General features: G+C 45.3%; 1 protein-coding gene across 2 annotated transcripts; it reads right to left on the minus strand.

Annotated features, from left to right (window-relative positions):
- Positions 1-30,025: 30,025 nt before the first annotated feature.
- Positions 30,026-60,725, minus strand: SLC38A3 (solute carrier family 38 member 3). 2 transcript variants are annotated; one of them, XM_051986187.1, is made up of 16 exons: positions 60,581-60,725; positions 42,520-42,711; positions 42,329-42,410; positions 41,863-41,978; positions 38,777-38,850; positions 38,548-38,640; positions 38,054-38,135; positions 36,387-36,469; positions 36,174-36,232; positions 35,687-35,860; positions 35,493-35,572; positions 34,517-34,617; positions 34,079-34,203; positions 33,161-33,305; positions 32,485-32,588; positions 30,026-32,262 (listed from the first exon to the last, which is right to left on the minus strand). In XM_051986187.1, exons 2-16 carry the CDS (start codon positions 42,627-42,629, stop codon positions 32,158-32,160), a joined length of 1,533 nt encoding a protein of 510 aa, XP_051842147.1. In that variant the 5' UTR covers positions 42,630-42,711; positions 60,581-60,725; the 3' UTR covers positions 30,026-32,157. The 2 variants fall into 2 exon arrangements, with proteins under 2 accessions (XP_051842147.1, XP_051842154.1); XM_051986194.1 differs by lacking the exon at positions 60,581-60,725 and adding an exon at positions 57,725-57,840.
- Positions 60,726-67,130: the final 6,405 nt, after the last annotated feature.

A 67,130-nucleotide genomic window follows, 5' to 3' on the forward strand; every position in this document is an offset into this window, starting at 1 on the left:
CAATAGGAGACAAAAGTGAAATATGGTGGCCACAAAAGTTACTGCTATTTTGGGCTGTATTAAATGGCGCCATATCTAAAACAAGGAATAAAATAGCCTCAAGATATCCTGCTCTTGTCAGATGCCATCTGGAACACTGTTTTTGGTTCTGGACATTGTTGACAAACGGGAACATGTTCAGAAGAAGATGAGTCAAAAGACTGAAAAATACTGAAATCATGCCATCCGAAGAGTTATTGGAACAGATAGAGCTGTTCATCCTGGTAAAAAGAAGTATAAAGTGTGATGACCGTGTTAGTACACTGGATACTTTATAATCAGCCAGAGTTAGGATAAGCGAAAGTCTCGATCTTTATTCTTTATGGAGGTGACCAGGAATGGCGATACAAAGTGAGAGCAATTGCGACACAAATCCGGCCAGGACTCTGGTGCTCTCACTCCACCCCCTAAATCCTCCACCCAGTCTCCTATACAACAGATCAAACTTGCACAGAGAGTGGATAGGGCCATTCTTTCTCCAAGCATATATTAATAGAGTATTGGCCAATTGGTAATTAGCCTTAAGTGCTCAGGCCTCTGCTCAGTTTCAGCCCGTTACATCTCCTGCTTTCTTTTGTTTTAGAACACAGGTGGTCAGGCCATCCCTGACCTCTCAGGAAGGTGAGAGCCCCCAAGGGGAGGTGATCACATCCTCCTTGACGTCTCAGGAAAGGAAGTGAAAACACCAAAAAGGAGGTGATCACATGCCCCCTGACTACTCAGGAAGGGAGGTGAAAGCACTAAAAGGGAGATGATCATTCCCTTCCTGACATCTCAGGAAGGGAGATGAAAAGCACCAAAGGGAAGTGGGGGTTGCTAGTGGGTTTCTGAGCTGAAGGGTCTTATTAGAAACAGATATGCACAAACTCATCAGCATGGGAGGTATTACACAAGCACACAGCAATAACGCAGAGGCTATTAGTGATGACTCTCCCTACAATCAGTGCAGGCTCGATGTGGTGTAACAAACATGAATTGTACATGCAAGTGGTGATATAACAAAGAATATGAATCAACATGGTGTTGTAAAAGATTTCCAGAAGTCCTAGAAGGAAAGTACGTAAACAGCAGTCATACATACGCCTTCTTCAGCAGCCAAGAGAGTCCAAAACCAATCTATTGTCCATTGCTTCACGTGTCAGGGAATCCAATGGTCTCCGCAAGTTTTTGAAGTCTTGCAACAGTCTTTTTATATGTTAAAGAATCCAATGATTCCAGCAGATTTTGAAGTCCTACAACAACCTTATCATGTCTCAGAAAATCCAATGATTCCTGAGGGCTTTCAAGTCCTAGAACAGTCTTATCATTTCTCAGAAAATCCAATGATTCCTGAGGGTTTTCAAGTCCTACAACAATCTTATCATGTCTTAGAGAAGCCAATGATTCCTGAGGGTTTTCAAGTTCTACAACATTCTTATCATGTCTCAGAGAATCCATCGATTCCTGAGGGTTTTGACGTCCAACAATTTTTGATGTCCATGATTCAAACACCATAACTGCCACGCTTTTTCAGTGGTGGGCATAATCAGCAATAGAACCACCTGATGTTTCTTGGGTCTTCTCCTTCATTTCAAGAGTCTGCTTCATCTCTCTCCAAATGGACAAGATGAATATGACTCATTGGCACCCATTTGATTCCTTCTCCACCTGTAAAGACACAAGCAAACCCTCTCCCCCAAGCAGTTAGCCTATCTAGTCTCTTCCATTCACCATTTTCTGGGTCTCTCCACATCACCTGATGATTATCTAAAGATAGTGGAGCTGCTCGCACTGAATACTGTCCTTCTGATGGGTTATAAAACCTGTCTGCCGGAGCCAGTGCATCTGTGTCAAAAATCAAGAAGTTAATAGTATAAAGGGCTAGATTTAGAAGTTCTCTAGGGTTACCTGTGGCTCCCCCTTTCTTTTGTTTTTGGAGGAACATCTTAATGTCTCTATTTCTCCTCTCTACTATGCCTGTCCTTGAGGATTAAAAGGTATGCCAATGGTGTGTAAAATCTTATACTGTGCACAAAAGTGTGCAAAATGTTTGGAGGTGTATGCAGGACCATTACCTGTTTTTATTGCTTGTGGCACACCCATAACTGCAAATGCTTGTATAAGGAATTCAGTGACCACTCGGGTTGTCTCTTTTGCTGCTGGTATGGCAAAAGTGAATCCTGAAAAAGTGTCTACCACAACATGGATAAAAGACAGGCAACCAAAAGATTTATAATGGGTCACATCCATTTGCCAAATTTCATTGGGTCTCAAACCATGGGGGTTCTTCCCTGGAGGCAGTGTAGGAGCATGGAAAGGAAGGCAAGCTGTACAGGCTTTTACTATGCTCCTAGCTTCCTCTCTTGTTATTCCAAATTGTAAACATAAAGCTTGAGCAGCCTGGTGATATTTAGAATGAGATGCCTGGGCTTCTTGAAATAAAGGAGTATTGACCAATATAGTTAGAAGGCTATCTGCTTTTGAATTACCATCAAAAATAGGGCCTGGGAGTCCACTATGAGTGTAGACAAGCAAAATATAAATCCTACCTGGATGCTTTCTCACTTGCTCTTGAAGTTTCTTAAAGAGCTGATATATATTAGAGGCTACAAATTTTAATTGGGCTGTGGCAATTCTTTATACCACACCTGCTGAATAGGCCAAATCATATATTATATTTATATCTCCTGGATACTAAGTAAGTGCTAGAATGATTGCATACAATTCATTCTGCTGAGTGGACTGAAAAGGAGTTCTGACTACTCTCTTTATAGTTAAGTCATGAGAGTATACAGTGCAAATGTTATGTTTGGATGTATCTGTAAAGATAGTTGGTCTTTTAAGAGGAACTTTAGAAACCTTTTCTTCAAGAATCCATCGCCAATTATGTAATAGTCTGGGTATCTTTAATGGAGATTCATGTGTAAAATTTGGAGCTGTGGCCAATAAAATTTGCCACTCTGGGATGGTTTCACAGCATACATTAATTTGTGCATTAGTATAAAAGATGTATATTTTGTCAGGTCTTATCCCAGATAATTGTACTGCTTGCTTAATGGCCTTCAATAAAACTCTACCACAAGCACTGGGTAAGGAGTAAGGCTTTGTTCTAGTTGTGCTGGGAGGTTCACCCACTCTATCACACTGTCTCCTTGATGAAGAACTGCTGTGGGTGCCTCTCATGAAGCAAAAACTGATATTTCCAAGGGTTTTTGAGTGATTCTTTCAACCAGATTGGATAAAGCCAGTTCAATTTCTCTCAAAGCCTTTTAAGCTTCTTTTGTAACCTGGTGTGGTGAATTTAAAGCACTGTCTCCCCTTAAAAAGTCATATAATGGTTGCAATTGATAGGTAGTCAAGCCTAACACTGGACACATCCACTGGATATCTCCTATCAATTTCTGAAAGTCATTTAAGGTGTTTAGCTTCTCTGTTCTTAAGGACAGTTTTTGTAGTGTAAGCACCTTAGGGTATACTTCATATCCTAAATATTGAAAAGGAGCATGTCTTTGAATTTTTTCTGGAGCTATGTGCAATTTGCAATATCTTAGTGTTTCCATGGTCTTTTATAGACATGCTTCTAACATTTGTTCCTCAGGTGCACATCATAATATATTATCCATGTAATGTAATAACATTACTTTTGGAAATTCTTTTCTTACTGGAGTAAGAGCAGCAGCAACATACATTTGACACATAGTAGGGCTGTTTTTCATTCCCTGTGGCAAAACTGTCCCTTCATATCTTTTATAAGGCTCAGCTAAGTTAACGCTGGGCACTGAAAAGTGAAATCTTTTCGTATCCTCCTTATCTAGAGGGATAGAATAGAAACAATCCTTAATGTCTATAACCCAAAGAGGCCATTCTCTAGGCAACTGAGTAGGAGATGGAAGTACAGGCTGAAGAGTTCTCATAGTTTACATCTGTTCATTTACCTTTCTTAAATCAGTCAACATCCTCCATTTCCCAGATTTCTTTTTTTACAACAAATACTGGGGAATTCCAAGGACTTAGAGAAGGTTGTAAATGTCCTTGGTCAAGTTGCTCCTGTACTATATTTAATAAGGCCTGAATTTAATCACTACTTAAGGGCTGCTGTTCTATCCACACTGGTGTATCGGTGTTCCATTGGAATGGAATGGGTGAAAGTGTTGGCAGGTCTTTAACAGCAGCCCTGCCTAAAAAACCAAAGTACTCATTTTTAACCCTAATTGTTGTAAAATGTCTCTTCCCCACAGATTGATGGGGATTTTTTTAATTGTAAAAGGAGTAAAAACTCCTGTTTCGCCTTCAAAAGTCCATCTCAAAGGGGTAGCACTAACTTCAGCTGTTATTGATCCTCCTACACCAGACATGTAGGTGTCTGCCTTAATCTTTGGCCAGCTGGACCCTCTAATGACTGTACGATCTGCATCCGTGTCTACCAATCCTTCCAATGGTAGGCCATTTATATAGATTGTGAGCATAGGTTGGTCAGCTGTCACAGCTGCTGTCCAGTATATTCCTGGATTTTGTTGCTTGGAGTCAGAATCTGGGCGACTATCACCAGATTGCTTACTAGGAGTCAGTATCAGTAAACCTGATGCTACTACTTCTCCTGTTTGATAAGTCACAATTGTCTACCTATATTAGTGACTGGGATATTATCTACACATTCCCCAGTTTCCCACATCAGTGTATGGATGGACACTGTTTTGTAAGTGCTCTCAGGAGGTGAAATGGTTAAACCTACTGTGCCTGGAGGCAAGGGATCCATAGGCTGGAGAGGAACAGATTTCACTTCTCCAGGGGGTATCTCAGTTGTCCCAGGTGCATATAACTCTATTCTCTCCTATTGTAATCCCTTTCTCCCATCAGATTGCTTCCTGGCTGATTGGTCATGTCTGAGCACTGGACTACTAGGCACTCTCTGGGTGCATCATTGGCTGCCATCATGCCCCAAGTGTTTTTTGCCTCGGCCCCTGGGGCTGGACCCCTCATCCCATTTCTCTGAATCAATCTACATTCTGATGCTCAATGGAAGCCACTGTTGCATTTTGGACATGGGGTATTGGGTCTTGTTCTCCCTCCCTGTTTTCTCACTCTGTCTCTATGCCAATATTGAGCTTTCAGGTACCCAACTTTACCACATTGAAAGCATTGACAAGTCTCTCTGGAAGTCCCTTGCCAAAAGGGACCCTGTCTCCCCATGTTGGGATCTTGGGACATCTGCCATAACCTGGCTATAAAAGGCATTTGTCCCCACTGTGACACAGCATCTTATGATCTCCTCTAAAGGAGCATCCTTGCACAGTACTAGTATAATTCTTCTACAAACCTCATTAGCATTTTCTTTAGCAAGTTGCTTTTCAAAATGTCTGTTACTGTATTTTTGCCATTAGTTCGTATGATAGCTGTCTGCAAACGTCCCACAAAATCAGCAAAGGGTTCATTTGGCCCTTGTGTTATTTTTATGAAGGCTTCACCCTTGTCGTTTTTATTGTGGAAGGTAGCCCACGCTTTGATAGCAGCAACAGCAATTTGCTCATATGCTGCTATGGAGTAATTAATCTGTACTGAAATGTCTGCATAAGAACCTACACCTATTCGTTGGTCACAAGTGATGGAAGTATGAACTCCACTTTGACTATTTCGTTGGGCTTGTATCATACAGAGCTCACTATATTCAGAAAGGCACAACAAGCTTTGTCCAGGTTTTAAGCATGTCCTAGCTATAGATTTCCAGTCCTAGGGGTTAAGACTTCATAAGCCAAATTCTATAATAACATCTTAACATAAGCTGATGTAGCCCCATGAAGAGTGCAAGCCTTTGTCAGGTCTTTGAGGATTTCTATATCAAAAGAAGCGTATCTTCTACTTTCTTGACCTGAAGAGTTAAACTGTTGAATCACAGGATAAATTTATAGTCTTAACTCAGCTATATCTTTCCCTTCCTCAGTGGCTTTGAGTACTGCCTTTTGCAATCTACTTATAGGAGGGGGTGGTTTCTGGGGGGGAGGTACTGGTGGCATCATTGCCCCTCCCATTACTCCTCCTCTCTCCATCCTGGAAGGTGGAGTTGATGGAGGAGGATCAATTATCTGCTCCATAGGCTGGGTTGAAGCTGCCTGGTGAGATGTAAAGTCACTCCACCCTTGAACCTCACTTACATCCCCATGCCCTGTGGGAATATGATCATTAATCTGTTCATTGTCTTCCTCTTTTTTCCTCAAACTTCCTCATCTGGCTGTTCTTAGAACTTTTCTTTCTTCTATAACTTGCAGGATTCTTTAAGGGCAACTGTATTACGTTGTATACATAGAATGCTTCGATGGAAATAGAATGAGGACCTTTTTCATTGTAATATTCACAGAGTTGTTGTCCCACCAATTTCCCATTGTCTGGCAAGATTTGTTCTCCCTCTAAGAACCAAGGGGACGTGCATTCTAATGTACCCAAGAGTCAAGCAATCTGTTCCCAAGTTATAATTAAGCCTTGTCCCTTGATCAAATTAAGCATGCTTTCTATAGCGCCCCTTCAGGACAGGGGTGGGGGTGGGGTGGAGGTGGGGCTGGGGGAGAATCTTTTCCCAATATCTGACCCATTTCAGCTAGAAAAGGTTACTAGTTTAACCCTTAACAAAGTAAGTTCCCTGTTTGTCTATTAAAATACCCACCTAATTTCCTGGTCACCAGAGATTTCTTCAGTGAAAGTAGGGTTCTTGGTTCCACAATGGGATGTGGATATAATGACTGCATTAGCACACTGGATACTTTAGAATCAGCCAGAGTCAGAATAAGCAAAAGTCCTTGATCTTTATTCTTTGTGGAGGTGAACGGGAAAGGCGATAGGAAGTGAGCAATTGCAACATGAATCCGGCCAGGAGTGACTCTGGCTCTCTCACTCCACCCCCTAAATCCTCCACCCTATCTCCTATACAACAGATCAAACTTGCACAGAGAGTGGGCAGGGCCATTCTTTCTCCAAGCATATATTAATAGAGTATTGTCCAATTGGTAATTAGCCTTAAGTGCTCAGGCCTCTGCTCAGTTTCAGCCCATTACTATAAAGGGAAAAGAGAAGAGAGCCTAGGATAGAGTCCTAAGGACACCAGTCGTAGATAAAGATTCACAAAAGAGGTGGAGACGATTCATTCAGATGGATAGAAGGAGAGTGATGTCGTGAAGACATAGATAGTATCATGGAGAAGAGGGTGTAAAAGGGTAGAGAGATCAAGAAGAATGAGGAATGAGAAAAGGCCATTGAATCTGGCATGTAAGAAAACATTTATAATTTAAGAGAGAGCAATTAGAGATCAGAAGCCAAACTGCAGAGAATTAAGAAGAGATTGAAATGAAGGCACTAATTGTAGATGGCCTCCTCCATGAATTTAACTATGAAAAGAAGAGATTGGAGACAGTAACATTGTTTATGGACAAATCAAGTATGGACTTTTTGTAGATAGAGGAGATTTGGGTAGTGGACAAAATGAGAATGGAGATCATAGAAGGAACAGTCTTCTGGAGAAGATGGAATGGAATAGGTTCACTTGAGCATAAAGAAGGATTTGAAGGGCCACTTCTTTGTGTATAGATCAAGGAGAAGCTAATAGCAGAAGGCATCTGAGTCATATGAGATGAGGAATAGGGGTAAGAGGCAGTTTGTGGTAAATGCCCTCAATTTTTACAGTGGAATATAAATCAAGGTTCTCAACTGAAAGGGTGAGTAGATGGGAGCCAGAGTAGACTTGAAGAGGGAGGGAAAGGGTTTGGAAAAGCTGATGTGGTGAAGGGGATAGTGAATTGATTAGTGATGTGTTAAGAGATTGCCTTGTGGCAATGAAGGCCTCGTCAAGATTAGGTATCATAAATTTGTAATATATTCAAATAAAACAGCTTTATGACTTTCTGTAGCTTCTTTCAGCATCCCATGAATAGACAGGAAGACAGTGAATGGCTAGAGTAATCCAAGGCTGAGGCTTGAAATTCATAATGGAAGAATGGGGCAAGAGACTTAAGAAAAGAGGGTATTATAGAGTTGAGTTGTAGTGTAGTATTATTCACCAAGGAATCAAGATGGGGAAGGGAGGAAAGCGTAGCCAATATAGGGATGACTTCCTAGGAAAGAATGGAAGGAATTAGAGGTCAAGTTCTTGAGGACAAAAAAAAAGGTTGAGTTGTAAGGCAAAGGAAAAGGAAAAGGGTAGAATTACAACAAATTATAATAAAATAAATGAATATTAGAAGTAAAATACTTTTAAGTGATAGAAAAGTTAAGGCTATTAACATCTCTGCAGCTGAGGTGGAGTGGAAGCACAGACTATGGAAATGAATAAGATGAACTAGAAGGTTATGGTATTTGAAGGAATATCCGTATATCTGTTGCAGTTCCCTAGTGTAAGGGCAGGAGTTGTGAAAAAAAGGGGGTGATTAAGGCACTGAACTCAAAGAGAAATGAATGAGAATACCCTAGAGTTCAGAAGATAACAGTCACCACAATCTTGATTAACTAATAAATATGGATTAAGTGAATCTTATAAGAGAAGAGATTCCCAAATGATCCTAGTAGAGGAAGAGTTGAACTGGCAATGTGGGACAAGCATTCCAACTCTCCCATCAGTTATTTGGAGAGTATTAGTGAAAGTGTGATTACTGCTGTAAAGGGAATCCAGGAAAACTCTGTACATTAGGGGGAAGCAAAATATCAGCGATGAAAAAAGATGTAAGGAGTGAGAAAGGAAGAGGTTTAAGAGGAAAGCAAATATTTCTTAAAAGGGAGTCATTGAGAAATCACAGTAGATATCTACTCTTATCTCCTTGAGAGGCACCACTAGACAGAATCATGTGGATATCTATAACTTATAAGAGCAACATTACACACTCTTTCACCACTGTTGAATGGGATGCTTTGGACTCTGGAAGTTACTGGAGGGCTTCAGACAGGGGAACATGCAGTTGTTTTTTAAAGTTGCAGATATGTTTTTCACTCAGGGGCAGCCTGAACCAAATGGACTCCCAGGGGCCTTTCCAGTTCTTACAATGCTGGGGTTCTGCAGTGCAGTTCCCCTCTAGCTAGAATTACTACTTTGTAGCAGTTCCTCTTTCTTCCCAGAAGATGGCATCAGTTCTTCAACAACTGAATCAGGGTAGAATCTAGAGCCACTGTAGTGGCAGTTCTCCAGCCCAGGTGGGTTCCTGGAGACTGACTCTTATTCTTTTATGGAAGGTTTCACAGCCTCACCTTACAAAAATCCTCTGCAGGTATTTTTACATTTCAAGGCCTGGATTAATAGAGTGTAAGAGAGTTAAGGACTCTTCTGTATTCCTTATGTCAATCAAGGAGTGACAAAAAATGTTCTCCACTCCTCAACCCAATTGGCTGGTTCTGTTATTGCCTAAGCAAAGCAAAGAAGCGCTATCCCTTGTACTGAAGAAGCTTCTGGTGTTGCTAGTGGTGGTGATGATGTTATAAATGATGATAAAAATAAAAAGAATAAGAATAACTAAGTCATTTTGACTTTTATAAATACAGAAATAAAAAATAAAGAACATATGAAGAAAGATGCTATCTGCATGCAGAGAAAGAACTGATGAAAAGAAGTATGCATAATTATATACACACATACATTTGTGTCTAATGCTATCCATCTCTAGGATGGAGTGGGGAAAAAGGAAGAAAAAAGGGAAAAAATAAACTTACATAATAACTTTATCATATATTTAAAAGGAATAGCAAATTATACACAATGGCTTTGCAGTTTCATGTACAACCATCTTTTTATTATGTTATAAAAATGCATCTTTTATTTCATAAATTAAAATTTTTAAATAAGATAAAATTTTAAAACCCTATAACCAACTAGCATTTACAAAGCACTTTAAGGATTTCAAAGCACTTTACAAATATTTTCATTTCTTTCTTACAACAATAGCTCTGGGAAGTTGTAATTATTCTCATGTATAGATGAGCAAAGTGAGATTACAGGTCTTGCCCAGGATTGTACAGCTAGTGAGCATCTGAGGTAATATTTGCACTTAGGTTTTCTTAATTCTAAGTCCAGCATTCTATCCACTGTACCCCTAAATCCTTCCCAAGTTCCCTTTCTCCAATCCCTGGAGAGTTGGGCCAAAAGAGAGTAATCATTAAGGTGGGGGGGGGACATAATCTTCAGTGGCAAATATATGAAATAGAATAAGCCTGAGGTTAGAGCCAGGAGATCTGACTTCACATCCCAAACTTTGCTCTTTACTACTGGATCCTTCTCTGGATCCTAATTTTCTCAAACATGAAAGGTATTGGTCTAGATTACTTCTAAGACTCCTTCTAGTGGTAATTCTATCATAATCTCTAAGCTCTCTCCTAACTCTAGAATTCTGTGATTCAATTATCCACAGAGAAAATTTCGAAGTTGTTTGCTTTATTTTCATTGTTGCCCATTGAAAGGAAGGGTGTTGGGAAAGAAGGAAATTTAAAATGTTAAAAACCCTATAACCAACTAGCATTTTTAAGAGAAGTCTTCTGGACGAGACCAATGTGTGGGTGTGTTTTGTTTGATTATGTTTACTTGTTACAAGGGATGGTTGGTTATTTTTGGTGGGGTGGAAGTCTGAAAGAGTGATGGTAATGCCCTCCAAAAAAGAGGAAAAGAAAGAAAGCATCAATGAAACATTTTTAAGTGCTCAGAATAGAAGAGAAAGAAGTAAAGTGGGAGACAAATAGGACAGCTTTGGAACTAGCAGGTTAAAGAATATATATTTATGTATTTATTATACATTTTATATTAAATATATTATATATTAAAACCAAGCTATACATAATACTAATAATTAGTCTTTATATAGCACTTTAAAGTTTTCAGGCTTCTTTATAAACATTATCTCAAGTTATCCTCATGACAATCCTGGAAGTAAGTGCTATTATTATCCCCATTTTACAAATGGGAAACTGAGGCAGAGAAGTTAAGTGACTCGCCCAGGCTCACAGCTGAAAAGTGTCCAAAACTGGATTTGAACTCTTCCTGACTCCAAGCCCAGCACCCTTCATCATCAAACGATCAAATAGAATTGTACCTTCATATACAGTTCTCTTTTTCTTCTCAGCTAGGTGATAGAATGCTAGACGTGGAATCACAAAGAACTGAGTTGAAAATTCATCTCAGACACTGGGTAGCTTTGTGAACCTGGGCAAATCACTTAACCTCAGTTAGATGACCACAGCTGGTCCCTTCCTCAGATGCTGTCTTTTGTATCATCTGGCCCTAGGCTTTGGGATGTGGAGTCTTACTCCTGGTGTTTGTGGTTACTCGGTCATTTTAATCATGTCCAATTCTTTGTGATTCCATTTGGACTTTTTTTGACATTTCCTTCTGTGGCTCATTTTACAGATGGGGAAACTGGGGCAAACAGGGTTAAGCGACTTACTCAGGATCACACAGCTAGTAAGTGTCTTGAGGCCAGATTTGAATTCAGGTTTTTCTGACTCCAGACCCAGAATTCTTTTCCCTCTTCCATGTCTCCACTAGCCTCCAGAACTTCAATCAGTTGGTTAGGAACCTAACTCTCGCCCTACCTGGCTCTTTTTTCTTTCTGCCCCACACATAGGGTGATTCTTACCAAACCTGTGCCTGAGCCATAAGTAGCCAGGAACAAATGGCCCTTGAGTCCAGGTTGGGGGAAGATGGGGGATGATGGTACGCCCTCTGTTCTCTGGCTTCATCTCACCACATCTGAGGTACTCTCAGGGATGGGTTCCCTCTCCTGCGCAACTGCCCAGAAGTGGGGACTGATCGCCCTCTATACAGCTCGCCCTTCCTTTCATTGAATTTGTGCAAGGTGAAATTTCAGCAAGTTATGGCCCTGCTGCAGGCTGCCTCCAACCAGCCTTGACTTTTCCGGCCAGACTGTGACCAGCCTCCGCTGACTCTCCCTATTTTACCCATATCTACCCCTTGACTGAGGGCTCAGGATAGCCTTTGTCCTCAGAAGGGAATTCATGGCCACTCCAGCCTCTTTATTCTGCTTCCAAATCATCCCTGCAAGCTCCCGAGACTGCTATCACAGCCACTGTGTCACCCAATTGCCCCATTGAAAACCTTTTAGCCCCAGAGAAGTGAATCAATGATAATATCTTTTGTCCTGTTTGCACCTTTAGGATTCTTAAGACCTGAAACTATAGGTCCAAGTCATCCCCATCATATCTCTTGTTGCTACCTACAAACAGTCCTTTTTTGAGGTTCAGTTGTGATACCGCTTCTTTCAGGAAACCTTCCGTGATTATTTCTTCTTGTAGATAAGAATGTTCCTGCTTTGGATCTTGTGATTCATTGATTGTTAGGTTTTTGTTTTGGTTATCTGAGCTTTCTTGGGACAGGGTCTATGTCTTATCTAAATTTTGTAACTTTGCATCCTCCCCAATTCCTTTCCTTTTCCCTCTGGGTATCTGCCCACAGAACAGATCTCTGGGTTATGTAATGAAATCAACTGAATTAAACATGACTATATCCCCCTTTTCTGAGTTCTTCTGGCATGCACTGGTCACACCGTGACCCTGTGCTTATTATTCTTAACCTTGTGTGTTATTTAACTTTCTTATTCCTGTGAATCTCAGCTGTTATTGGCCCTACTGTGTGTCTCCCCCCACCAAAGATTATGGCCCCCTGAGGGCAGGCCTCTGGTCTGTTCTGATTGTAAACTCCTCGAAGTGAAGACTTGAGTGAGAAACATTCTTCAGCCCAAATAGCCTGGCATAGCCAAAAGAACCCAGGATTAAGCATCAGAAGACCTGAATTTTGACCCCAGCTTTGCCACTTTGATAGAGTCGGGAGTCGGGTTAGAGTCGGGAGGCGTGCATTTAGGGTTAGGGTTAGAGTCGGGACTTCAGTTTCCTTCTGTAAGATGAAGGCCTTCGACTAGATGAGCATAAGCTCATAGATTTAAGGTTACAAGTCTAACTCCCTCATTTTATGGATGTGGGCATCTAGGTCATGCAGGTGAGGCGGGCAGGAGCAGAGGCTAGAATCCTATGAACTCCAGGAAATCAGGGCCTGAGCATGTCTTCTTAGGACAGTTATTTTTCTGAATTAAAAAAAGGCTGGAAAAAAAGGGGGCATCAGATTGAACACCAGAGGGCACCACATACCCATTCCAAGCCCCAAGCTGGGTCTGCTCACTTAAGTAGAAACAGGCTGCGGCTGACTCAATTAGTCAGGGAATGGAAGGAAAAGGTATTTCCATGTGCCCCAGGAATGAGGGAGATCTCAGACTGTCTTAGAAAGCCTGAATCTCTCTAGCTTTGAGGATCCACAAGGAAGCCGGACTTTTGAATGGGCTTGTGGTAGAACCCACTCTGAATGACTCTCTGAATGGGAAAAAATCACCCTGAGGTTTCTTTCTAGCAGGGCTCTTTAAGACCATCTGAATGAGAAGTTTTGAGGCTGGGATTTATGAATTTGTTTTTATTTTTATTTTTTAACTTGTTTGAAAAATATTTTGATAACTATTTTGGTATAGTTGGTTTTCTTTGTAATCTTATTTTGCTTTATATATTTAAAACATTCTGAGAAGGGATCCACAGGCTGTCAGACTGCCATGACATATAAAAAAGGTTAAGAATTTCTGATCAAGTACAACATGCTTATTTTATGAGCGGGGAAACAGGTGAAGAAAAGAGAAGGGCTTGCTCTGGTGAGTAATTAGTTCGTTATTGGTGGCAGATGCCACAAAGAACAATTTAGAAGAGTTAGAAAGACCATTGACAACTGGTAGAGAGAACAGGAGGAGACAGAAGGCCTAGTTTTGAGTTGTGGTTCTGTTATGAACTTGATGTATTTTGGGCAAGCAATTTCCATTTTTTTTAGGCCACAGTGCCCTTATTTGTAAAATGAACTTCTTAGACTGCATGATCTACAACCCCTTCCAGCACTGGTACTGCATTTTCCAAGGTTTCTTCTAGCTCTGCCATTCTATTTTTTTTCCCTGACATTCTATTTTTAAAGATCCTCTCTAGATTGGACATTTTTGTTTTAAGGGTACTTCTCCCTATGATGTTCTGCAATTTGGATGTAGTCAAATATAGTGGCTTTGTGAATCAGAGGACTTCCTAGAATCTCTACGCTGATATTTCATATCTGCATGACCTAGGAGGAAATTATTAAGTGTTGGACCTCTTGTAAAACGGAGTTGAACAGGAATAAATCCTGTTTATCTCTTTTAATCAAGTTTCTTTTTGCTATTGCTTTGTCTGAGATTGTGACTATTACCCCTGATTTTTTTTTAACTTAGCTGAAACATAATAGATTTTGTTTCAAAATCTTATTGGAACTGTATTGTAAATCTTTACGTGTCAAGTGTGTTTCTTATAAACAATATATTATTGGATTCTGTTTTCTATTCCATTCTAATGTCTCTTTTTGTTTTATATTCACATTCCTATTGTATATTTTGCTCTATTCTATTTTCTTGTACTTCTCCCTTTTTGTTTTCTGCTTTGCTTCATAAAAAAGAGGGTGGTGAGAGAGAAATATTCTCACCATCAGTGTCCTACTTTTGATGCATTCTGCTTCTATTCCCAAGCCCTCTTCTCTTTCCCTCTCCCAGAGCCCAATCACAGGTTCTTATTCTTCTTTCTTTCCTTTTAATCTTCTCTTTGCAATCCACTCTCTGTGGTTAAAATTGTTTTTTGCTTATAACTAATATGTCTCTGAATCTCCCCCTCTCTTTTATTCTCCACTCTCTCCTCTTCCATTTTTCTCCAGGTTCCCTCTTGAGTGAAATGTATTTCTGAACTCAGCTGTGTATATAATCTTTCCTCCTTTGACCTATTCAAATGAAAGTGAGGTTCAAATGTCAATCTTATCCCCACCTCTCCCTCCTTGTTTATATAGTCTTCTACTTGCATATATGATTATGTGAGATAATTCCTCTCCACCCTTCCTCTCCCTTTTTTTCCAGTTAATGAATTCCTTTCCCCTTTTCTTTAAAAAAAATCATTGAAGCATAACAAAACCACTCCCAGCCTCTCTGTGTTATTTAATTCACTCTATGAACCCTAATGATAGCCTCTGAGGAGACACTTGTGTCATCTCTTTCTATTAGAATGTAAACACTCCAGCCTAGGTTAGTCCTTTTGATTGCTCATTCATATTTATTTTTCTCTGTATCATCTTTATAATACTCCTGTATTTGTACATCAAAGTTTTTACTCACTTGTGTTTTTTTTCCCAGTAAGAATTCTTAGAAGTTTTATATTTTATGAAATGTCCATTCTCCCTTACCCTATTATATTCGGTATAACTGAGGATCATATTCAGTTTTTCTGGTAAATTATTCTCTGTTGTAAGTCTATGTTTTTTGTCTTTTGGACTATCATATTCCAAACTCTGCTTCTTTATATTGATGACTGCCATATCTTGTGTGATCCTGACTGTGATTTTTTTTAATACTTTAATTATTTTCTGGCTTCTTGAAGTATTTTTTTCTTTTTTTTAAAATAGTATTTCATTGCAAATTAAGACAGCTCTGAGATACCACTACACACCTGTCAGATTGGCTAGAGTGACAGGGAAAGATAATGTGGAATGTTGGAGGGGATGTGGGAAAACAAGGACACTGATACATTGTTGGTGGAATTGCGAACACATCCAGCCATTCTGGAGAGCAATTTGGAACTATGCTCAAAAAGTTATCAAACTGTGCATACCCTTTGATTCAGCAGTGTTTCTCCTGGGCTTATACCCCAAAGAGATACTAAAGAAGGGAAAGGGACCTATATGTGCCAAAATGTTTGTAGCAGCCCTGTTTGTAGTGACTAGAAGCTGGAAAATGAATGGATGCCCATCAATTGGAGAATGGTTGAGTAAATTGTGGTATATGAACGTTATGGAATATTATTGTTCTGTAAGGAATGATCAGCAGGATGAATACAGAGAGGACTGGCGAGAGTTACATGAACTGATGCTAAGTGAAATGAGCAGAACCAGGAGTTCATTATATACCTCAACAACAATACTGTTTGAGGATGTATTCTGATGGAAGTGGATCTCTTCGATAAAGAGAGCTAATTCAGTTTCAATTGATCAAAGATGGGCAGAAGCAGCTACACCCAAAGAAAGAACACTGGGAGATGAATATAAACTGCTTGCATTTTTGTTTTTCTTCCCGGATTATTTATACCTTCTGAATTCAATTCTCCCTGTGCAACAAGAAAACTGTTCGGTTCTGCACACGTATATTGTATCCAGGATATACTGTAACCTATTCAACATGTAAAGGATTGCTTGCCATCTGGGGGAGGGGGGGAGGGAGGGAGGGGAAAAATCGGAACAGAAGTGAATGCAAAGGATAATGTTGTAAAAAATTACCCTGGCATGAGTTCTATCAATAAAAAGTTATTTTAAAAAATAGTATTTCATTTTTTCTCAATTACACATCAAGACAATTTTTAGCATTCATTTTTACAAGATTTTGAGTTCCGAATTTTTCTCATTCACTCCCTTTTCTTCTTCTGAAAATGATACTCAATTTGATAAAGGTTATCATGTAAAATATATTTCTGTATTAGTCATAGTTGTGAAAGAAGAAACAGATTGAAAGGAAAAAAAACACACAAAAGAATAAAATAAATTTAAAAACAACATGCTTTGATCAGAGTCCATCAGTTCTTTCTCTGAAGGTGGATAGCATTTTCTATCATGAATCTTTTGGAATTGTCTTGGATCATTGTATTGCTGAGAAGAGCTGAGTCAGTGATAGTTGATCATTGTACAATGTTGCTGATACTGTGTACAATGTTTCCCTGGTTCCCATCATTTCATTTTGCATCAGTTCATACAAGTCTTTCCAGGTTTTTTTGAAATCTGACCATTCATCATTTCTTATTGTACAATAGTATTCCATTACATGTATATATCCTAGCTTATTTGGCCATTCCTCAATCCCTTCAATTTCCAATATTTTACTACTACAAAAAGGGCTGCTATTAATATTTTTGCACATATGGGTGCTTTCTCCTTTATTATGATCTCTTTGGGATACAGCCTTAATAGTAGTATTGCTGAATCAAAGGGTACGCACAGTTTGATTGCCCTTCGGGCATAGTTACAATTGGCCCTCAGATTGATTGGATAAGTTCATAACTCAAAAACAGAGCAGTAGTGTCCCAATTTTCTCTCACCCTCTTCAACATTTGTTATTTTCCTTTTATTTGTTATATCAGTCGATCTAATAGCTATGAGGTGGTACCTGAGTGTTGTTGTTTTTTTAATTATTAAAGCCTTTTGTTTTCAAAACATATTCATGGAAAATTTTTCAACATTGACCCTTGCAAAACCTTGTGTTCCAAATTTTCCCCTCCTTCTTCCCCTCCCCTCCCCTATATAGCAAGTAATCCAATATATGTTAAACATGTTAAAAACATATGTTAAAAACATTTTCACTCTTTTTGTTGTTTGCTTGTATTTTATTTTGCTTCTCTCTCTCTTTTTTTTTTTACTGGTTTGATTTGATTTTTCTTGTGTGACATGATAATTGTATAAATATGTATGCATATATTGAATTTAACATATATTTCTACCATGTTTAACATATTGGACTACTTGTCATCTAGGGGAGGGGAAATTGGAGCACAAGGTTTTCCAAGGGTTAATGTTGAAGAATTGTCCATATATTTTGAAAAATAAAAAGCTTTAATAAAAAAATAAAATAAAATATATGTTAAATCCAATATATGTATACATATTTATACAATTATCTTGCTGGATAAGAAAAATAAAATCAAAAGGAAAAAAATTAGAAAAAAAATGCAAGCAAACAACAGCAAAAAAGTGAAAATGCCTTATTATGGTCTATATTCCACAGTCCTCTCTCTGGGTGTAGATGGTGGTCTTCATCACAAGATCATTGGAACCAGCCTCAATCATTTCATTGTCGGAAAGAGTCATGTCTATCAAAATTGACTCAGAAGTTATTTAGAGCATTTCTTCATATGCCTATAGATAGCTTTGATTGTTTTCATCAATCAAAGGAAATCAAAGGAAAGGCCTGTTCATTTCCTTTGACCATTTATCAATTGGAGAATGGCTTGTATTCTTATAAATTTGAATCAGTTTCCTCTATATGTGAGAAATGTGGCCTTTATCAGGGACACTTGCTGTAAATATTGTTTTCTAATTTTCTGCTTTCTTTACAACTTCAATTGTATTGGTTTTGTTTATACAAAAGCTTTTTATTTTAATATAATCAAATTGTTTATTTTACATTTCATAATGCCTGTACCTTACTAACCTCCCTTGTAAGAATTTGGATGCTATACCAGTGGGTGAATATGTATTCAGTATTGATATTGCCTCATTGACTATATGGTACCTTTTAGAAAGGTATAATCTTTTTATCTCTTTTAATTAGTTTCAGTTTTGCTTTGATTTTCTCTGAGATCAGCATTATTACTCCTGGCTTTTTTTTTTCTCTAGCTAAAGTTTAATAGATTTTGCTCTAGCTCCTAATCTCTACTCTGTGTGTGTCTCTCTGTTTCAAGTGAGTTTCTTGTAAACAACATATTGTCAGATTCTGGTTCTTGATCTACCGTGCTATCCATTTCCATTGTATAGAAGAGTTCATCCCATTCATATTCAAGTTATGATTACTACTTGTATATTTCCCTTCATTCTATTTGTCTTCCTGTTTTTAACTCTTTCCTTCCTCACTGTTTTGTTTCTATCCTGATCTGCCCTTTCTTCTGTCAGAACCCACACTTACCTTTATTTAGCTGCTTCTCCCCCCGCAAACTCTCCCCCAGCTTCCCTGTCAGGTAAGATAGATTTATATATTTAACAATTATATATATTATTTTTTCTTTGAGTTAATACTGATGAGAGTGAGGTTCAAGCAACCCATTTTCTCTTCACTGTAAAAGGTCTTTTGTGACTCTTCATGTGAGCTAATTTACCTCATTCTACCTCTTTCTTTCTTCCATACTAAGTATATTCCTTTCTCATCCCTTAATTGTTTTTTATGTCTTTCCCTCAAATTCACTCTATACTTATACTGTGTGTGTATATTTCTTCTAGCTGTACTCTTAGTGAGACAATTTTTAAGAATTATAAGTATCATATCTTCCCATGTAGAGAAGTAAACCGTTTAGCTCTATTGAATTCCTTATGTTTTCTTTTCCCTTATTACCTGGTTATGCTTTTCTTGGGTCTTGATATTAAAAATAAATTTTTGGTTTAATTCTGATCTTCTTCTTTTTAAAGTTTGGAATCCTTCTGCTTTATTGAATGAGCATTTTTTCTCTTGATGTATTATGCTTGATTTAACTGGGTAAGTAAAATAGTTCCTCTGCTTTCCAGAATATCATGTTCCATGACTTCCAACCTTTTAGTGTTGCAGCTGCTAAGTCCTAGATAATCTTGATTGTGGCTTCTTGAGATTTGAATTAATTTTTTTCTGGTCATATGCAGAATTTTTCCCTTGATAGTACAATGCTCCTTGAAGTTTTTATTTTGGGATTTTTTTTTTTTTTTTTGCTGAGGTGATTGTTGAATTCTTTCAAACCTATTTTGCTCTCTGGTTTCAGGATATCAGAATAGTTTTCTTGATAATTTCCTGAAAGATGCTAAGTCCTCCTTTTGATTATGACTTCAGGTAGTCCAAAGATTCTGATATTGTCTCTTCTTAATCTATTTCCAGGTCAATTGTTTTTCACATAAAGTATTTTACGTTTTCTACTATTATTTTCATTCGTTTGAATTTGATTGATTCTTGATGTCTCATAGAATCACTAGCTTCCATTTCCCCAATTCTAACTTTTAAGGTGTTTTCCTCAATTAACTTTTATACTTTCTTTTCCATTTGTCCAATTCTACTTTTTAAGTAATTGTTTTCTCTTTCTAAACTATTGACTCTTTTTATCATAATCTTTTTCATTACTCTCATTTTTCATAATTCTCTTTCATCACTTTCATTTCTTTTTAAAATTTTTCTTTTACCTCTCTTATATGATTTTAAAATTCATTTTCTAGTTCTTTTATGAGTTATTTCTGGGTTTGAGACTACTTCCTACTTTTCTTTGGGGTTTTGCCCATAAATATTTTGATATTGTTGCCCTTTTCTAAGTTTATGTTTTGATTTTCTCTGTCACCATTGTAACTTTTGGTAGTCAGATTTTATTTTTTTTCTTGTCTTTTTTGGCCTTTTTCCTTTTCTTTTTTCTGCTCCCAGGGTAGAAGGAATACTGTCTCAGGCTTCTTGTGCCAGGGTTACAGGTTTTGTTTATCTGTACTAATGTTGCTTTGGAACCCATGAGGGACCCTTGTATCTGGTGCTTTGATGGGAGGTGTCGGGTGACTAGCACTGCTGGAGGTTATATGCATCTGGCAGCTTACCTGGTGCTGATCTGGATTTCCAGTGACCTGGGGTGTACTGAGGCCATTGAGGTGTTTATTTTCCAGAGATATACTGAAGCAAGTGGTAGTCTGGCCACTGGAGGGTGACTATTTGCCAGGGACTATGCTGAAGCACCTGGTGGTTGTCAGAGCTGGAGTCTGCTAATTCCTTTGGCCATGTTGAGGCATGTGGGAGGTCCTAGTGTTGGCATTTGTCTGCTCCCCTGCACTGGAAGTCAGAATCTCTCACTGGTTTGCTCTGATGGGGCTTCTGTTGGCTAGCTGAGATGCTTGCTGTCTTGGACTACTCTTCCCTTTTACCAGAGTGAGACAGAGCTTTCTTGTCAAATTTTCATATTTCTTGAGCTCAAAGATTATTTCACTCTGTCCTTTGATGGTTTTGCTATTCCAGGATTTGTTTGGAGGTGCTATTTCATGGTTGTTTGGAGGTGAGTACGGTAGAGTTGCTGCTTATTCTGCCATCTTGGTTCCCAAAAGTTGTATTTTTTCCTTTGACTGGAAGCTCTGAATTTTGGCTATAATATTCCTAAGAATTTTCATTTTGGGGATTTCTTCCAGAAGGTCAACAATAGATTGCTTCTATTTTCACATTGTCCTCTAGTTCATAGAGATTTCAGCACTTTTCTGTTTTGATTTCTTCAAATAGTGTATTTATTTTTTGAAATAGGGTATCCTTTTTTTTTGGCCATGGCTTTCAAACAGCTCACTGAGTTAAATTTTCTCTTCTTGTTTTTTTTCCATATCAGTTGTCTTTGATGTAAGATACCTTACATTTTCTTCTTTCCCCTCCAGTCTTTTTACTTTGTTTTAATAATTTTTATGCAGCAAATGTAGTGTTCAGAGAGGACTCATACTGGTGTGAGGACTTGCTGAGCCTTTTTCAAGGCTGCTCATCTACTTTTGTTGTTAACCTTTCACCCAACTCTTAGCTACAGCTAAGAAGCTGTAGCATGCATAGATAGGATCTGTACTTTAGTAAAACTGTCTACACAAGTGGACTAAACCAGGTTGAGGGTAAATGACCCTTTTAGTGAATTAGAGGGATGTTTACCTCAAGCAGGTGAAATTTTCCTCTGGTGGAATGGGCAAATGAGAACAATTTGTTCTAATAGCTATGTAAGTGGCTGAAGCAGGTGCTATGGAGCACTTAGAACTCAGTCAGACACTGAAGACACCAAGTTCATCCCCAGTTGTCCTGATTTTTATCTTGCTCTTGGACTTCAATAACTTAGGAAGATAAAGGAAGACTGATGACCTTGTGCATCTCTGTGTCACTTAAATTCAATTCATGACAAATCAAGACATCATTCATGATATCATTGGTCCTCTTTGAAAATGAACCATATGTAGTGTTGTTTGCTTGCTTGCTTGCTTTTTTCCTCTCATTTTTTCCCTTTTTTGGTTTTTCTTGTGCAACATGATAAATGTGGGCATATATTTAGAAATATTGCACATGTTTAATCAGTATTGGATTACTTGCTGTCTAGGGTAGAGGAAAGATGGGAAGCGGGAGAAAAACATGAAACAAGGTTTTGCAAGGGTGAATGTTAAAAATTATCTTTGCATGTATTTTGAAAAATAAAAAGCTACTGTAAAAAATTAACAACATCAACAGCAATAATTATTATTATCTCATGGAATCATTATTTGGTCCATTTTAATTTTCAAGAAGTCTTTTTTTTAGAGACTCTAATTTTCAATGTTGAGTAAGGTTTTGTATATGTTCTAAGAAGAAGCTTACTAAGCTTCTAATTCATTTTTCAAGTCTTCCTTCTACATCTCTCATTTCCCTTTGTTTTTTTTTTTCTTCTAGTACACTCCTTTCACTTACAAAATCATCTTATTTCTCTTTCAACAAAGTTTTTGCTTCACTTCTTCCAGAAATTCTTGTTGAATTTGTGCACATTGTATTGTTTTCTTTAAGGCTTTGCTTGAAGATATTTGGGGTCATGCTTTTTTTTTTTCTGGAAATCTTTGTCTTAAACATCTCTCTTATCATAAGTTCTTTATGGTGGGATTTTTTTGTTTGTTTCTTTGATCTTTTTATCTTACTTCCCAACTTCAGACTTTTGTTAGGACCAAGCTCTGCACACTTCTATGCTTGGTGTTGTTCTCTTGAGTCCTGCTGCAGGGTTCTATGGATATTTAGAAATTTTTTTTTTCAAGGATCAGGGACAATTCATTCGAGGGTCCTGCAAACTTTCATTGCACCCAAAGCAGTCTTATCCTGGGAAAAGTCTGATTGCTGCTTCCCTGAGCTGAGTTTTGTAAGTTCCTGATCTGGGTTTAAGTTTGAGCAATATAACTATGGGCTTATTCTTGGTTGGAGACTCCAGTAAACTGTTGCTGGAACCAATAATTATCATCTAACTGGAAAATTCAGAGAGAATAATGCAGGTTCCCACTTTGGTCTGAATTTTCTGCTTGGTTATTCTTCTATGGGCTTCAGACTGCATTAGGGGTTGGATCTGAGACCCTGCTTTGTTTCTGGGATCAGAGGCGTCCAGTTGTTCCTCACTTGCCTAGAACACAGTCTCAGACCATGATTGATTTTTACCCAAGTCCTCGAATCCTAGCACAAATCCCTTCTTAGTCTGTGCCAGGTCTGGAAGCAATATAGTTGTCAGTCATCACCTATTCCTACTCTCTTCTGAAGTGTTATGCCCCTTTGAGTCATCTGAGAATCCGTTTGCTCTAGGGAATAGCTTTAGGCCCTTGTTCAGTTCCATAAAGCACCCTTCCAGCTAGACACTACCCCCCTTTCTGTCTCCTTTTTTGATCTATTTTAGAAAAATTGCCTCGCCTTAATTTTTTTTTCTTGGATTTCCTGATTAGGACTCAATCTGATGTGTTTTCTAAGTCTCTGTGGAGTGGTTGCAAGGGGGAGCTTGAACGGGCTGCTTCTTCCTACTCTACCATCACAGATGGCTTATTTGGCTAGTTGGAATTTAGGCCAGCCCAGAAGCTTATGACTTGTGTGATCGTGGAAAAATCATTTCACCTCTTGGGCTTCAGTTTCCTTGTCTACAAAATGGAAAGACTGCAATGCGTGACCTCTGAAGTCCCTCTAGTTCCAGATCTATGCCCCTATATTGCAAGCATTTATTAAGCCCCTATAGTGTTCAAGTTACAGTGTTAGTGAAGATAGGGTAGGGACCAGAAGTCAGTCAAATGCCTCAGGCAAAACACCTAAAACTGCTCGATTTAGATTAAAATGTAATTGGTAAATGCTTAACAAAATAAATCAAAGATAATACAAAATAGGTAATGATAATTTGTGATTTTCTAAGTCAATATGAGGCCATCAGGGATCCTTTCAATTTGAATTTGACACTGTTGGTATGACAAACTCTCAGATGAAGAAACTCCTTTTCTTAAAATAGATCAGTCCCCTCTCTACAATTTCTAGAACATCACACAGCCAGTATTTGTTAGATGTGGGGCTTGAATTCAGGTTTTTCTGACTTCTAGGCCAATTCTCTATCCACTACTCAGGAGAAGATAATGAGTTCTGTTCTCCACTTGTTGAGCTGGGAATGTCTTTGAGATGTCCAAATGAAGATGTCCAACAGGCAGTTGGCACTGTGTAGCTGGAGCTACGAAATTACCTTGCATCCCTTTGTGCTCGTTATTATTTACTTATGTAAACTCCCTGAGGGCTTCACAAATAGCAGGCACTTAATTACTTATTGGATTTAATTGAATGGATAAATCTGGAAGTCATCTGCATGGAGATCAGGGAAGCTGAGGAATTCACCAAGAGAGGGCATAGATAGAGAAAGGAAGGGAGGGAGAACATTCATAATTAGGGGATGAGTGGAGTGAGAGAGCAAAAGATACCAAGGAGTGGTCAGAGAGATAGGGGGGAAATGAGGGGCGAGAGGAGGATTTCCGGGAAGACAGTGTTAAACAGTATCAGATTTGGCAGGTCAAAGTGGCAGGTCTTCTTTCTTCTCCAACATCTCTCTCCTCTTTTTCAGATTGTCCCATATATACTTGATCGTATACAAGTTGGATTTCCTTTAAAGAATATCAGCTCTCAGAATGTGGAAGAATTGTAAGTAAAACCTTAATTGGTGAAAAGGAGAAAGGTCTCATTTAGCCCCCATCTTACCCAAGAGTTCACTGCTGGATGTTTGTTAGGGGTGACCTGAGGAAAATTTATATGTAACACATATAGGTTACAGATACATATATACATACATATCTGTAACATATAAATATACTTACATGATAATATATGATATGCATAGTTATACATTTGTCACATAGAACTCTATTTGTATAATAATATAGACTATTGTTATATATCATATATAAATCTATATTTATATAACAATATATGTAGTTATATATTTATGTGATATATTTCTATAATAATATCAAATATAGCTATATAATTATAATTGACATATAAATATATGTATATATACATATTATATATATGTATAACCATATATTTGTATGTGACATAAATATACATTTCTATAATAATATATAATATGTATAGCTACACCTTTGTCACATATAAATATATATCTACATAATAATATATAATGTATACAGTTAGATATTTATATGTAACATATAAATATATATTTATATAATAATATGATATGTATAGCTATGTATTTATATGTGCATATAATATATATTTCTCTTTCTCAGATGATCTTACATATGCTTGTCAGTATATATGTATGTATATATGTATATGTATGTTTGTATACTTGTCTGTATTTATAGAATATATGTATAATCATATGTTTATATGTGACATATAATCTATTTATATGATAAGTATAATATGTTTGATAGTGTAACTATATCTTTATATGTGGCAGGTAATTATATTTGCATTATGATCTATAGGTATGTAATTATATATGACATAAGTATATTTATATAATATGTATAGCTCTATATTTATATAACATATAAAAATGTATTTATATAATAATATATGATATCTAAAGCACCTGCTTCCCAAAAGGCCTTGCTTTTGTCATGGCTATCAAATACTTGAATCATAGAATGTCTGAGCTGAAAGGACCTTTTGAACAAAGAACACTGAATATTAGAAAAGACTTCAGAAACCATGTAATACAACCTATCTACTTAGGAATAGGAATACTGTCTGTAACATTGCCAAGGGATTGTCTGGCCTCTGCTTGAAGACCTCCAATGGGAGAAAATCCACTGCTTCTGAGGTAGTCCTTTCCTTATTTAAAAAACAAAAACAAAGCCTCCATCATTTCCTAACACATCAGCCCCAAATTGAAGTTTTCCTGATACTAAAGACAAGTAATTGAGATCAATCAACACACCAGCAGCTATGACTGCCCATGAGTTCCCAGCATTCTCCTTCTGTACTCTCTCCACCAAAAGAAAATACTTCATCATTTGTTGTCAGGGACTAAGACCATTTATTACAATTAAGCTGAGTTCAGCTACTTTTCTGTATTGTTTCCATTTATATTGTCATAGTCTTTGTGTATACTCACCCCTCAGTTCTCTTCATTTCACTCTACATCAGTTCATGTAAGCATGTTTATATGTGACATATAAATCTATTTATTTGATATGTTTGATAGTGTCTCCCCAAACTTCTTTGAATCCCTTCTAGTCACCATTTCTTATGAATTAAGACTATTCCCTAAGATTGTCATTGTTGTTGAGTTGTTTCAGTCACGTCCAACTTATTGTGATCTCTTTTGGAGTTTTCTTGACAGAGATTCTAGAATGATTTTTCATTTCCTCTCCAACTCATTTTACAGATGAGGAAACTGAGGCAGGTACCCAAGGTCACACAGATAGTAAGTGTCTGAGGTCAGATTTGAGCTTCCTGACTCCAGAGCCAGAGCTCCAACTCCCAGTCCACCTAGCTGCCCATATTCTATAACATTAATATAACACAATTTATCCAGTCATTCCCCAATCAATAAGCATCCATTTTGTTTCTGGTTTTTTGCTAGCACATCCTTCCATGAATGGTTTGACATAGATCTAGCATATATAAATATATATCTACCCATCAATATACACATGTATGTATGTATACATATGTAAATAAAGAACTATAGAGAGAGAAAGTACAGAACTATACATACATATAGATGTAAATATAGAAAGACTATATATGGATAATCTTTTTGTCTCTGAACTCCCTGAGCTGTATGCCAGTGCAATCATTATTCAAAAGGTAAGAATTATTTAGTACCTTTCCCAAAATAGCTCTGAGTTGTTTTCCAGAATGGCTAGACCAATTCACAGCTCTATGAAATGTATATTGATGTGCTTCTCTTTCGACAGCACTATTTCAGTCTTTTGTTAACTTGATGGGTGTGAGCTGGAATCTCAATCTTGTTTAATTTCTCCCTCTCTCTTTAGCAATTTAGAACATTGCCTCATATGGCCATTAGTCGTTGTAATGTTTCCTTTGAAAGTTGTCCATAGGACCATGGATTTAAAGCTAGAGGTTGTTGGAAGCAACGCAGTCCCACCTCCTCATTTTACAACGGAGGACACTAAGTCCTAGTGTCTTTTGCCCAGGGTCACAGGTTGAGTAAATGTTAGCAGATCGGGGCCCACGTCATCCTGATATCACTCTATCCATTATGTCATTCTGGCTGATTTGTTCCTATCTTTTCTATCACTTATCTTTCAGCAAATGGCTCATGGTTTTACATATTGGTGTCACTTCCCTCTATGCCCTGGCTAGCGGTTGCTCTGTGGACAATTCTTATTATTAAGAAACTTCCATTTATTTATATCAAGTCTAAAACCCTAAATCTACCACTTTACAACTCTGATCCTTTGCTCTAGTTCTTTCTGGGGCCACATAGAACCAATGTTATCCTGCTTCTGTGGGACAGCTTCTGAGATGCTTGAATCCAGAGATTAGGTCTTCCCCTCCCTTTTTAGTGAGATAAATTTATTGCTTTCATATAACTGACTCCATTTTGTATTAGGCCACCATTTTGTGAAGGGTTTTGCTGTTGGTTTTTCATAACTTTTTTTTCACTATTGAGATGATAAAGATTGCCAAACAAGACACGAAAGTTCAGGAGCAACTAGTAAACAGACCTCCAGATAAGACAGACCAGCAACAGGAAAAGTTGATAAACAACCCATCAAGGGTTTATGTCATCAGGTGTCAATCAAATTAATTGGTGAACAAATTAGGTCACCGACTACCAATCAGAGCTGGCGTGTAGCCCTCTGACACCCATAGCTGGGATATAAGAGCCAGCTCACCTCCCCTTACCCTCCAGACCTCAGAGCCTTCAGGCTGGGCACGGATGCCAGCAGAGATTGGCTCTTGGGCTATTCCCACCCTTGAGATGCAAGCATCCTCACTGTCTGCTTTAGGGCAGAGCTGATGGACCAACTGAGGTTTGTCAGACAGCTCCCTCTGAGGAAGGCACACAACCTGTCCCTGCGCAGAGAGGGAAAGTGGTCACTGAGTCCCAGGATGAGCCCCACTTCCTGGGAGTCCTAGGAATCAGAGGAGAGAATTGTTCGGAGGGGAGGAGGGGGGTAATGTTTGTATTGTTTAATAGGTAATATAGGCTGATATTTACACGCATTTGATTAATAAAGTTTAATTGTTAGCATTGAGAAGTATAAGTGTAATTAGTGTTTCTGCTTCTCAAATTAGCATGAATAAACAGTAAATAGTTTTGTGCCTGTATTACACCCTTCCTTCCCTCTCTCCCTTCCTCCCTCCCAAGTCTCTTCTCCAAACTGAAGAGCCCCAGGTCTTTTCATCTGACACTTGCATGGCTCTGTCTCCAGCTCTCTTACCACCTGGGTTGTTCTCCCTCATGATCACTCCAGATCAGCTCTCCTCTCGTTTCACTTTACATTTTACAGAGAGAGGGGGAGAGGGAGATGGAGATACACAGAGACAGAGAGAGAGACAGAGACAGAGAGACAGAGAGCTAGAAACAGAGACAGACAGAGAGACAGAAAGAGAGAGACAGAGACAGAGACAGACAGAGAGAGAGACAGAGACAGAGACAGACAGAAACAGAGAGACACAAAGACAGAGAGACAGAGACAGACAGAGAGAGAGACAGAGACAGAGACAGACAGAAACAGAGAGACACAAAGACAGAGAGACAGACAGAGACAGACAGAGAGACAGATAGAGAGAGACCGAGACAGAGACAGAAAGACAGAGACAGAGAGACAGACAGAGACAGATAGAGAGACAGAGAGACAGAGACAGACAGAAACAGAGAGACACAGAGACAGAGAGACAGACAGAGATAGAATGACAGAGAGAGAGACAGAGACAGAGTGACAGAGAGACAGAGACAGAGATGGAGACAGAGACAGAGAGACAGACAGAGAGAGAGAGACAGAAACAGAGAGACAGAGAGAGACAGAAACAGAGAGACAGAGAGAGAGAGACGAAACAGAGAGACAGAGAGAGAGACAGAGAGACAGAAAAAGAGACAGAGAGAGACAGAAACAGAGAGACAGAGAAAGAGACAGAAACAGAGAGACAGAGACAGACAGAGACAGAGACAGAAACAGAGAGACAGAGAGAGAGAGAAATACAGAAAGAGAGAGGTGGAGATAGAGGTAGAGACAGAGACAAGAAACAAAGACAGGGACAGGTAGAGAGACAGAAACAGAGGCAGAGATAGAGAGAGCCAGAGATGTAGAGACAGGCAGAGAGAAAGAAGAGAATGAGACAGAGACACATAGAGAATGCTATACTATTTGTTTTTTCCCTTTTAAATTTATATTGAGTTTAAAAGTTCTCAAAGGGAATCTTATTTCATCTGAAACCTGAAGAAACTGAGGTCTAGAGTCACACATGCTCATGGTCACACAGTGTCAGGGGGACACCTACCCCCAGGTTCTTTTGGATTCTCTGCCCCTCCGTTTGCACTAGCATCCTTTCCAAATCCTGTCCCGAGGCCCGAGGGGGCTGGGGCTTTACCTGAGGGTCACAGCTGAGATGATTCCTGCCAGCCCCAGCCCTCCCACCACGACGGTCCTGTGTCCTTCCTGCCAGAACCTCCTTGGGGAGAAGCCATCATCGGGGCCCTGAGAAGGCCTTTCTTTTGGGATTTTCCCAGCTGGCAGTCGCCCAACAAGGCTCAAACTGGATTTTTCCTGTTGCCTTTTCCTCTGCTCCCTTAGACTAACTGACAGGTGCCCCGAGGTCCCTTTGTGGCGCCCGGGACCCGGCTCTAATGAGAGCCTGGTGCCAGCTCTTGGGGCTGTCTCTGCCCCCGGAGAGAGTGGCTCAGAGCCAGGCCAGGCAGGGGAGCTGAAAACTGGGAGCTGGGAAGTCGGGGACCCAGAAATTAAATTATTCACAGAAGCCTGCTTCTTGGTATATTGTGCTTGAGACCTGGACAGGAGGATCCCATAACCTCAGACTGATGGGTACACGGAGCTTGGTTCTGAGGGCCTTGAGCACCCACCTGCCATCCCACCCCCTCAGCAGGGGTGCCTTTTTGGAGAACAAGGCCTTGATACCCCCCACCCCTGGGGTTGGAAATGACATCCCCCTCCTCAGACCACCTGCCAGTTTTCTGCTAAACCTGGTTTCGTCCCCCATCCTTGTTGCGGATGTCAGTCCGAGGACCACAAGAACAGTCTCATTGATTCTCAGTTTTCGCCGACTTTTATTGTTCTTAAGAAGGTCTCTGGTGTGTCAGTGGGGGGCTGGATTTCAGTCTTTCCAAGTTTGGAGCTCACTTGGATAGGGGATTGAAAATGCAACCTGTGAGAGAGGACACTGGTCCCTCTCATGGCCCGCTCAGCAGGGAGCCAACCCCTCGGGCTTTCCGGGGCCTGGGGGAGCAGTGGGAGGGAGCTCCCTCCCCCCAAAGTTTCCCACCTCCCTGTTGGGGAAGCTTCCCCATGGCCCGAGTTTCTCAGAAGCCAGAACTTGGCTCACAAGGCTAGTCCTGAACTCTAGGGAAATGCACCTCACGTTGGCTCAGCCCACTCCCAGATTGGGGAGGTGAGAGGGAAGGGGGCTTCCGGCTGCAGGCTGCCAGCTCCCACCCTGAAGGCCTTTCCTCTCTCTGTGCTGCTTCCGATGCCTTTGGAAGGGGTTGGCACCGAACGCTCTCATCTTACCACCTCCCGGCTTAAGACCAGGCGGGTACTCTCCCCCCAGGATGGAACAGACCCAGAATGGGAAGCTTGTGTGTCCCGGGGAGCGGGATGGCTCTGAGAATTCAAAGCTCTCCTCGCTTCCCAGACTCCTCCATCCCTGCTGGGGCCTCCTGCACCTGGGCCGAGGAGCCACTCCACGGCCAGAGCCTGACCAGGTCTGAGGAGCCACCAAGTCTTACCCTCGGGGACGTGTGGACAGCCCGGACGCGCCCAGAATAGACAGAAGGCTGTTCTCGGGCGCAGGTCCCTCAGCTACCCCCTCCCCCAGGATCATTAACCTCAGCCACGGACAGACCTTCGGCTCCCCTCACTCCCAGTCGGAGAATCGGGATGTTGGCAGGGCGGCCCAGTGGGGTGGCTGTGGGGGGGGTGGCTGTCGCCCAGAGCCCCAAGGGCCAAGCGAGATGGGGGATTTGGGCCTCCGAAGCCAGGCGGGCACCTCGCTCACCTAGCCTGTGTGGAGGTACAGCAGAGACCACAATTTTCCTGAAATGGGGGAGAAGATTCTACGACTCAGACCCCATGCTACCAGTGGAGAGCAGCATTGACTGGGGAGGGAGAAAGAGTATCCACGATAGTGGGAAGCTCTTGCTGGGGTCTCCAGGCCCCCCTCCAAGGCTTGGGGGTTAGCAGTGGTGCACCCCCAGGAAGAGCACAGACAAGCCTTCTTGGGGAAGGGAAAGGTCAGGGTCGGTGTAGAAGGCAGGACCTGCCCTTGCCTGCTCTAAGGGAGCATGTCTCCCACCAATTCCCCTGTCTCTCGGTTCTCCCTTTCCTGTCTGAGAGCAGTAAGTTTCTCCCCTCCCATGGAATTCCCATTGAGGGGGTACCAGGACGGCTCAAGTGAACTCTGAGTCTCCCCTTTCCAGAAAGGATGGAACTGTCTGCGTGGGGTGTTGGCTGGAGGCGACGGACCTTTTCCTAGCCCTGTCTGCCGAGGGCTGGACCTCAGAATCTCACAAATAGGATTCTCCTCAGGCCCCATGATAAGAACCCACAGGGCCAGGAAAACGTCTTTGGACATTAATAATCTCCCCCCCATCCCCACAAATCGGTTTCTAGACCCTACATGGAAGGGGGAGGGACTTAGTGACAGGGTAGAAGTTGCCTCTGTCCGGCAGACAAGAGGCGGCCTGGGAATGCAGGGGTCAGGAGCTGAGGAGGGTTTGGCCCATTCTTGCTGACGGTCACTAGATTCTCTCCAAACACGGGAGCTGCCCCCTGCTGAGCCCCCCCTCTCCCGGACGGCAGTCAGCGTTGGAGACGATCAGGGGATGTCCCGAGAGGCAGCAGCCCTCCCCAGGGAAGGGAAGATGCAGGATGCCAGAGGCCCGGCCTCTGAGGCCTCCCTGTCCCTTGGGGAGGGAACCCAATGTTCTAGTCTTTGCATTTCTACCCCCTGCAAGGTCTGGTCCCCACTCCCACCCCCTTTTTATTTAAAAAAAAAATCCTCAACAGGGATAATAATAATTAAAGACAAAAAACACACATCAAGTGAAAAATGTCCTCCCTTCCTCCTCCCCCCACCTGCCTAGGGCCCGGGCAGCTTAGCAGTCCTGGCAGGCAATGGCACAGGTGGGGGGGTGACGGGTCACCCCGGGCCATGCTGGCTTCTAGTGATTGCCACCGCTCTTGCTGTTTCCAGAGATCCAGTCAATGATGATAAAACTCAGGCTCATGGTCATCAAGAGAACACCTAATCCTGCGAAACATATGGCCTGTAGGGAGAAAAAGGAAAGGGTCACTGGGGGGAAGGCCCGGAGGAGGCCATGTCCCCCCGACCACGTCTCCACGGGCTGGGGTCTCTGTCTGAGCCCCCGTGGGCAGAAGCAGGGCCCGGGTACTGCCACGGGGCAAGCCCTTTCCTCCCACTCTTGACTCAAGATCACACTATCCCTGGAGGTTCCATCCATGAGACCTAGGGGTCCACGGTTAAGTACCAATATTTTGGGAGTGGACTTCAGTGGCTCTTTGTCCTTGGGTACAATCCGGATATAGAAGATGGCTGGAAAAATGAAGATCAGGCAGGGTGCAGAGGTGGCACCTGAGGGAAGAGATAAAGGGGGAGGGATTGGCAAAGGCAGTGGGCACTGTCCCTGGCTGATGTCAGGAACAGGCCTGGATGGCAAACCCTCATTTTTAAAGATGGGGAAACTAGCTACCAAGAGAAGAGGGACGTGGCTGAAGTCCCATAGAGCAGGAGGCAGAAGCAGACAGCGGTCTGACTCCGTTCTCTGGCTATAATTTGGGCCTTTTACTCACACACAGCTCTACTTTTGATTGTGCTGATGCTTTGGTTATCAGCTGAATATTTTAGCTTTTTTTCTTTTAAATTAATCTGCCCTATTTGCAGAACCTCAAAGAGGATTAAAGAAAAAAAAGGCAATGGTTAGCCTTGGGAACAAAAAGAGTAAACACCAAAATAATGAGTTCCTTTTCCAGAGACAGTGCTGATAGGTGCTAATGGGCCCAAATATGGGCAGCCCCCTAGGCAGGCAGCCCCCCAGATAGAAGAAATGTGGCTACCAGGGGGGGGCCCAGGGGTGTGCCAGAGGTTGGCGAGCATCTAGCCGTGGGCCCCCTCTTCTGCCCTCTGGCCCGGGCCAGGATTCTCACCAATGATTCCAAAGATGCCCAAGATGTTAGGGGCAAAGATGACCAGGAGGTTGATACAGGTCAGCAGGATGACGGCGATGAGAGTGTGCCGAAGCCAGCTGAACTCTTTGTCCTGGAACAGCATCTGCTGGATGGCCCTCCGGACCTGGGGGTGGGAGAGGGCAGGCCCTGGTGACATAGGCTGGCTGGGACTCCGCTCCCCCGGAGTTCACAGTGCTTTAGCAAGGTAAGGTTGATCAAACACTTCCCTCATAGAGGTCACAATCCCCCGAGAAAGGTCTTGGAAATCTTGTTCTCATTTGACATATTTTCAAGGGCTCAGTGGGATGAAATAAAAAAGGAGACACCTTTTCTCTGACTTTCACATGTTTACAACGCACTTTCCTCCTAGTCATTTTGTGAGATGAGAGGGTTCCAGGGTTTTTATTTCCATTTTATGGATGAGGAAACTGAGGCACAGGCATTTGTTCAAAGTCACATGGTAGGAGACCAGGATTTGAATCCAGGTTTTGGCTCTGTGTTCTTCTGACTTTATCACACTGGATTTGGGGCAGAACTCATAGAGAGAACTCTGCTTCCCAGGACTGTTTTTGTAGTCTGCAGGCTGATTCCTCGAACCTGGGGGACTTTTTCACTATCCCTGTCTCTTTCCTCAACCCTATTGAAGGGCATGAAATCATGGTGGAATATAAGAGGTGCTTGAGCTGGGGGCAGAGCTCCTGCGTCCAGAGGAACTCTGCTCCTTACTCTCTGTGCGTCCTTGGACAAGTGACGACCTCTCTGAGCCTCAGTTTCCTCAGCTGTAAAACGAACTGGGTGACATCTGAAATCCTTCCCAACCCTCAGGCTAAGATCTATGGACTCTGCTCTTATGAGCTACGAATCCCAAGCTCTGCCGGAGGGACAGGGGCAACTCACCGGGAAAAGGACGATGGGGACGGTGAGGGTGACGGCCGTGAGCACGGCCACTCGGACGCACAGGATCAGCACATCGAAGGGGTCCACTTTGTTGTAAGTGTGCAAGAGCTCCGACTCCACCCGATCTGTGGGACACAGCTCCTGACGCTCCATCTCACGGGCACAGCCCCGTCCAGAGCTGGGAACAACCCTGACCCCGGCTCCCCTCCTCCCGCTTCCAGAGCCCCAGCCCCGAGCCTCCCGGATGCCCCAGGTCCGAGCCCTGCCCCCAGACTGGATCGCAGCTCTGTGCCAGGCTCGGGCTAGGCGCTTGTGCTTACTGACTGGCTGCTCTCCCCCTCCCAGCTTCACCCAGGTTCGGGGCCCCCGGCTTCCTCCCCCCCAGCCCATACCCTAACATGGCTTCTGTGCCAGCCGTGCCGCCTACTTTTCTCGTACCATAGAAGGTGAGGTAGCCAAAAAGGGCAGCCATGAAATACATCACATACATGACGGCGATGGACAAGTTGGAGATGTGCTGCATCTTCTGCTTGGTGGGGCTGCGGGAGAGCAAGGGCTGGGTTAAGCTGGAGGGGGCCCCCTCCCACCAGAGATTGCTCTCCCTTTTCCCCAAACGGACGAAGCTGGGGGAAGGAAGTCTATTCCTGGAAGCTGGAATGGGGGGTGGGATGGTGAGGAAGGAACAAGATTGAGCAAGAGACAAATGTCATGTAGTTCTTGGATATCACAACTGGCCAGCTGCTTAGAATAATAACAATTCCTGACCTAGACACAGCCTGCTTTTAGGTTTATGGTTTATATTGTGTCTCATTTAATTCTGCGAAGAAATAATATCATCCCTTCTTTTGGGAAAAAATTGTACGAGGAAATTGATTCAGAGAAGTTAAGGGATTGGTCATGATCACCATGATCTGAAGGAAGGTTTGGGACTTTGGTCTTTTAAGTCTAGTTCTTGGTCCATGTCTCTTCATACAATTTCCCCTCCATTTGCAGTCGGGGAAACTGAGGCCCAAAGATGAACGATGGGCTTGCTCTACCCCCAGCTGGTAAGTAAGAGACTAGACTCAAATGTATCTCTTAGTTCTCAGATGGAGCTGTTGCCATCATTTCCTGTTGTCTCTCAAGCGGCAACTTAGTATCACAGACTTTACAAAGGAGGAAGCTCAGGAGTCCCAGACCTGAGTGAGACCACGGAGGCAGACTGAGCTTTCTCAGTTCTTAGGCCGGGGTTATTCCTTCCCCCTGGCCCTCAGGAAGCCTCGCAGGGCTCGAGGTCGGGATAATCCGGAAGCCATTTTGTTGCACCCCCGTTTTAGAGAAGCGGAAACTGGAACTTTGCCGGGCTCCCCTAGGAAGCCACAAGGCCAGCATTTGCCCCGGGGTCTTTGACCAGTTTCCCCGCAGTGATACTCACTCCCTGAGCTCGGTGTAGATGGGCAGCACCTCGGGGTGGCAGACGAAGGCGAAGGCCATGATTGGGATGGTGTAGGCTGTCTGTGGACAGGAGGAGGGGCCGTTGGCAGCCTGGACTTAGCCCGGGTGCTGAGGGGCCCCCCATCAGGGCCTGGCCCCAGGCCCTCCCACCCAGCCCGGTCGGCCCCAGCACACCTGCGTATTGAGAGTAAAGAAACTGGGGGTGCAGCCGTCGGTGTTGGAGGCCTGGATGAGGGGGTCCCCACCCGCGGAATCCTTCATGAGGATCTGCATGTGGCTAGTGTTGCCCGTGACGTTGGCGGAGAACGTAGACAGAGGGCAGGGGATCTGGAACTTCTTGTAGATGACCTGGGGGAGGAGGATGCTACTGAGTACCGGGCAAGCCGCCATCAGACCCCCGTGCCTGGGGCCGGCCTGGGGAGCGTGGAGGCCGCATTGTCCCCAGCCGGCAGCGCCCCGCGCTCTGCTCTCTGGGGCTCAGAATTCACCCATCAGGACCTCGCTTCCTGCTCTTCCCTAGAAATAAGCTGGCGGTCATTTCTCCCGGTCCTGGAGGCTCCCCCGGCTTACAGCTATGTCCCCCCCTCGGCAGGGATCCCTGAGGAAGGGCCGTGTTGCCCCCTCGGGGTGGGTGCAGGGCTGGGGCAGGGGTCTCACTCACTGCAATCAGGAAGAACACCATGCAGCTGAGGGAGAAGCCGCTGGAGTAGCCCAGGTAGCCTAAGGGCAGAGGGGGAGGGTGAGAACCGGAGGCCTGTCCCCTTGTCCTCACCCCGTCCCATCCCGCCCCCCCAGGGCACCGGGGCCGCCGTCCCCCCACCCTCCCCTGCGTCCAGCGCCTCCCCCGGGGCCCAGCTCTGGCCCCTGCTCTTACCCAGCTGCCTCATCAAAGCCAAGGGCAGGATGATGGTGATTGAGACCAGAATCACCAGGTAGTTCCCATTCATGTACCAATCCCTGGAGGGAAGGGGGAGGAGAGGGCAGAGAACAGGGGTCAGAAGTGCCCCTGAAGCACGCGCGGCCTCCGACCTCAGGGGTGCCTGGGGTGCCCTGTCCTCTGCCAGCCTTGCTGCCCATCCCAGGGAAGCCCCCGATCTTCTCCCTACATCAGCCCCCCATAATGGGGTCCCAGAAGGAGCCCCTGACAGTCACGGGGAGGAGGGAGTCACAATGAGATGGTGAAGGAGCTGGGCAGGGGGAAGGGCCTGCGGAGGGCTCAGGTGGCCTCCGGGGAAAGAGGAACAACGGGGACGGGGGAGCGCCCATCAGGACTCTCCTGGGACCCGATCCCACGGCCATTTAGTGACCTGTTCCCAATCCCAAAGGCACGTGCCCGGCCTGGGCCCTCTTGTGGCCAGGCCTGGAAGGGGAGAGCTCCAGGATCAGGCCCCTGGAGTGGGCAGGACCAGGGCCACCTGCAGATGCAGAGCTGCATCACTGGGCGGAATCTGGGCTACGGGGGGTTTAGCCCCAGAGGCCTCGAGTTAAAAATAGCAGGGGCTTAAGCTAAACCCTCCCCTGACCTCATCCTTTCCTGGGCCAGTGGGGGGGGGGAGCTGCTGCTCGGCCCAGTTCCCTCGTCCCCTCACTCCCCTGTAGAACAGGAGCACGGGGAACAGGGTAGAGACCCCGGGCCTGGGCCCGATTTTCTGGAGGCCCCGGAGTTCTTGGATCATAGAATGTTGCACTAGAAGGAGCCTTGGGTATAAGCACTTAGGGGGAAACTGAGGCCCAGAGAGATGAAAGGGCCCTTACAAGAACTCAGAATCAGCAAGCGGAGAAACGAGGGCCAAAAAATGCTAAATCAAGCCCCCTGCCAGCCCCACCTGACCCCTCCCCACCCCTGAAAGTGGGCTAGGAAGGAGAAGAGGAGCTGAGGGTCTAGATAAGCCGTGAGAATGTGAGGATTCCTTCCTGAAAGTTGGAGAGGAGAAAGAGGAGAACTACAGGGGAGAGAGGGTCAGGGGAGGGAAAAGGGCACAGAGAGGCCGTCAGGAGTATTAATATCCAGACCAAGACCAAATTGTGCTTCCTTAAAGTGACAGGTCCCCTGTGTGGCACCTGGCTCGGAGAGCAGCCCAGGCCCAGGGAGGGGGAGGAGTGGGGAATTCCTGGCTCGTGGCCCCAGGCCCAGGGGTGTGAACCCTGGGAGCAAATGAGCGGAGCAAACGGAGGGGAGGTCCTGGCCTGGAAATAGTCTGGCCTGGGCTGTGCATGTCCCCACCTCTTCCTCCTTCCTTTAGAGGGAACCAAGAGGCTACGGCCTCCCCCAACACCACCGCCCTCCCCTTCTGGGTTTAGGCCCCACAGGGCCAGACCCCCACTCCTGGTCTGGGGACAGACCCTTATCCCTCTCAGGACAGTCTGTTCTCCCTCCTCCGGGGCAGGATCATTCCCAGCTCCTCTTTCTCCCCCTGGTCCTCAGGGCGGGCTCATCTTCTGCCCCGACAGCACCCACCTATCCGCCCCACCCGGGGGCCATCCCTGCTGTCCCTCCCCCCGTTCCCTGTTCTCAGACTCGAAATATAAAATGATTCTCACGAGGTTTTCTCTGGTAGATTGAGGAAGGTCTGGATGACCAGGGGCACTTCAGATTTCACGATGTACAGGTAGCTGGACATGGCTGGGGAGGGAAGGAAGTAGATGAGCATCCCCACTCCTTTCCCAGTGGTTCATGGGGATCCAAGTGGGGAAGGGGCTATCAGGTGGTCACAGAACCTTTGCCTTCCTCCCCCCAGGTGTGGCCCTAGCTTGAAAGGGATGTAACCCTGGTGAGCACCCATCCCCATCCTCCTGCAAGCACATGAGAGCCAAGCAGAGGAATCAAAGGGACAGACAAGCCTGCAGAGGTTATCTAAACCAATCCCCCATTTTACAGATGGTAAAACTCTCAAAGGCACTTGCCCAAATTCCCAAGAGGACTTGGTGACTATTTACTCTGTCTCTTGGTGCCCTTAGGAAAGCATAACTCAGGGAGGTTAAAAATACGTGGAAAGGGTGTGAGCAAAGACAAAGGGCTATTCCGGTCCCCTTACCTCCAATGTTCTGCAGGGTGATCGCTATGGCCGCCATCAGCTTCCCCGGTGTCCCAAAGGCCCGAAAGCCCAGCTGCTCGTAGGCCCGGATCCCTGGGGGAGGGGGAGACAGCGCCAGGCCTGAGCCCTCCACCCAGGGCCCGGGCCGGGGAGTCTGAACCTGGGGCCCTCCCCCTCTTAGGGCAGAGATGCCCCGAGCGGTGGTAAAGCCAGCAAGGCCTTTTCTTACCTACAATCCCTGAAGACTTGAGCAGCAAGTGGATGGAGTAGCTGGAGAGCAGGGCCACACAGGTGAGGAGGAATCTGGGGGTGAGAGGGGATAGAATTGGGGGAGAAGTGAGGCAGACTTGGGTCGGGAAAAAAGACTCATCATCTTGGCTAGCCTGGACGCACCACACAGAGCCACCAATCCTGGGAGGTAAGTGCATTATTATCCCCATTTTACAGATGAGGAAACTGAGAAAGACAGAAGTTAAGTCCCTCATTTGAACTTCTTGACTGTAGGCCCAGTGTTCTAACGACTGTGCCATTTAGCAAGAAGAATCCCGGACTGGAAGCTGGGAGAACGAAATGGGAGCTTTAGTGCTGCCTCTAATTTCCTGTGTGATCTCAGATGATGGAGGAGGAGAATAAGACAGAGAGGAAGCCTGGGGCAGCGGACAGAGGGCTAGCCACTGGGGCCATTTCCCTCTTTGAGCCTCAGTTTCCTCATCAGTAAACGACTGAGAGCAGGCTGGATGACTTGTGAGCTCCCTCCCAGCCCGACGCTTCCAGCCGAGACCCCGTGCTCTGAGCCCCCTCAGCTCTGGCCCCCGCCTGGACCTGATGCAGAGGCAGTGCTCAGTAAGGAGGAGTCTCCCTGTCCTGGGTCCCGTCGGGCTGCGGAGCACTGAAATCCAACCACCACATTTTATGAGAGACCAACTGGCCACTGGCGATGCCCTGGACCGGGCCCCGGCCCCGGAGTCTGAAACCCCGAGCCCAAATTTGCCTCAGACAGGTTCTAGTTGTGTGACCCCAAGCAAGTCATTCAACCCCAAGGACAGAAAAGCAAGAGACAAACCAGAGCAGGTCTCCCAAACCGGGTGAGCGGGTGTTGGAAAAATAGGAAGGAAACTAGGATTTATTAAGTTATTTATGTGTGTGTTTGAAAAAAATGGAACAGAAGCAAGGCTTTATTAAATTATTTATATGTGTATATGTTGAAAAATGGGAAGGGCACAAAGATTTATTAAAGTATCTAGGTGTGTGTATTTATCAGGCCTTGTGCTAAACATTCTACAAATATTATCACGTGTGATCTTCACAAGAACTCGGGGAAGTAGGAGTATTATCCCCATTTTACGTTTAAGGAAACTGAGACAGAGGTTACATGACTTAGCCCCTCATGCAGTTTCTGAAACTATATTTGGACTTACATCTTCCTGCCTCTAAGCCCAGCAGGGCACATAAGTATCAGGAACTAGGGATGTTCAGCCAAAGAGCTCATCCCAGCCATGGAAGGATTAGATTTGTTCTTGAGGGCAGAGGGCAGAGCCTGGGGCTCTGGGGAAAGCTGAAGAGGGAGCAGATTCGGGTTTGATGGGAAAGAAAGATTGGCTAATGGGGTGTTCGCAGAGGGAAATGGGCTGTGGGAGGAGGGGGCTTCCCCATTATTGGAAGCCCAAATGCAAAAGCTATATAAGTGGCCGCTCGTTGGAGACACCCTGGAAGCAGCCCTGCTCAGGAATGGCTGGCCTTGGACAGCCTCTGGGGTTCCAGCAGAAGTTCCATATTCTCAGAGCCCTTCCAGTCCTAGCATGCCGGATTCTGTGAAGCTATCAGCAATAATATACTAGTTTCATCGGGGTAGGGTAGGGAGAAAATGGATCTTGGCTATCAGGCTCCTCCTCTGCTTCTCACACTTGACAGACAGACTAAACGCCATCCATTTGTCTTTCTCCTCTATTTTCCTACCTGAGAGGTACTCCCTGGGGAGCTGCGGGATTCACACTCCTCCTGGATGCCCAGGAAAGCTCTAGCTATCCCCTTCTTTCGTTTGTTTTAGGAGACGAGAGAGATGGAGGAATATGCTCCCAAAGGGTCTGCTTAACAATTATATATTTTTTTTCATTATACTATGTGATGGAAATGCTTATTTTATTCCATAATTTAAAAATAAAATAAATAATATTTTTAGAGTAGGGGGGAAGAAACTGAGACGGGTGGTCTAGACCAAACAGAAACAGGATCATTTGGTGGCGTGCTAGCAAGGCAACCTAGGAATCGGGGAAGGAAGCAATGGACCCCCTCGTGGGGACATGGGGGCTGATTATATCTCTTTCACTCTCTGGCCCTAAGGAAGAAATTGCACGGAGCCCTCACCTGTACCACCTAGTTACCTCATATACCCCAAAGGGCGAATCCTGAGGGACGGAGAAACCCATCCCTGCTAGGAAGCTGGGAAGAAAACGTTCTGTGTCATGCACACACACCCTGATACCTGCAAGCTCTCGCACACAAACTGGACCCCAAGCTTAAAGCTGAAAGCTCTGTAGAGGTGGAAAACCAATTCCATGGAACGTTATCAAAACACATCCGCAGCCCCAGATTAGGAGCTCCTGGTGCCCTCTAGCTCCTTCACCTTACAGACTTACGAGACAGGGTTTGACCCAAGTTTTTATGGCAGAGCCAGGTCTGTGGGGCTCCCACGTGCTGTGCTCCCACACACAGACACAAACACACAGAGACACAGAGATCTTCCTAGAGAAAGAGACCCGGAGATGGATGCAGGCGAATGTTCCTGGCCCAGGGAGGCAGCTCAGGTCACTCTGGGGGCCTCGGGAGGCAGCCTGCTTTTCCATCACCCCATGTTTTTCTCTGCTTTGGTCTTATTTTAGTCTGTTTTTATTTGAGGGTGAAGAAAAAAATCCCAAACCTTTTCTGGGAATAAACAGCCCAGCATGGACACAGAGACAGTGTACTGTCTTCCCCCGCCCCGCTGCCTCCCGGCCTAGGATCAGGGCCCAGCTCTGTGTGTGTGGTTGGGGGCAGCGGCTGGAGCTGGCATCAGGGGTGGGGCTGAGGCCAGGGCTGGAGCTGGAGTTTCTATTAACAGTGGATGGTTCTCGCCTCGGTCAGAAACCTCAGGGCCCCCCTTAGCCCCTACCTTTGCCCTCCCTCTCTTGCCCTTAGTTCGGGCAGCTTGCCCAGTCCTTGCTCCAGTCAGGGGTCCTAGAAACTAAGGTCAGGCCGGGCCGGGCCGGGCTCCAGCATCAGAGACGCCTGTGGGATCTGGGAGGGGGCTGAGGGCAGGACCAGCTGGGGGGCACTTACAGGAAGAGCAGGATGCCGGTGTTGGCCATGGCATATGCCAGTCCCAGGATGCCGCTGCCCATGATGGCGTTGCTCAGGTTAAACACAGACATCCCGAATGAAGTCTTCCCTTCAAACTGCAGATACAAGGGGGATAGAAGAGGGGGGATTGGGGTTCTTTTCCCAGCCCATCACCTTTCATTTCCTGCCTCACCCACCCCACTCTCTCAAGCCTTTGCTTTCCCTGAAACCATCATCCCCCCAGACCTCTCACCCAGGACCCCATTTCTGGACTCAATCTCAGCCCCCATCCCTCTATCTGAACAAACTCCCTGCCCCTGCCCTTGCCCTGTCAGGGCTCACCCACTCTCCGCCTCTGAGCTTCCTATCCCTGGGGCGAAGGCCCAGCTCTGGCTGTTTCCCATCCCTCCATTCTTGGAGCTTCCCCAGAAGCTCTCATCTCCCATCTACCCCATCTCGGGCTCACATCTGTGAAGTGGGTCTCTTTGCTGGCATTTTGGGGCAGAAATCCCTCTGCTTCGCCATGGCTGGGTCTTCCGCCCTCACACCTGCGGGATAAGGAGGAACATTCATGCCCCCTGAGTCAGGCAGAGAAAGGCAGGTGCGGCTGAGCGGGGCGTCTCCTCCTCATTCCCTGCCCCTTCACGACAGACCCACCTTTCAGTCCCGCCGGTGGACAAGGCCACGGGGCACAGCCCCTCCACATGTTTGCCGTTGGGCACCAGTTCGACCATCTCTGTTTGTGCGGGCGCCTCCGGGGGGTTCATGGCTGGTCAGGGCACAGGTGTGGGCAGCAGGGGGGTGAGAGCCTTTGGTCTTGGTCACGGGCCTTCAAGACGGGTAAAGTCTCTGAAGCAAAAGGGAGCGGGGGTCATTACGGGAAACCAAGGACCATCTAATCAACTCAGCTCCATAAACACTGATTCGGGACCCACAACGTTCAAGGCACCGCACGGGGAATACAAGCACAGGAACAACACGATCCCTAATCGCCAGCTGCTAACGGACCTTAAGCTCATCTGGCCCCCCTCTAACTTTGCAGAGGGGATCAACGTCCCAGGACTTGGCCAAAGGGACAAAGTGACCGCGTTCCAGCCAAGACCCTGCCGCCCACTCCAGTGCTCTCGATGCTAAGCCGCTCCTGGGCTTGTTAGACGTTCTCTTGTAACCACAGCTCAAGCTAACCCCCTTGCCCCTCTGAGGCTGGCCGGGAGCAAAACGCCCATCGTCTGTCTTGGGGAGGTCATGGGGGAGGCTGAGCTGCAGTGGACAGCGTTCCTTCCTATTCTCCCCTTGCTAGTCCCCCTAAATACCCCTCAGCCCCCAAAGAGCATCTGATCCGACACTGGAAGGACACGGTCGGGGTCCAGAAGAGAGCTTCATTCCCAGAGGCCCTGCACCCAGCACCCCCCGCCCCAGCCAAATCCTTGAGTATGATTATACTTTCTTCCCTCACCAATCAATCATTTGCCAAGTATTCAGCAAGCACCTACTATGTGCAGGGTACCCCGCCTGTCCATCCCGCCCCGGGGCTAGAATTAGACTTGTTTCTCTTGGAATCATTGAGCTGGGAATGACGGTTCTAGAGCGAAGATCTCTACCAGATAACAGGACAAGCGTCCTATGCGGAATGGGCTGCTCCCAGGAGCCCTCAGAGCCCCTCCAGTTCTGCGCTGCTGTGACCTGGTGGGGAGAATCCTTGTATCCCACTAGGATCTGGATGTTCAAACACCGGGAGACCTGGAGTAAAATTGTAGGGCTCCCTGGAGGGTGTGGGACACAAGTACAGAGACCTGGGGGGAAAGAGCTTCCTGGATTAACTACTCCCTCAGTAGAGGCTTTTCCTAGATTAGCAAAAGGCTCCAGGGAAACTCCTGGTACATAGTAGGGACCTAATAAACGCTTGTTTGATCAATTGATCGACTCATCAGGCTGGGGGGATCCACCTGGGCGGATGCTCCTGCTTAGGGGTTGGCAGGGGGCAGCTTTGGGGCCCGTCGCAGTCTGGACATGACATGGGGTCTGGGGGGAGTGGGAGGTGAGGGTGACCAGGAGAGAATGAGGTCCCGCCAAGAAAGGCCCGGCAGGCAGTTGGGGAGGGCACCCGGAGCCGGGCAGTACTGGCAGCAAGAACAATGGGCCCTCTGTGCAGCAGGAGCTGGGCTCTGGGAAATTGTCCCTGGGCTGGCAGAAGCGAGGGCTGGCAGCTTAGCCTCCAGCCCCATCCCCCCCGGGCTCCTCGGCTGCCTTGGGGAAGGGGGGGTCTCTACCTTGGGGAGAGGGGGCAGAGAGCATGGATGTCTGCCTCCCTTCCTGATCTCATGGGGAGAATGGCAGCCCCAAACAGGGCGTCCTGTCAGAGCTGTGTCCTGAGGGAGCTCATTCTTTAATCTGGGAGAGCTCCCCACCGCACCCCATCCATTCCTTCATCAGCTTTCTCATGCTCGGGAGCTGTGGAACCGAGCAAATCTTAATCTGTCTGGACCTCGGTTTCCTTATCTACCGAGTGAAGACATTGGACTTGGTGATAAACCCTATAATCCCAATATTTTCATGTTCTTTCTGAGAGGGGAAGCCGAAGGATACATTTATCCTCAACCTAGCCAGCACTGCAGTGAAACATCTCTACCTATCCCGGCTGGGCCCGTGTCTAAGGCTGTCTCTGCTGTTCCTTCCAGCCTGCAGACCCCCGGACAAAAGCCCGGAGTGGCTCGCCTCCAGATCCCACAGACCCTGCTTCCTAACAGGGTCCTAACTCTCTCCTCTCCCAAGGGTCCCAGGCTGATGTGCCCACCTTCCCCGGCCATCAGTGCCAGCCTTCGCCTGGCAGCCCAGAGCGGAGGAAGGACAGCTGCCTCCCCCTTGGCCCCCATTGCCTGGACAACTCTGTGTCCCTCTTCCCTTGCCAGCCTGGGGCCCCTCAGGGGGCTCCACCCAGACCATACCAGAAGGTGCCTGGGCAAAGTGCCCACCCCCTCCCCACTCCTCCAGGCAATGTCAAGCCAGGAGGGCCACTCTAGCAGGACATCCTGGACTGGCTCAGCCCCTAGAGGAAAGGAGCCCTGTCCAAAGGGAGGCCGGGGCCACGGGCTGTCACCCAGAGGGCAGGCAGTGCCAGGTGCTGGGGGCTCTGCCAATGTCCCCAGGCGAGGATGCAGCCTCGATGGCCCTCTGAGCTTCCCCTGGCATCAGAAGGCGAGGATTCTGGGTTCTAGTGACCCTTATTCCTCACCAGCACTCCCATTGCCTTCCTTTGAGAATCTCCTAGAATATAACGCTCTTGAATATTGGGGTTTAGAACATATGGGCTTTGGTCCCAAGTCATAATTATAATAGTTTCCTCTTTTATGGTGCCGTAAGGTTTATAACACTCTCCTGATGCTGTAGATGGGGAAACTGAGACCCAGAGAGGTCAAAGTCACCCGCCTTATAGATATCAGAGCTGAGAATTGACCACCAAATCTTCCCAATTTCAGATCTGCACTCCTGGCTGCCTCTAAGGACAGGCAATATGGCGTAGGGGAAAGAGGGCTGGGCGTTCCCTTCAGGCAGACAAGACGTGACGTTTGATTCAGAGTCCCTTTGCTTCGCCCAGGTCTGAGCTGATTGTTAAACAACAGATGGGTGCTGTCCACCCCCCAGAGTCCGTCCTCTCCCCTAGATCCCTAACTTCTCCCTACCCAAGTTCACGGGGTGGGATAGCAGCAAGGACTGCAGGGTTCCCTCTCCAAACCACAAAGGGTGATGAGCCCACTGAGGAATGGCCGGGGACGATGAGGGGAGAGAACGGACTCTCCTTCCCCTCTCCCTTCCTGGGCTCCCTCCCAGCCCTCAGACCGATGAGTCTCACCGATGGGTACCATTAATTCTGCCACGGAAGGCTCAGCTCAGGAGCTCCTGGAGGCTCTTGGGGCCCCAAAGGGAGGACCCGTCTTCCCGCGGGAAAGTGACAAATGACAGGCAGCCGAAGAGGAAACCTTATTTGTTTGCTTTCCTCTAGTTATTCCTTGGAAGGGGCTCCTAGAATCCTTAGGTCTCTTCAAAATCTGACCGCGAATCCACCTCCTTCCCAAGAAGCCTCCGTTCCCTAAACCTACCTAACACTTATCAGCTTAGAGCTTTGTTGGTTCTGGGTTTAGCCGGATTCCCTCCTAAGGTGCCATGTAACTGGGTTCCCAGAATCACCTGCTAGGTGAGTTCTGTCCGATCTGGCCCTTCCCCAAACCAGGCATGGGAGGGCAGGAAGCTTGACTTCTCTGTGGGCTACAAGTCTGATGGGAGAACTGTCCTCCCTCCCCGTGCTGAGACTGGGGGGCTGCCTGAAGGCAGGGGCCATGCTTCTCCCTCAGACCGGAGACCCCTGAGGACTGGGCTGTCTCCCCTCAGAATGGGGGCTCTTAAAAGGCAGGAGCCACGTCTCACCGTCAAAGTCCCCCTTGTCCCATGTCCTGCACCCAGCTCAAGCCAGGCCAGGTCCGGGCTCTGTTCATAGCCTGATTCTCCGAAGAGCTCCCTTGGCTAAGGAGCTCTTGGGCCCCTGGTTTTCCCTGGGTTTCTGAGAGAGAGGAATCCAGATCCCCCCTCCCCCCCAGACTCCTGAGCCCTTGGACCCCAGGCCTGGGCAGGCTGGGACAGGTCCCCAGGCAGTGCAGATCTGGACTCCAAACAAAGCCGCTACTTCTCTGCTCTAATACCTCGTCTTAGAACATTCATTGTGGGCTTCTGACTGTGCTGTGGGATCAGCAGGTCATTGGCTTCAGGGAGGCCACAGCCCAGACAAGGGAAAGACTCTGACTCTGACTGGAAACTATGTGGCTCTAGCTTGCCATATCGAGCCCAAGACCCCTCCCACTCATTTCCATCAAACCCCATAAGAGTCCCTGCCATTAACCTTGACCTTCACCTTCCCTTTCCAATTGCAGTGCTCTTCCCCCCCCCCTTTCTCTCAGCCCATTGAGCCCAAGTATACCCCCTTATAAAAACCAGGAGGTCCAGCATCCTTTGCACACTTGACAAAGCCCCTTATATTTCGCTCTTTCCAATCTTCTAAGAAGTCTGCATTCAAGCAGGGTCCTGATTTTTTTTTGTCAGAAGGTCCATGTTCAAATTTTGGTTCCGTGTGCTTTTCAACAAACCTCCTTTACCCATGTGCAAAAAGGAAGCAATTTCTCTCAAAGATCTTTATGATCTCAAAGCACCTAACTTGTCCTTATTTCATCATCCCTGCCCCTAGGTCCAGATTGATTTTTCTCTTCATTACTGAAGGAGAAACAAGACTCACGCTATTCTATCTCCAACCCTTAGAATGTCTTCTATCCTCCATTAAGAGTCATATTAGCAGGAATTTATATAAGATTCAGAGAAAAGTTTGTCAGTCGGGTGGGAAGGGGAAAGGAGTCTCTTTTCTGATGATGACTTCAATGGAGTCACATCTGAAGGCAGATAGAATATGACTGAAGGAGCTCCCAGGTAGTGCACACATTTCCGAGGGGCCCTTGACAAACTAGAGCATGTCCTGAGATTATAAATTTAAAGTGGAAAGAGACCTTAGGGGCCATGTAGCCTAACGCCCTTTGTTTTACAGATGAGAAAATCGAGTCTCAGAAAAATCGGCTGAGTTTCTTAGAGTCACACGGCTAGTGTCAGGATTTGAATCAAGGTCTTCCTGGCAATGCGTACCACTACTACAACTGCCTCAAACTGTGATGTAAATAAAGCATTATGCAGGCACTGAAAAAATAGAAACTCATTTCCAAGTGGGAGAGGGTGGGGAAGAAGGCAGAGCTCAGGGAAGGAAGTGATCACAACTGACAGTAGGAAGGGTCCTGTCTAGTCCAACCCACTTCAGCATCAGGAGGAAGCTCAAAACATTGTTCTAAATCAGAAATCCTTCCCTTTTTTTGTATCTTGGATTTCTTGGGTAGACTGGGGAAGCCTGTGGACCCCTTCTTGGAAGCATGTTTTTTAGTGCATAAAATAAAATAAGTAGATTATAAAGGAAACCAGTTCTATTAAAATTCAGCTGTCAAAATATTTTTAAAAACAAGTTCGCAGACCCCAGGTTAAGAACCCCTGTTCTAGAGAGCCCAGAGGAATGGGGATGTTTAGTTTGGAAGAGAAGACTTGGGACGTGATTTCTGTCTTCAGGTAACTGAATGGTTGGCATGAGGTTGGGGGATCAGACCAGTTCCGTTTGGCCCCCGAGGGTAAAACCTCCCAAAATGAGAGCTGTCCAGAAGAGCTATCCCAGGACGTCACTTCGGTATGTCCGACTCCGGGACCCCATTTGGAGTTTTCTTGGCTGAGATACTGAAGTGATTTGCCCTTTCCTTCTTCAACTCATTTTACAAATGGGAAAACAGTGCCTTGCCCAGGCTCACACAGCTAGGAAGTATCTGAGGCTGGATTTTAAATCAGAGATGAGTGCTCCTGACTCCAGGCCTGGCACTCTATCCAGGCAATAGAGCATTCTTTTCCTAAGGCAAAGCTGAATGACTGCTTGTCTGGGACGAGGGTTCTGTTTAGGTAGAGCTGGACCGGATGTCCTCTGAGGGCCCTCCCAAGGTGGTATGTGGGAAAGAACAGTGGCCCTGAGGCCAGACAACCTGCGTTCGAAGTTTATCCCCTGCTTCTTACTACCTGGGACATCTTTGGCAAATGACTTAATCTCTCTGGACTCAGTTTCCCCCTTTGTAAAAATAAGGGGGCTACACTAGATAGCCTCCCTTCTAACTCTGACGTTGGAAGCAACTTTCAAAAGCTGCAAAAGCTGGGTGATGTGGCTATCACTGATCTAAAGTAGAAGGGACTTCGGAGGCCAGCTCCTTCATCTGTAAAATGGGACTAGCTGGCTAAGGGCAATACAGAAAATCAATAGGAGCTGGATTTGAACCCAGGGCATTGGACTCCAGAGTCAATGCTCTTCACAGGGGGTTGTTATTAGGAAAGTGTTTAGAAAGAAGAAAAAATGCAAAAGGAACCTGAGCTTTCCTTATTAGAAAGGGGCTTACTCCGGATGACCTCAGACTCCCTTTCCTACCCCAGCATTCTATGAATCAAGTTGGTGAGCATGGTCTATGGGAAAATTTTACTAGTGGAACATGGCAGATGGGAAAAATCAATGGACAGGGAAATGGAACTGATCCACTTACACACACACACACACACACACACACACACACACACACACCCCTCTGTTTGCTTTGCCCAGGAAAGAGATAAAGGCAGAAGCAAATAGGCAGGATGACAGACAGGGGAGGGGGCTGAGAGAGAGAGAAAGAAGGCAGATCAAGGACAGGTGGGGTGGGGAGGGCCCGAGCTGGAGGCATAGCGTAAAGCAGGGAGTGGAAAGTGGAAAAAAAAACAGGCAAAAATGGACCCTTGTGGACAGAGTCCTTCCCTTTCCCCTCCTCCTCTCTGCCAGTTTGCCTGCGTGGGAGCAGGTGAGAATGCGTCAGACCCACCTCAGAAAGGATGGGGGACGGAGGGGGGCTAGGTGGGCTGGGGAGGGCACGGATTAGCTAATTAGAGATTGCCAAACACACTGAAAATCCTCACACCCAGGCCCTGGTTGCATCATCCCGGTGGGAGGGGCCGTGGGGCTCCAGCAGCCACACAGGCCAGCGAGTGTTCTGGGTAAGCATACCTTGGTGTTTGGTTTTATGTCTCTATCTCTGCAGCCTCTGTGTCTCCAGGGCATCTCCTGGAGGGGCCACAGCCATCCACGTGGCCGAAGGCCAAGGCAGGGAACACAGAGGCACAGCATTCAGCCAGCAAGCCCCAACCTTCGCTGAGCCCCAGGACCTTCCCTGTTGATTTGGTCCCATCAGGAAAAGGCCAGCAGAGAGAGCTGAGCCCCTGGGCCTTCTCCCAGAGCAGGGATTCTTAACCCAGTGTCTTTGAACTTGTTTTTAAATTTAATAAAAATATTTCCGAATAGCTGGTTTCCTTTGTAATACTGTGCATTTTATTTTATGCATTCAAGAAATATTTCACTAAACCGCCAGAAGAGTCTCTGACCCATAAAAAGGGCAAGAACCCTCTTCTAGAGAGACCCAGCTCCATGCCGGTAATACCTGCCACCACCCTTCCTAGGCTAGCCCCATTCCCCGCCTAGGTAGCTGTTTCTTCCTTCCAGCAGCGGGAATGGGGTGCCCCGGGCCAACCGTGTGTTCTTGGTTGGACCACTTTTAACCCATGATGTCTGGAAGTTTGCTACCTGGCCCCTGCCATCCTATAGTGCTTGGATCACAATGGTTAAGGTCAGTTTGTTGCTATAATTCCATAGCAAGGCTCCCCGGAAGGAGTAGAAAACGAAACCAGATGACTCTGAAGTGCCTTCTAGCTTCGAGATTCTCCAGTCCTAAAATTTTACTTGTCAGCCTTCTCTCCCCTTCTTGCCAGCATATTCCAAAGATGCCGGGCTCCTTCCTGCCTCCTCACCTTTAACTGAGATCGCTCTCCCTCCCAGCTGCTGTCTCCCTTCCGTTTCTCTGCCCATTCAAATCTTACCTATCTTTCAAAATGGCTCAAAGCCCATCTCATGGACGAAGTCTCTCCTGAATTCAGAGCTTCCTTATTCCTGTTTTCAGCAGTTTCCCATGGCAGGGATTTTATACATTTAGCACTAGAATGGAGCTTAGGAATATTTCTGTCTGAGCCCATCACTAGCATTTATTAAGTGTCTATTCTGAGCCATACATCTGACAAAAGTGGTCCATTAGAGAAGAAAATGGCAAGCCACTCCAATATCTTTGCCAAGAAAACTGCACAGAAAATATGAAAATGTTAAAAGACATGATATTGGAAGATATTGGCAATGCCCTCTGGTGAGAAGGGCCTGGTGTGGATCTTATGAGGTCACAAAGAATCAGACACAAATGAACGATGTGCCGGGGGATGTACTGAGTTAGAGATACAAGAAAGGTAAAAAGGCAAAGAGCTTCTTCCCTCCAAGAATTCACAGTCTGCTCAGGAAAACAGAATCCCTAGGAGATTACAAGGTCACACAGGTGTGAATAAATGGTGGCCCTGGCAACAAACTGACCTTAACCACTGACATTCAAGGGCGGTGGGATGGGAGAGGTCAGGCAGCAAACTGGTCCCTACCTCCATTGGCTATCTCCCAAATATCATTGGTTACAAGTGGACCAATGGGCCAGTCAGATAGACAGGTGCAGATGCCTTCCCAGGTGCTTAAGCAGGCCCATTTCTTCCAAATCTCATGTAGCCCAAAGCCTTGTGGAAGCATGATAGTCCCTGAGCTGTCTGCCCCAATTTAGGAAAAAACATGGCAGACACCATCCATTATAATGCCATACAGCCTTTTCCCTTAAAAAAAAGTTAATCTGGATGAGCGTGTGGATATAGGGGAACTACATGACTATATTATTGATAGACCCAACAATTTGAAGGAGATAATATTACATTTCTGTAAGTAGACTTCTTCAAAGTCCGTCATTATTAAGTGCTGACTATCAAGGCAAAAGCTATTCTGCAGGTGAAATATCTTTTGTTTTGGAACCTAGATTCTCAATAGTATTTTATTTTATTTTTTACTATAGCTTTTTGTTTACAAGATATGTGCATGGGTAATTTTTCAGCACTGACCCTTGCAAAACCTTCTGTTCCCACTTTTCCCTTCCCTTCCCCCACTCTCTCCCCTAGATGGCAGGTAGTCCATTACATGTTAAATATATTAAAGTATGTGTTAAATACAACATATGTATACATATTTATAGTTATCTTGCTATACAAGAAAGTATATTATTTTTTAAATACGCATATAGATTTTGATATTCATTTTTGTTAAACTTTATGTTCTAAATTTTTCTCCCTCCCCAAGACAGTAAGCAATCTGATATAGGTTAAACATGTGCAATCTTTTAAAACATTTCCACATTTGTCATGCTGTGTAAGAAAAATCAGACCAAAAGAAAACAAAACCACAAGAAAGAAAAACACAAAGCTGAAAACACTAGGCTTTGATCCACGTTCAATCTCCACAGTTCTTTCTCTGGATGTGATTGGCATTTTCCATCCTAAGTCTATTGGAATTGCCTTGAAAGGTGAAATATCTTAAAGGTGACATGATGCCTTAGGTCTCTGAGATCTTTGATTGCTACACATACACACACACACACACACACACACACACACACACACACACACAAAGCCAAGTCTATGAGCTCCCACTGACTCACAGCAGCCCACGCTGGGGCCAGGAGGAAGCCAGCCTAGGTCATTCATAGATAATCTACAAGGTAGATGGATATATGAGAATAGACTATGTTTGCCAAGGTCTCAAGCTGCTGTCCACTCACACACCTGGGCTTTTCAGATAATTTCTTAGCACCTCAGATGCGTTCTTGGATGTGGAAACTCTTTTCAGTCCAAGTGTCAATCACATTGTCCAGGACAAGCCCTCAGGTCAGACACCTAAGTTAGAGGATGCTCCTTAGGTCTGAGCCCCTTTGGGGACAGGTTTTCCTCGAGGACAGCAGGTCCTTTGCTTGGGGGGGGGGTGAAGATCTGAGGAGACCCTGCCTTGTCAGGAAGAAGCAAATCCTCCATAGAGATGGAGACACATCTGTGACAACGGCTTCTCAGGAGGGAGAGCCCTTAATTTACCAAAGGCCTTTTTGTTTATAGCCTTTTAAATTTTTTTTCAACATCTGCTTTTGTAAGATTTTTATTTCCATTTTTAATCTCCTTCTCTCTCTTCCCCCTCGCCCCTCCCCAAGTAGCAAGCAATCTGACATAGATTATACATATGCAATATATTGGACACATCTCCATATGAGACATGTTGGTGGTACGGTTGTCCTGGGAACAGAAGGAGATGCTTGAGGAAGGAGGGGAGGCTGAAGCCAGGATTGGGAGCTGCTCCCAGGACCCTCCTGCATTCTGCCCCACACTCTCTTCTCCATACCCTGGAAACCAAGTCTCCCACTTACACTCTGCTCTTTCCTTCAACTAACATGTTTTAAGCGTTTGCTGTGGGCAGAGAATGGGGCTCCGTGGTAGGGGAGTACAAAGCCCAGATAGGACCCTCGTGGAGCTTACTCCAAACAGGGGAGAAAGACAACAGGGAGAAAGAGCTCTGCTTTGGAGTCAGAAGATCTGCGCCGAGTTCTCCCTCTAATTCTTGCTAGTTGTGTGACCATGACCATGGAACAGCACGCCTTCAGGCCTGTCTCCTCATTTATTTGTTGTCAAGTTCAATCATGTCTTACTCTTCATGGCCCCATTTTTTGGTTTGCTTTCTTTTTTTTTTTACATTTTCTTTTTTGTTATTATTATTATTATTTTATATATAACTTTTTATTGACAGGATTTGTTTTCTTGACAAAGATACAAGAGTGGCTTGCCATTTGCTTCTCCAGCTTATTTTACAGATAAGGAAACTGAGGCAAGCAGGTTAATTGACTCGCCCAGAGTCCCACAGCTAATAAGTATCTGAGGCCATATTTGAGGTCAAGAAGGTCCTTATCCTGACCTAGCACGCTATGCACCATGGTGACACTGCCCTTGCTCATCTATAAAATGGGTATAATGATACCTACAATTCACCTCATAGGGTTGGGGTGAGGAAGGCACTGTGCAAACCTTCACATGCTATATAATGTGAGGTGTCATCGTTAGGGCTTATTCCCCTGCAAATATCCCATAACCATAATTTATAAGCGTGCACGTGCCTCAGTTTCCTTATGTGGAAAATAAGGCAGTTGGACTGGATGGCCTGCAAGGGCCCTTCCAGCCCAGTTTTGTGACCCTGTGATTCTCACTAGACAGCGTCAGAGAGGGATACAAAGATGTGGCTCACTTTTGGATCAAGGAGGTGCCATTTGAACTAGCTCTAAGGGGATGGGAAGTAATTCAGCAGATGAGAAAGGGAAGGAAGGAAGGGATTGAGGAAGGCTTCCCAGAGAAGATGCCATTTGAACTGGCTCTTAGGGGACCGATAGTAATTCAGTGATGAAAAAGGGAAGGAAGGACAGGACAAAGGCCCCAGATAGTTACAAGAGGAAGAAGTCAAGTATAAAAGCACACGAGATCACAGATGTACGGCCGGAAGGAACCTTAGAAGTCATTACACCCAATTTCTTCCTTTTGCAGAGGGAGAAACTGAGGCAGGATCATCGCGGACAAACATTGTTTGCTTACGTACTCTAGGTAGGGCTGCATGCAAGGAGATGCGAGGATGGGTATGAAAAGAGAGCTGGGAATACGAGGCCATTCATGGTAGGAGTCCTAGGAGGAGCACAGGGACAGGGGGCTGTGTCAGGTCAGAGTAGGAACCGTTCCCATGGAGTGGGGTTCATGGGGTCAATGCTTTTGAGCTGGAAGGGCCCTTAGAGGCCAGATAATCTAAGACCCTCATTTTACAGAGAAGAAAACGAGTTCACACGAGGGAAGTGACATCTTCAATATCATACATGTAGTAAGCATCTGAACTCGGGTCTTCCAAAAGCAAACCCTGCTTTCTTCCTTCTCTGTTATGCTGGTTGTTAGGGGAGGCTTCCTGCGGGAAGGGGGCTGAGTAAGACTTTGGAGAAACGGAAGGGAAGGAAGGCCTTCCTAACGGGATCAGCTTGGCTGAGGTAAGGAGGGGAAGGTGGGCAAGACTAGCTCAATGAGGGCCTCCAGTGACAGGCAGAAACCTGGACTTGATCTGGGGGTGCTGTAGGGAAGCTTCTCGAGCCCAGGGTGACATGATCACAGCTCCCACCACTCTGAGGACCTCGGTGTTAGCAAGGTCTGGGCCACCCCGTCGCTGTCTCTCCCCTCCACCTGGAAGGGTCAGGGAGCCAGTGAGGTGGGCCAAGCTAAGGGGGCCCCTGGGCGTCCGGGCTTTCAGTCTGAACCACAAAATTAACCGTCCCCCTTCTAGTCCAGACCTGTGCCTTGCTCACCGTGGGGAGCAGGGAGGTTCTTCTTGGGGGGAGCAATAGTGATGTTCCTTCCCTGGGACTGAGCCCGTGTGGGGTGGTAGTAAGCACGTGAGACTTGGAGCCAGTAGAATTTGAGGCTGGCAGGAATCCCAGCTCTGCCACTCGCTAGCTGTGTGACCCTGGGTGAGCCCCTTCCCCCATCGGGGCCTCAATTACTTCATCTATAAAAGGAGGGGATTAGACTAGATGATCTCAAAGGTCTCCTCTACGCTAAATCCTTTGATCTTGTGGGAAGAACACGGCTAGGTGAGGGGGTGGGTACAGAGCTGTGGGGAGGCGGGCCCCTGGGTGCAACGGGGGCTCTAATCTCCGACTCTGCTGGGAGGATAAGCTCTCCCGGTTTCCTGCTGCCTCTCCCTCCCCGGGCAGATGTTCTCCCATAAATCTGCACAGGTTTGGAGGAAACTCGGATTGTGAGAGGACAGCCGCCCCTCTCATCAGGGGCTACCAGAGGTAGACCAGAAAGCCTTCCTCTTCCCTGCTGGACACCCACACTTTAGGGGCTGGGTGGTTCACAAGACCCCCAGAAGGTAAAAAAAAAAAAAACCCGGCTTCCCCTCTGGGCTCTCTCACTACCTCCCTACGGGACCTCTGAGGTAATCCCTGTCCTGCTTTCCAGGCTGTGCAGAGGATCAAATGGGATAACGAACGGGATGACCCCTCAGAAATGGTGGCTTGTGGTACAGATGGAAAGTGACAGACCAAAATGCCTCACTCCACAAAAGCCCGGATCTCACAGTTCTGGCGGGGGAAATAGCTCCAGACCTAAGGGAAACCTTCAAGAGACTTGGAGGAGAGGGGATTAAAATGTCCAAACTCACAGCCCAGCAAAGGCCTCCCCCTCAGAAATAAAAGAATCTGAGCTCCCAGCATGAACTCCAGAGAACCCCCACAGGGACAGGGGAAGTTATTTTGCCTAGGCCCCATGGGGAAATGAGGTATCACATGCCTGCAGCTCCCCCCCACTTCTGCAGGGAGGGGATGCCTGGCCAGGGACCCAGGCGCCCAGACCTCGGGAGAGCCTGGTTCTCAGGCAATCGCCCCCTTGACCCTGGGATCCCCCGGAGGTGGGCCAAATATTTGGACAGCCGGACGCCTGGCGGAGAAGAAAGCCAGGATTTGGGCTAGGGGTGCCCCGGAGGGTTTGTCCCCTTCATAGGCCCGGATGGGGCGGGGAACAAAGACAGGAGGTCAAGGGGGCCCGTGAGGGGAGGGGGCAGGCCTCGGGTTGGGGGGAGAAGAGGGAGGCCTTCCAGGATGAGAGTGAGCCAGATTGCGAGCAAGTGAGCCAGGCTCAAAGAGAAAAAAACAAACACTGGATAGACCCACATGGGTTCCTCTTAGAGTCTAAGCGCATTCCCACCACCCAACATTAATTAACCACCTAATTACAGCCTGAGCTAGGATGGGCTCCAAGACGCAGTGTGGTCAGAAGGGAAACAGCACCCAGGGGTTGAGTCAGAAGCTTATGGGACCATGGATTTAGGCTGCAAAGGTCATTCAGTTCAAGCCCTCATTTTCTAAATGAAGACCATGGTTGGAAGCTCGCCTCTGCTACTTCCTATCCACATGACCTTGACCTTGGGGAAGTGGATTAGCCTTTCCGGGCGTCAGTCCCCGCGTTCAGAAAATGTAGGGGCAGATCTGGGTGACCTCTCGGGCCTTTTCCAGTTCTGAACCCCATGGACACAGCTTCCACTGACGCCAGCCCCCTTGCTGGCCCTTAGTGTCTCTTCCTTTAAAATGGGATAATAGCCCCTGTTCTGCCTGTTTTGGCGACTATAACAAATGAACGATGCTGCGCAGATTAGGAGGAGAGGATTTGGTAGAGATTGTCATCACAGTAACATCTGACATTAATGTGCAAACAGCAGGACAGAAATGTGAGACCAGAGTTCCCAGGGATTCCTGGAGTTTTTTTTGGGGGGGACTCAGGCTAGAGAGAAAAAAGAGCCAGTCCTGGTCCATACCTAAGCTGGTGCTGGCAGCTGGATGGTCATTTGTCAAGGACACTTCGGAGGAAATTCCTCCTCCAGGATGGGCTATGCTAATTAATGTCAAAGATGCCTCCCGACTTGTGTGAGTTTGGTGTTCCTTAGCTCTGCCCTCATCTCCTCTCCCATATTCTAGAACAGAGAAATGTCAGAAGCAGAAGAGACCTTAAAATATAAACCAGAGAATGTCAGAACTAGAAGAGTGTTAAAGGACCCTATACTCCAATCTTTTTTTATTTCAGAGGGAAGAGACTTGTCCAAGATCACACAGTGAGCCATCAGCTAAGCCAAACTCCTGCGTCCCGGGGCTGGGTTTGCTTTTCTGCACCCTGATGGACTCTGGCGTCTGGCTTTCAAAGCATCTCCATGGAGGGTACCCATGTGGTCCCACCTCAGCCTTTTCCTTCTTCCTTATACACAAATACAGATGCCAGATCCTGGAAGGCAGACCCATCGCCCGGCCTCCCTCCGGACATTCCCCTTTGCGATGACTTTCATGAATTTTCCAATGTCGTTGAGTGACTGATTACTCACAGTAGGACAAGGGAAATAAGTGTATGAAGAGTTGGAGATCCAAAGTACCCAGGCCCCCAGATTTCTTCCCAGCACAAAGAGGGAGACTAATTCAAGACTGAAAAGCAATCTGGTATATTAGAGAATCATGGATCTACAGCTGGCGCTTAAAGGTCATCTAGTCCAATGTTCATTCTACAGTGGAGGAAACTGAGCCCATCAGAAGTGAAGGGATTGCAGCTGGTAAGTAGATGCAGGATCTGAACCCAGACCTCCGAGGAATGAGAAGTAGCGCTGTTCAATGGGAAAAGTCCTGAATTTGGAGTTCAAACGCCTTGGGTCTGCCAAGGACACCGTGTGACCCTAAGCAGTCACTTCCCCTGTGGGTCTCAACGAGCTTACCTTGAAGGTGATTTCACTTCCCAATCAATGCCCCTCTGACACCAGGCCCAGTGCTGTTTCTCTCTCAGCTAGCTTCCCTTTGGGTATGAGCTATTTGGGGGGCTCCTGTCCCCTCTGATTGGCCTCCTTTCCTCCTCTACCCTGGGAGCTTGTCTCTTCTACCCCCCAAAGTGTGTATCATTTAAAATAGCTGAGAAGCCTTGAGCTCCCCAAATGATTCACACCTGCTGACACTGACGTAATTTCCAGTTTTATCCAAGCTTCCCTTAGGATGTCACCTCTGCCTTCTGTCTCCCGTGCTTCTCTTCATTCCCACTGTCCCTGACCTGGATTCTTGGTATGGAAGCTGGGAGACTGTTCAGTCTTCAATCCCTGGCTCCAAAGTCACCTCCTCTAGGAAGCCTTCCCTTACTGTTCCCCCCGCCCCCAGCCCCGCTCACCTTCCTACTGAATCCTCTTCCTCGGCTAAAACAGCAGAACACATTTTTCTTCAATCAGACAGGTTTTTCTTTTTATTTCCCCCCCCCCCCCCCCCCCCCCGACCATTCAGTATGTGATGCTGACCTCCTTAGTCAAATTAAGGACTTCTCATAGGAGGAGTTAGGGCCTGGAACTGCCTCCTCTTTCTTCCCCAGCTTGGGAACTCCCCCAGATCTGAGTCTGGGCCTCTGTGTCTCCCAGACTGGGAGGAGGCCTGGATCTCTTCCTCTGTTTCCCCTACTCCTTAGGCAAACACAGGTCCGAGCAAATGGAAACAGGGCGGAGGGGCTCCAGGATCAATGATTAATTCATATGATCAAATTCAATGAACATTTACTAAGTATCTGCTATGTGCAAAATATTGATTTTCTTAACTGAGTTTTCAAAGCTATTCCCATCCTAACTGAATGCAAGAAAGCAATGAGGATCTCTGGGGAAAGAGATCATTCCAAAGCTGCCAGGAAGAGACAACACTGATTCATTCGCTGAATGGTTCTTAACCGCCTACTGTATACAGAATACTAAGCTGCCTGCTAGAGATAGAAAATTTGGGTAAGACCTATTATCAAAGAATTTCACCATCTAATAAAGGAATAAGATACCACCCAAACATGGCCACCATTACATACTGAGTACAGTAGAAAGCAAGTCAAAGTGCTATGTGATATTTGGGGAGGAAGGGGGATTCAGGGGTGCAGGGTGGAGGTGAAGGAAGACTTTTCTCCATGAAGGCCAGATTTGGGACTCTATTAGGCTTTCAGGGCAGCTCCTCTTCTCTGTGACTGTAACAGGGCTGGAAGTTCTTAAGGGAGAGAGGCAAGTAATGGATCTTTGGGGAAAATCCAGAGCTTTGGATTCTGAATGCCTGAAATCCTGCAGATCCTGGGGTTGATTCCTGCAGTGTTTGGGAAACTTGGGGAAGTGGGACAAGGAGTTGGATCTAGGAAAAACGTTAAGTTTTTTTTTTTTTTCCCCCAGACCTGGGATAATAGTACTGGGGTCTCAGGAGCTGGGGCTGGATGGGAGGTCAGCAGCAGCAGAACTTCTTGCAGAAGCAGATTGACCTTTAGGACCAATCGGTTTGGGGACACTTAACCCTTGCCCTGTTTGGATCCTGTTCCAACCCTTTACTTAAAAAACCCCAGACAGCAACAAGTACAAACTTCTCCCCCCAGCCCCGAATCTGATCCCTGGTGCATGTTCCTGTGGCACGCCCCCTGCCCTTCATGTGAGCCTCCTTCCCGGGCCCCAGAGCTAGAATCAAGCCAAGAGCTGGTGGGATAGAGGGGGTGGGAGGGCTCGAATTGGAGGAGGTCCTGCTCCCCTGGATCCCAGGTGTAAACAAACGCACGCAGTTCTCGCGACCAATACAAGGGGAGGTGGGTCGGACTCATGCAAATCTTCCGCTCCGCCTACAGACCCCTTCCCCCGCCCCTCCCCCACATGCTCCCTGACAGTCAGTTACATTGATAAAGTGAGATACTGGGTGTTTGAGGAATGCGCGCCGCGCGCATGCAGGACCGCGTGCGCGCAAAGCCCAGGCCACCAGACCCTCTGCAAATAGCCTAGCGTGAAGCACACGGTGTGCCCAAAAAGCCCCGCGGGTCAGACTCTGTATAAATATATCCCTCCGCCTCTCGCCCTTACCGGCCGGGCAGGCCTCTGGGCGCAGGCCCCAGCCCGATGGAGCACCCCCAAAACCCGGCTCCAGGCCAATCCCGTCGGGCAGTCGCTCCTGCTTTCCCTGCCCAGGCGTGGGGACGCGTCTCCCCGCACGTCCGGCCCGAGCCCCCTGGACAAGGCGCTGTTGTCTGGACAGGGGGGCGTGCTCATCCACAGACACTGAAACACCCTGCTCACACTCAGACACTTCTACGGAAACATACACACACTCCTACAGACACACTCACACAGACGCACAGCCACACATTCATCCCCACAGGCACACGCACTCAGACTCGCGGGGACACAGACACACTCATGCAGACGCAGATTCCCACACTGGCGTGTCCGGCCCCTCTCTATCCTGCCTCCCCAGACCCGGAGCTCCATCGGGGGCTCAGAACTGTCACTGAGGCGGAGGAGCAGCCGCGGCTGACCCTCCTTGAAGTCCCCGGGGAAGGAGTGAGGGAGGCGAGGACACATCAAAAGTTGAAGGAATGGCACTAAGCATCTAGAGGAATGGGGGTGGGGCGAGCGGTCGAGAAGTCACCCCTACTCCCCTAGGTCTGCCATCTCCCACCCCCACCCCAGGATCTTTAGATTCGGCCTGAGCCTTCCCCGAAAGCTTCTCCAAGTGCCCACCCCGTCTGGAAGTCACTGTGCTTGAGGGGGAGGGGACAGAGGGGATTGGAATGGGGCGTCCCTGCTCTGTACCTGCAGCTCCCGGGATCACACGGGCCGGACGAGGCGAAGAGCTATGAGCTGCTGGGATCCAGAGGCTCCGGGGTTCGCTCCGGGGTCCGCTCCGCGATCTGGCGCTGTCCGCTCTGATCCCAGACTACACGGTGCTGTCAGGCAGCTGAGATGAAGGGCGGCCGGCCCCGCCCCCGGTCCCGCCTGTCCCCGCCTCAGGGGGTGGGCCCAAGGAGGGGGACAGGGTCCAGAGCGGGAGGTGCAGGGGCCCGAACTGGGCAAGGGAGAGAGCGAGAGGCCCTTGTTAACTTGCTGGAACAGGAGCTGTCCCAAGCAACAGCGGCCTCCCCAGAAAGAACTCAAAGCCTGATGTGACAGGGCCAGGGAGAGACATGACCCAGAATACCAAGGGATCTCTGAGCCTTGCCTTACCTAGGGAGAATAGGAACTCCTGGAATGGGCCTTGGAGACCTGGATTACAGTCCTGTTTCAGCCTAACTCCAAGTGTGACCTTGGAACACCACCTGTCCCTCTAGCAGACTCAGTTTCCAACTCCATAATAATAATAAGGAAATTGGAATAGATGGGGTTGATGACTTGAAAACCTTTCCAAAAGATCTTAATCCTTCCTCTTTGCTCCAGTTTGTCTTTATCTTTCAGGGTCTCTTTTCCTTTCTCTTATGTGGACTCCCTCCTCTCCTCTTCTCACCTCTTTTTCCCTCTCTTCTCTTTTCTTTTCACCTCTTTTTCCCTCTCCTCTCATCTCTTTTCACCTCTTTTTCTCTCTCTTCTCTTTTTTCACCTCTTTTTTCCTCTCCTCTCTTCTCTTTTCACCTTTTTTTCCTCTCCTCTCTTCTCTTTTCACCTTTTTTTCCTCTCCTCTCTTCTCACCTCTTTTCCCTCTCTTCTCTTCTCTTTTCACCTCTTTTTTCCTCTCCTCTCTTCTCTTTTCACCTTTTTCCCTCTCCACTCTTCTCTTCCCACTTCTTTTTCCTCTCCTCTCTTCTCTTTTCACCTTTTTTTCCTCTCCTCTCATCTCTTTTTCCCTCTCCGCTCTTCTCTTTTCACCTCTTTTTTTCTCTCCTCTGTTCTTTTCTCTTTTCTCTTCTCCATTCCTGTTCTCTCTTCTTTTCTCCTCTCCTCTCCTGTGCTGTCTTCTGTCCCCCACTCTTTCCAGAAAATGGATATATTAAGCCCAATTATCTTAAAGAAATAAGAAATTGGGAAAGGAATAAGAGATAATCATATTCCCATCAAGTAAAATATCTAACGCTGAAATTAGTAGGAGGCAAACAGAGTAAAGTGACTTGTCCAGAGTCATACAGCTAGTCTGAGGTCAGATTGAACACACACAGGACTATATCTTGCTGACTCCAGCTCATGCTCTATGCACTATGGCGCTACCTAGCTGCTAGTGACCATATCTATCTTTCAGATCATGGGCAACCTGAGGTTGGACATGTTCAATTCATTCTCTCTCTTTTCCAGTTTGATGACTACGGCTCCCTCTTTCCCAGGTGTGTCTTAGTCTCAGTCCATCGTTCTCAGAGGCCAGGAAATGGATTTTGGTTGATAGCCTCCTGCTGTGTTTCCATTCTCTGGGGTTCTCTTCCAGCTCCAACTTTATTCCCTTTAGTAGAAGGCTTACCATCTCCTCTCCATCAGGTATAAAAGATTTAAGAGACGGAGTCAGGAAGGACTGTTGGCTTCTCTTGCAGAATTCCTTCTTACATTCACCGACTGCACGACCTTAGAAAAGATAAGCTTTTAATGTCTTCTTAACTTCTAGAACAAGGAGATACCTTAGAGATTGTTAAATGTAGCCCCTCTCCCATTTTACAGATGGGGAAATTGAGACTGATAGAGGTTACAAAACTAGTCATCAGCAGGGCCAGACTTTGGTCCCAGGACTTCTGACTCCAAATATAAATTCTTCATGATTGTTCATATATAACTTATATCAAATTGTCTGCTATCTTGAGAAGAGGGGAAGGGAGGGAGGGAGAAAGAAAAACTTGGATATCAAAATCTTACAAAAATAAAAATTGAAAACGACTTTTAGGGCAATTGGGAAAAAATACTATTAAGTGAAAAAAATACAGTGTTCTTAACACTATACCACACTGCCTCTTATCCTCTCTGGGCCTTAGATAGGGAGATGTCTGTCAATTCCCATCCTCTTTTTTTATATTATAGCTTTTCATTTACAAAACATATGCATATGGACCCACACTTAACACCATATACCAAGATAAGATCAAAATGGGTCTATGACCTAGGCATAAAGAACGAGATTATAAATAAATTAGAGGAACATAGAATAGTTTATCTCTCAGACTTGTGGAGGAGAAAGAAATTTGTGACCAAAGATGAACTAGAGACCATTACTGATCACAAAATAGAAAATTTTGATTACATCAAATTAAAAAGCCTTTGTACAAATAAAACTAATGCAAACAAGATTAGAAGGGAAGCAACAAACTGGGAAAACATTTTCACAGTTAAAGGTTCTGATAAAGGCCTCATTTCCAAAATATATAGAGAACTGACTCAAATTTATAAGAAATCAAGCCATTCTCCAATTGATAAATGGTCAAAGGATATGAACAGACAATTTTCAGAGGATGAAATTGAAACTATTACCACTCATATGAAAGAGTGTTCCAAATCATTATTGATCAGAGAAATGCAAATTAAGACAACTCTGAGATACCACTACACACCTGTCAGATTGGCTAAGATGACAGGAAAAAATAATGATGAATGTTGGAGGGGATGCGGGAAAACTGGGACACTGATGCATTGTTGGTGGAGTTGTGAACGAATCCAACCGTTCTGGAGAGCAATCTGGAATTATGCCCAAAAAATGATCAAATTGTGCATACCCTTTGATCCAGCAGTGTTTCTATTGGGCTTATATCCCAAAGAAATACTAAAGAAGGGAAAGGGACCTGTATGTGCCAAAATGTTTGTGGCAGCCCTGTTTGTAGTGGCTAGAAACTGGAAAATGAATGGATACCCACCAATTGGAGAATGGCTGGGTAAATTGTGGTATATGAATGTTATGGAATATTATTGTTCTGTAAGAAATGACCAGCAGGATGAATACAGAGAGGACTGGCGAGACTTACATGAACTGATGCTAAGTGAAATGAGCAGAACCAGGAGATCATTATACACTTCGACAACGATATTGTATGAGGACATATTTTGATGGAAGTGGATTTCTTTGACAAAGAGACCTGAGTTTCAATTGATAAATGACGGACAAAAGCAGCTACACCCAAAGAAAGAACACTGGGAAACGAATGTGAACTATCTGCATTTTTGTTTTTCTTCCCGGGTTATTTATACCTTCTGAATCCAATTCTCCCTGTGCAACAAGAGAACTGTTCGGTTCTGCAAATATGTATTGTATCTAGGATATACTGCAACATATCCAACATATAAAGGACTGCTTGCCATCTAGGGGAGGGGGTGGAGGGAGGGAGGGAAAAAAAAATCGGAACAGAAACGAGTGTCAATATAAAGTAATTATTAAATAAAAATAAAAAAAAACAAAACATATGCATAGGTAATTTTTCAACATTGACCCTCACAAAACTTTCTGTTCCACCCCTTCCCCCAGATGGCATGTAGACCAATACATGTTAAATATGTTAAAGTATATATTAAATCCAACATATATATATATATATATATATATATGTGTGTGTGTGTGTGTGTGTGTACATATTTATATAGTTACCTTGCTGCACAAGAAGAATCGGATCTAGAAAGAAAGAAAAAACCTGAGAAGGAAAACAAAAATGCAAGCAAACAATAACAGAAAGAATGGAAATGCTATGGTCCACACTCATTTCCCATAATTCTCTCTCTGGGTGTAGCTGATTCTCTTTATTACTGAACAATTGGACCTGGTTTGAATCCTCTCATTGCTGAAGAGAGCCATGTCCATCAGAATTGATCATTATATAATCTTGCTGTTACCGTGCATAATGATCTCCTGGTTCTGCTCATTTCACTCAGCATCAATTCATGTAAGTCTTTCCAGGCCTTTCTGAAATCATCCTGTTCTTATAGAACAATAATATTTCATAACATTCACATACCACAATTTATTCAGCCATTCTCCAATTGATGGGCATCCAGTTTCTAGCCACTACAAATAGGGCTGCCACAACCACATGTGGGTTCCTTTCCCTTCTTTAAGATCTCTTTGAGATATAAACCCAGTAGAAACACGGCTGGATCAAAAGGAATGTACAGTTTGGTAACTTTTTGGGCAAAGTTCCAAATTGCTCTCCAGAACGGCTGGATCCGTTCACAATTCTACCAACAATGTATCAGTGTTCCAATTTTCCCACATCCCCTCCAACATTCCACATTATCTTTTCCTGTCATCTTAACCAATCTGACAGGTATGTAGTGGTATCTCAGAGTTGTCTTAATTTTCATTTCTCTGATCAATAGTGATTTAGAACACCTTTTCATATGACTAGAAATAGTTTCAATTTCTTCATCTGAAAATTGTCTGTTAATATCCTTTGACCATTTATCAGTTGGGGAATGACTGGGTTTCTTATAAATTTGAGTCAGTTCTCTATATATTTTGGAAATGAGGCCTTTATCAGAATCTTTGAATGTAAGAATGTTTTCCCAGTTTGTTGCTTCCCTTTGGATCTTGTCTGCATTGGTTTTGTTTGTACAAAAACTTTTTAATTTAATATAATCAAAATTTTCTATATTGTGAACAATAATGATCTCTAATTCTTCTTTGGTCACAAATTCCTTCCTTCTCCATATGTTTGAGAAGTAAAGTATCCTGTGTTCTAATTTATTTATAATCTCATTCTTCATGCCTAGATCATGAACTCATTTTGACCTTATCAACATAAGGTATACGATGTTGAGTGTGGGTCAATGCCTATTTTCTTCCATACTAGTTTTCAATTTTCCCAGCAGTTTTTGTCAAATAGTGAATTCTTATCCCAAAAGTTGGGGTCTTTATGTTTGTCAAACACTAAATTGCCATAGTCATTGACTATTTTGTTCTGTGAACCTAACCTCTGCCACTGAACTGGCTAAGAAATAGACAATACCAAATGGTTTTGATGACTGCTGCTTTATAATATAGTTTTAGATCTCCCATCCTCTTTTTAAAAAAATATTTTCCAATTACATGTATAAGCAATTTTTAACATCAGATTTTTTCTTTAGAATTATGAGTTTCAAATTTTCTCTTTCCCTCTTTAATTCCAATTCTTCCAAGGTTTGATCATATCAACATCAAGTGTTTAGCAATAACTAAAGATATCTTGGTTGAGGGTTAAAGAGGGAAAGAGTGATATGAGGAGGGGATAGTGAGGGAAGGAGCCTGGTTAATTCTAATCTGAAAGGTTGTTTTAATTTTTTTTTTAAATTAAGCCTCTTTCAAGGCTACTATTTTTTCCTCAACTTCCCCTCTCCTGCACAGGAAAAAGCCCATTTGAAACTGGGTACTCTCTTCCCTTCCATTTCCCAGAAAACAAAAATTCTCAACTCAGTCCTGAAATATGAACAGGATAACAAATATTTGAAGAAGCAGTTGGCATGTGAACTAACAACCAGGAGACCCGAGTTCCAGAACAGTCTATAACACTTTCTAGCTGTATGACTACAAATTGATAAATCATTTCCTTTCTTGGTGCTTTAGTTTCCTCAACTGTCAAATGGGAATAATCACATTTATACCTATGTATCTTGAAGGAAAGTAGAGAAGAAAATGCTTTGGAAATATTTTTTTTAAAAAAGCCCATAGAAATGGAAATTTTTAATTATACAGAAGAGGACTTGTTTTACTTGGGGTGGGGGGAGAATCATGAGTCATTTAATCAATTTAGCAATCAAGCTTCAATTAAATAGGACTGCTTGCCATCTAGGGGAAGAGAGGAAGGGAAGGAGAGGAGGGAGGGAGGGAGGGGAAAAATCGGAACAGAAACGAGTGCAAGGGATAATGTAAAAAAAAATTACCCTGGCATGGATTCTGTCAATATAAAGTTATTATTAAATAAAATAAAATAAAATATTAAAAAAAAGCTTCAATTAAGTATTCTTATTGTTTGCCAACTGTGTGCTAAAGCCCTCCTTCATTTAAATCTAGTTCATTTGCATGTCAGGGTTTTCTTCAAGAAGGAAAGACAGAGAATGACAACAAGCACTGGGGATGAAAAGACAAAGAGGAAATAGCAGCTCTCCTCAAGAAATTTACATTCTTGGGGCAAACAATGTGTCCTTTAAGGAAATATGAAATACATAAAAGTAATTTTTAGAGAGGCCCTTCTTAGCAGAGGTGCCCTTTGGACTGAGCTAAGAGCCACGGGCAGGAAGTTCCAAGGAAGTCAATTCAGCTCAAGGTAAGGGGGACAATATTCTAACAATGAGAATTATCCTCAAAGTAAAATGGGTTGCCTAGGAAAGGAGCTCCTCATCCCTTGGAGTTCTGGAAGTAGAAGCCGGATGACCACTTATATAGAGTGTTTTAAGGGAGAGTCCCATTTAGGTCCAAGTTGGACCAGATCTCTTTTGGGGC

The sequence above is a fragment of the Antechinus flavipes genome, chromosome 1 (genome assembly GCF_016432865.1).
Source record: "Antechinus flavipes isolate AdamAnt ecotype Samford, QLD, Australia chromosome 1, AdamAnt_v2, whole genome shotgun sequence".
NCBI classification, from domain to species: domain Eukaryota; kingdom Metazoa; phylum Chordata; class Mammalia; order Dasyuromorphia; family Dasyuridae; genus Antechinus; species Antechinus flavipes.

Excerpts from the sequence above, each read along its gene's own strand:
- SLC38A3 (XM_051986187.1), bottom strand. The coding sequence starts at position 42,629 with ATGAACCCCCCGGAGGCGCCCGCACAAACAGAGATGGTCGAACTGGTG. Across the intron at positions 38,136-38,547 it reads CACCCTGCAGAACATTGGAG|CCATGTCCAGCTACCTGTAC; the intron begins GTAAGGGGACCG and ends TTCCCTCCCCAG. Across the intron at positions 35,573-35,686 it reads TCTTTACTCTCAATACGCAG|ACAGCCTACACCATCCCAAT; the intron begins GTGTGCTGGGGC and ends TCCTGTCCACAG.